The sequence below is a fragment of the Silene latifolia genome, chromosome 11 (genome assembly GCF_048544455.1).
Source record: "Silene latifolia isolate original U9 population chromosome 11, ASM4854445v1, whole genome shotgun sequence".
NCBI classification, from domain to species: domain Eukaryota; kingdom Viridiplantae; phylum Streptophyta; class Magnoliopsida; order Caryophyllales; family Caryophyllaceae; genus Silene; species Silene latifolia.
Genome location: NC_133536.1, coordinates 121627358 through 121699446, shown reverse-complemented (window position 1 = coordinate 121699446; position 72089 = coordinate 121627358). Strand labels below are relative to the sequence as shown.

Below are 72089 nucleotides of genomic sequence, written 5' to 3'. Positions count from 1 at the left end.
GGCGCTTACTACTGAGAGTAGAAGGGAGTGGGCCATTAAATGGGCGCAAAGAAATGTGTGGTTTATGAACTCTTCTGTTAGTGCCTTATAGGTGTCGGACTCCTATCTGCGGTGGAGGAAAGCTACTACTCTAGAGGAGTGTGAGAGATTGAGGAAACGCGAGCTCGTTGACTACAAGGTGCGCGAGGTGGAAAAGGAGAAAGAGAAGCATCTTACTGAGGGAGAGGAAGAAGCCGGGTTTCGAGTTGTTCATCCTTCGAAGAAACCGAAGACCTCTCCTGTCGTGGACAAAGTGGTTGACAAGAATGGTAAGGCTAGGCCTCGATAAAGACCGTTGGTGATTAGGTCCGAAGTGGCGCAAGAGCGTCCGGTTCGAGGTCGTGACAAGAAGTATGACAAAAATGACATGGGCAAAGGGAAAATGGAGGAATAGCCCATGTCTTTATTATTATTTTTTATTATTGTTGTTGTAATAAGAAGGTGGGGTTTTTAGAATCCTAGCCTATTTTTATTTTTGTTTTAGCATTATTATTATTATGTAACGTATTATTATTAGAAATGAATAAAAGAGGTTAATTGGTTATGAAACCGTTGTGACTTTCCATTTATTATTCTTGTTGAATTCCAAATGCGATTGCAAATGTCCTTCTATTTACATTTTGAAATTAGTGGGTTGTATCCTGTGAAGGATTGCCTACGTATTCATTAAAAAATGAAATCAAACCCTTGCGCGTAGTTTGAGTAAATGTAAAAGAATAATTGTTCTAAGCAAGAGCTTGCAATGAACTTAGAAGATAAGCATGAGCTTTTCACTTACTCTTAAGGTGCAAATTTAGTTTATTGGATGATATGAGGATGACGAATTGTCAAAATGCAAGAGCAGAGTGACATTGGCTTATTTCAGCTTGGCCAGGGGCCGTTTATTTAGTGCCACAAGAGCGACACGTGAGGTTATGCGAGGCGCATTTTTTGTTCCTATTCTAGGCATAATACCGTTTTAGTTGGTCAAGGTTTGTCGGGTTGGCAAATTCATTCCCATCTAGGTCTGTAATTCTAACCGCACCCCCTGGGAGAATGAACTTGACTAGAAATGGCCCGGCCCAATTAGGTTTGAATTTTCCCCGTGGATCGTCAGGTAAAAGAGCTCTAACCGACTTGAGTACTGGGACTCCTTCCTTGATGTTCCTTGGCTTGACCCTTTTGTTGAAGGCTCGTTTGATGCATGCTTGATAGGTTTGGACATTATGCAATGCGCGTAGCCTACGTTCATCCAGGAGGATGAGTTCTTCATATCTATCCCTCTTCCAATCGGCTTCCGAGATTTGACTTTCGAGTAAGATACGCAAGGATGGTATTTCTAACTCGACTGGTTGTACCGCTTCCATGCCATAGGTCAAATAGAAAGGGGTGGCCCCAGTGGGCGTCCTAACTGATGTGCGATATCCCCATAAAGCAAAGGGTATTTTACTTGGCCAATCTCGATAGTTGTCAATCATTTTCTTGAGAATTGTGTCAACATTCTTGTTTGCCGCCTCTACCGCGCCATTAGTCTGTGGTCTATATGGCGAAGAGTGGTGATGCCTAATTTTGTACTTGCCTAGCAATTGCTCAGTTTCAGCTTGGAAATGTGATCCATTATCACTAATGATCTCATGTGGGCAACCGTATCGACAGATGATGTTGTTCTGTATGAACTTTGCCACGTTTTTAGCCGTGAGACTAGTGTAGGAAGCCGCCTCTACCCATTTGGTGAAATAGTCGATTGCCACTAGGATGAAACAGTGACCTCCAGTTCCGGCTGGGGTTATCTTCCCGATTATGTCAATTCCCCAGGCAGAAAATGGCCAAGGAGATGTCATTTTATAGAGCAATAAAGGAGGGACATGCTGTACATTCCCGAAGATTTGGAAGTTGTGACAATGCCTTACGTATTTGATGCAATCGGATTCCATTGTGGTCCAATAATACCCCAAACGTGTGATTTTCTTTGCCATCATGGGCCACTCATGTAAGGACCGCATTCTCCATCGTGAACTTCTTCCATTACTTTACGCACCTGTGAATGATCAAGGCAACGTAGGATTACACCAAGAGGTGTTCTTTTGTATAGTTCTCCTTGCATGAGAACGTATTGGGAAGCTAGTAGACGTATAGCACGTTGTCCCCTTTTGTCCATATCTGGTGGATAGGTATCGTTGAGCTTGAAATTTAGGATTGCTTGAAACCAAGGCTCCTCTGTGACTTCCTCTTCGTCGGTGATTTGGTGGACATAAGCTTGCTCTGATCGTCGTTCGATACACAAAGGCATTTCCACCATGTCATCTGGCATATTAATCAAAGACGCGAGTTTTGCAAGAGCATCCGCAAATTGATTTTCTTCCCGAGGTAGGTGAAGATAGGTCACGTGATCAAAGAATTGGGCAACTTGGTCTATTCTAGCTTGATAAGGTGCTAAGCTTTCGCTTCGGATTTTCCAAGATCCCGTAACTTGATTGATGATCAGGGATGAATCCCCATGTACTCGGAGGTTTTACATGCCTAAACTTACTGCCGCTTGTAGTCCAATGAGGCAAGCTTCGTATTCTGCAGCATTATTTGTCACCTCGAAGTCGAGTTTGACAGAGATCGGTGTATGCTCGCCTTCAGGAGAAATGAGCAACACTCCTAATCCAAATCCTCTTAAGTTTGATGCTCCATCGAAGTAAAGGTCCCAGGAGTCTACATCAGTTTGGAGTATATCCTCATCTAGAAATGACCAAGTGTCTATTGTTTGTGCATCATTGATGGGATTTTCTGCAAAGAATTCGTCGACGGCGCGCCCTTTTATAACTTTCAGGGGCACGTACTTGAGATCGAACTCTGAGAGCATCAAAGTCCATCTTGCTAATCGTCCGTTGAGGGCGGGTTTCTCGAATAGGTATTTGACTGGATCCATTTTGGAGTATATTTTGACGGAGTAGCTAAGCATGTAATGTCGTAGCTTCTTCGTTGCCCACACAAGAGCGAGGCATGTCTTTTCGAGTTGGGAGTACTTACACTTGTACTCCAAGAACTTCTTACTAAGGTAGTAGATAGCCCTTTCTTCCTTTCCTACGGTTTGAGCTAGCATGGCGCCCATGGCTGTTTCAGTCACTATGAGATACACACCAAGAGGTTGATCTCGTTGAGGTGGCATGAGCACGGGTGGTTTAACTAATATTTCCTTGATTCGGTCAAATGGCTTCTGACAGTCATCATCCCACATGGTGTGATCTATTTTCTTTAGCTTCTTGAAGATAGGTTCACAAATCATGGTGAGTTTCTATATGAATCGACTTATGTATTGTACTTTACCCAGGAATCCTCTGACTTCTTTTTCTGTTTGAGGTTGTGGCATTTTGATCAGAGCCTTGATTTTGGAAGGGTCTATTTCTATACCTTGTTGGCTTACGACGTATCCCAGGAGTTTGCCAGATGTTACTCCGAATGTGCACTTCTGAGGATTGAGCCTCATGTTGTACTTTCGTAACCTTGAGAAGAATTTGCGAAGATTCGCAATATGCCCTTCTCTATCCTTTGACTTGACAATCATGTCGTCTACATATACCTCAACTTCTTTATGCATCATGTCATGTAGGAGTATGGTCGCGGTACGTTGATATGTAGCTCCGGCATTGATTAACCCAAACGGCATGACCGTATAGCAATAGGTTCCCCGTTGAGTGACAAAGGCGGTCTGATGCATGTCTTCTATGGCCATTTTGATTTGGTTATAGCCCGCGTACCCATCCATGAAGGATAGTAACGCGTGGTCTGCGGTATTGTCCACCAATATGTCGATATGTGGTAGAGGAAAGTCATCTTTAGGACTTGCTTTGTTTAAGTCTCTAAAATCAACACAAACACGGATTATCCCATCCTTTTTGGGTACAGGTACTATGTTGGGTACCCAGTCAGAGTACTCGGAAACTTTGATGAATCCAGCTTTGAATTGCTTATCGACTTCTTCCTTGATCTTGAGAGCCCATTCTGTCCTCATTTGACGAAGCTTCTATTTTACGGGCTTGAAACCAGGCTTAATTGGGATTCTATGTTCGGCGATATCCCTGTCGATCCCTGGCATGTCTTTGTAGGACCAAGCAAAAACGTCTTTGAACACGTTTAGGAGGTCTATGAAACTGGCCCTTTCGGTGGGGCTCAAGGTAGTCCCTATCCTAAGTTCTTGGGGTTCTAGTTCGGTTCCTACATTGATGGGTTCGGTGTTCTCTATTACTGGTCCCCCTTATGCCTCTTGTAGTATTTCTTTGGCTTTGTACGGAGGTATCTCAATTGAGTCTAGGTTTGGGTCATCCTCAGTATCATCGTAAACAGAATTGCACTCAAGATAACACAAAGAGTAAGCAGAACGTGATTTATTCATATTAAAGTTTGAGAAAAGTTGAAACAAAGAAGCCATCTAATCTGTGGTCATTGGCGGTAAAGGGATAGTTGTTGGGACATTTCCCGAACTACTGTTGTTATTTGAGAATAAGCTAGGAGAAACAAAGGGAATGAGGATGACGACAGGAGGAGACTCCTTAGTGACTTCTCTAGACTTTAACTCTGACTCCGACTCCGACTCTGACTCGAATTCATCGTCTTCTGGTTCTCCTTTGAACATCTCTCCTTCTCCAGTGGTGAGCATGAAGAGTCATCCTTGATTGTTGGTCTACTTGATTGACTTTCTCCATCCTTTCTGCTGATTCACGTTTGTTTCTGTGATTAACACGGTAGGGTTGAAGTGGTCGTCTTGAAGTATCATAGTAATGATCTCATCCTGCGCGGCTCTAACAAATCGATCTTCTCCAAACAATAGATTAACAGCTTGTTCGTCTAAGCAAGGTGCTTGACGAGCTTTGACGGTAGGAACCGTTTCTGGAGGAATGAAGTAGCAATCGTGAAAGATCTCGATTCTGGCTAGCTTCCTTTCGATATAGTGCCAAGGTTCAGGAAATCTGTGAAAGAGTTCTAGACTTCCTTCCTTAACAAAGTATCCATTTAGGGTAGGGAGATAGGGTCGCATTCGGACTCCTACGTATTTATGGTTTTGAACTTGAGCAAGCATCTCGAGAACTTCCTCTTTAGTGGGTTTGTACCCTATCCCAAGTGGTATCCTTTTTTAGTTGCCTTCCTTGTAGGGTGCGAAGGTGTTTCTTCGGATAGGGTTCAAAGGCATTCCAGGGAAGTATCCCTGGGATTTGAGTATGTGGTTGACCACCAAGTTGGAATAGGGATCGTAGTATAAGGGTGCCAATTCACTTTCTATGACACTTATGCTTTGAAAGCCCCCAAGGTCATATACTGGATCCGCAAGGACTTGATTATTCAACTTCTTTTCGATTAACGCCTTAATGGGTGACGAAGTGATCGTCACCACCTTGCCATTTAGTGGAATTTTGATCTTTTGGCGAAGAGTGGATGTTACCGCTTTGGAAGCGTGAATCCAAGGTCTTCCCAGAAGTATGTTGAAGGAATCTTCGATGTCCACTATTTGGAAGTTAACCTTTCGCTCGATTGGCCCTGTGGCTATGGTTAGGTTAACGAGTCCAACGACCTTTCGTCATGTTCCTTTATATGCACGGACACCTTGATTGCTAGGGGTCCAATCCGACTCTTTCATGCCTAGTTTGTATGCCGTTTTGAGGGGTATGACGTTGACCGCGGAGCCATCATCGACTAAGGTCGTTGGGCTTACCTCCCGGCGGTATTGGTAGTCGACCATCCTCTATCATGTCTTGAAGCACATTTTTCAATTTGTAGCATTTTTCTGTGTCGTGCCCTTTACCCCTATGATATTCACAGTATGAGTTCTCGTCCCAGAACTTGGACTTCTTTTCAGGTTCGGGAGTAGGTCCTATGGGTTGGAGTTTGCCTTGTTTCATTAGCCTTTTTAGAGCATTGGAATATGTGTCCCCAAGATTTGTAAATTTCCTTGGTGGGGCACTCTTCTTGGATGGCTCGATGAGGTTAACTTCATCGGTCTTGCTAGTGGAGCCGTAAGAACGACTTGTTGAGCCTTGATATCCTTGACCTACCGTTTTGGACAAGAGCCCTTTACGGATTTCATCTTCGATCCTTGTTCCTAGTATGGTTAAGTCCTTGAAAGTTTTAATGTTTTGGTACCTCAAATGATTGGCATAGATGGGCTTTAAGTTGTCCACAAATTTCTCCACAAGGGTAGCCTCATCCGGGCGTTCAACTAGTTGGGTACTAGTCTTCCTCCACCTACTTAGGAAGTCGGTGAAACCTTCTTTGTCATTTTAAGTAAGAACCTCTAGAGTGCGCATGTTAACTTGGATCTCAGCATTATCCGCATATTGCTTAGCAAACTCGATCGCGGCATCTTCCCAAGTAGCGATCTTCTTGTGTTCTAGAGAGTAGAACCATTACTTTGGGATGGTGTCAAGAGATGAAGGAATGATAGTTAAGAACATCTCGGGTTTGATGCCTTTGATAGACATGTTATCTTTGAAGGCACGGATATGGTTCAAAGAGTTCTCATGCCCCTTGAATTTAGGGATATCCGTCATGTTGAAGTTGGTTGGCAACTTGGAATTTACGGCCTCATACTTGCGATTATTCTCCCTATAAATGTCATCCCCTTTAAGGTACATCAATTACTCCTCTTAGTATTGGAGTCGTTTTTCAGCTGCAGTCACACACATGGGAGGGCAGTCGTCCCTGAAATCATTCACGAAGTCATCAACGACTTCACTTTCTCGAGGAGGAATCCATGTTTCTACGGTATAGATCCGGCCCTCGATGGTATCAAGGCGATCATGCACTTGGACTTGAGTAACTTGAATTTGAGCCAGCGCGGCTAGGATTCGATCATTACTATCTTGGAGTTGATTGAATTTCGCGTCACTTGTTTCAGGCATCTTGGAAACTGGATAAGAGATCGACGACGAATCAAAACACGATCGACCATTCTAGCACACTTGCTAAGAAAGAAAAGTTTTGACTCGTGAAGTGGGTGTGTGCCACTTGTGTCAGTGAGCTTTTGAAGAAAAGACCAAGTTTGAAAATGTGTGTCCTAGTCAACTATAGTGTAGTTATAGGAGTGGACTCGAAGTGAGGTTTTTGAAATGGGCTTGGGCCCGAAATTTGACTCGACAAATGGACAGAGTTTCGACTTGGTTTTGCGCTAATAATGGGCCTTTTTCTCAAGATTTACACTTTAAAAGGGGTTTTGATTTTACAAAAATCGTCATGGTTTTGTTTAGAAATGGTGATCACGTAAGGTACAAACATTTATACAAGCATTATAACGGGATGCTGAGTGCATTTAAAAGTGTTTTGGTTTAAAGGGTGGGTTGCCATACCGAACAATCAAACCCAAAGTCTTTGGAGAGGCTCGTACCAAACAAGAGTAAGGCCGATTCCTAGTCCATTTCCTCAAGTAGTGAAGGTCCTTGATACAAACAAGAGTAAGCATCATGGTATGGATGACGTCAATCGCTATCCATCCTTAGGCCCAAATAAGAATTAGGACCGTTTAGACGGGACGATTGGTCGAATGGGTTGGGTTGGGCCTAGGAAGGCCGAATGAAACGATCTAGGAAGACCGAGTTATGATAACTGACAATTGTCTTGTAAAAACTATTCCCTAACCTTGTTCAAGTTTCACCCTTTTGGCTACACGTAAGTGTATTATCCCCAGCGGAGTCGCGAAACGGTGGACATGGGGCCACGGGGGCGCTTGGGAAACAAGCGTTTGCATTTGTGGAGTGGGCACCAATTTTTATGGGAAATTGGAACCGTTCGAATACGTCGTGTCATGTCAAAACATAAAGTAGTGACATGAACACCAAGAACTCGTTACCCTTAGCATTCTATGTCTAGAATGACTCTCGTGGATGCCAATGAACACGGATGTTCACAGATATCTGGAGTAAGGGGTGAGGGTACGTATTAGGAAGCTCTTTTGATCGAACACCTAATCCCGCCCGCCTCGATAGCGGCCTCTACTAATGATTAGGGAAATTGTCTATACTTGATATACCGTCGATTATATGCATGCAATGCAGCATCCAAGTTTTAATCCTAGCATGTGAAGATTAACTAAGTCGGTAAACAATTAATTTAACGAACAATTGGGTCGAAGTTGGGAATTTAGGTTCAATTACATGTGAAAACATACAACTGATACGATAAAAGAAATACAATAAAGAATACAATAAAGAATACAATAATTACATCGGGTTTAGCGATTTATGTCGAAAATACTCCTAAAACGGATAATTTGAGAAAAAGAATAAAAGAATAAATTAACGAACAAATCAGTAGGCGATAATACGATTAATAGTTAATTATACGTAAGCTAATTAAACTAAGTCAAGGCGAAAGGAGTTCGAGACAAAATCAACCTGGAGCAGTAAGAGATCGCACCCTTTGGAAGAGGCGCGGCGATTCTTTGCGTCTGTTCCAAGGGTGAGTTCTGGCTGTGAAGCCGGACCTGCTAATCGTTAATGTTAATTGATGAATTTAAGGATTTATTATGAGCATTCGACTCGGATGAAAGTGATTTAATACATTAATTACATGTGAAAGAGTCATAAAATTAATAAAACATGGATGAGACGAATACGAACGAATTATTTACATGGATGAAAGACCGATTAATGACACAGGTGAACTAAATAGGTTAAACACGACAAATTAATGACGAATACTACAATAGACAGATGGAAATATATCACAAGGACGAATTCCAGAAACTCAATATGAACACATCGAATTTCTACAACCCGGATTGATTTTAATGACGAAAACCCGCAAATATTGGATTACAAGGGATTTAAGTCGAATCTAATGATTAATTAAACGTATTAATGATGTTAAATAATATACATGTGAAATTATTGTGATTGTATGTCAAAGAATTGAAGGACAAACGAAAACAAACAAAGAAAGCGAATTTACAGAGAACGAAGGAAGAAGAAAGGTAGCAGGAACTGCGGCAGCCTCACGAAGAGGCGCAGCAGGTACTGCGCTCCTTCGAAGAGGCGCAGCACTTGCTGCGTCCTTTCTCGACGTCTGTCTTCTGGTAATCCGTAAAAAGGGTTTTAAAGCACGGTTTTATAAATCGGTTTTATCAAGTATTTTCGACATAAACCTTACATTAATGATACAAAATGTAAATAACAATAAATAAAAGAGAGATTTACACCCTCAGACTTACATGTTTGACGAAACGAGATGAACTAAGTTTACGATTATGATACTCGACTCGAATATAACGAAAGTGCCCTCGTAAGAGGAAAACGATTAATATTAATTAAGTTGATTGATTGTGGAGTTGGTCAAATTGGTCGGTCATGCAAACGAGGCTGGTACTCAGAAGGATCTGAGCTTACGTGGTCGAATGTTCAAGCACGTAGACGCCAAAAAGTAAGAACGTGGTCTAGAATGACAAGGGAGAAGAGAAGGGCGGACACTCGCGTGAGAAATATGAGGAGCGAAGGCTCCTATTTATACTAATCACGTGAAGGAATAGGGTTTTCGGGGAGACTTTCGAAGTGAATCTCGAAAAGATATGAAAAAGATACGAAAAATACGCAGAAAAGGACCTGGGAAGAGGCGCAGTAGTCACTGCGTCTCTTGGAAGAGGCGCAGCACCTGCTGCGTCTGTTCCCAAGTGGTTTCCTCCTGCAGAAGAACGATTTCCGTGTTTGGTTTATGGAATGACGGGATAATCTTATGTTCCTTAATATTTTGTATGAATATTACGGGAAATTGTTTACCGAAGAATAAAAGATTGTGAAAGATTTATAAAATATGGAATAGAAATATCCGGAACATTCCAGAACATTCTGACTCGGGATTTAGCGGTTATCAGAAAATGAAGACGGTTTTAGGCCCGGACTCCAAATGTACTCTAATTACTGTCAAAACGACCGTATCGGCGCGTAGATGACAACTAAGAGGTAGACATCAGTGTTTGAGCATTCACTTGACGATAAACTTACAAACTGTCACAAATCGTTCCGCGTACCAAACATGCGACCCAATCATCACTGGGTGGTTTGCGGGAGGTGCAGAAATGAGGTATCTAGAGGATGTTACACAAATGACAATTGACAATTGAGATTGCGCATGGTTTCCGACAAAACCATAATCAAAACATATTAGAATGGTTAAGATACCATTGTGGCTATGTTATTTAAAAAATAGATTTTCTAGAATCGTTCTAGGCAATAAAGAACAATGAGAAATCTTTACAATGGAAATTGAGTACACTTGCAATCATGAGATGTGCAAGAAGGATGAGTCCCGCACACTGTGAAAACAGTGGGAGCTATTCTAAGGCTAGAGGACCTATGTCTAGATTGGATTTCGACACGTACTCAGAAAGTTTTGTAATGCAAATGTATACATTACAAAGGAAAGCGAGTATGTAGTAAGGTTGAGTAAGATACAAGAAGTTGATAAAACCTACTAACCAAAGCCTTCTCATAGGCTTAACATGATGAGTCATGTCATTTCAATTGAATTAAGATGAACAACTACATACAAGATCTAAATTGGATATGAAGTAGTAATCAAGTATTGACTACTCATATGATAATCACATTTGTCGTTTAAGTTTTTAAAATCTGAAAACTCCTTTTATACTTTGTTACATCCAAACGGGTTGTAGAGACAATATTGAACCCCGTTAAAGTGAACCCGGATTAACATGGTATTCGCCCATAGTCACTTGTATGAGGTGACGTCTCGAAGTGACTAGAGTGTGATGCGATTGATGGCAAGTTCAAGTGCCATAGAGTCATATGAGATGACTAGTCGATCACATAGGCAGACTGTTAAGAACACTTTGTCAGGCCTTATGACCGCTTAGAGAGTTCTGGCAAATTTATATAGCCTGGTCGTGGCGAGAGCTACTATAGTATTCTAATAAGTTGATTCTTTTGACTAAAGACTGTTTGCCTAAGGTGGCACAGTTTCAGATTAACTTTGATTTGTGTTACTACGACCTTCATAAATGGGGTCAAATGGGCATATTTTGGGTTATGATGGTTGTGGCTAGTCAAAGGGAATAAGTGCGATAGGAATTGTCCACCCCCTTGTCAGGGTTATAACAATATCTGAGGGCAACTCGAGGAGTAATGAACTGGAAATGCGTGGCCACGCTCGGAAGGTATCTATGGTAGATAATTCCGGTCAATCAGTTATTCTCCAGATCGAGGAAACCACTCTCGATGTGATCACTTGCAAGTACGACCTGAAAGACACCTTGCATTGAGTGGGAGATAGTAATAGGACAAGAGAATTGGTGACGCACACTTGTCGAGGATAAGTGGGAGATTGTTGGGATAAGTGTCCTCCGACAATAATGCGATCACAACTGTCGATCATGATGATCACATGTTTAAATCTCATTTTAAGAATACATGTGGGATGTAATATTTTTACAGTCAACTGGTCCACACATATCGGTAATGATTGGCTGACTAGAGTTTGACATTACTGTCGTGCGACGGTGGTGATCGGTTGATCCCCTTAGGTCATACCTATAGGGAAACATTCTTAATTGATTGTTTAATTAATCGTATGCCAATACGAGTTAATTAAATTGCTTAAAATTGACGGATGATTTTGTGAGTGAAGTTAACGTATCTTATTGTAATTTGATTAAATGAGACACGGTCTAAGTAATCGAATTGTTTTATTACTTAGATAAAATTATTGTTTACGAAACAATTGTTATTGAATTGAGATTGAGTGAATGATTTATTATAAATACAAGACATTGTGATTTATAATTGATAAACCGTTTTGGTAAAGTAATTACGAATTACTAGTCGATTTTGTAAATGACATATTTTATGAGTATGTTGATTTTTAATATGTTAAAAATACATTACAATTTCATAAGACAAGTAACATGTCACATATGTCACAATTGACAAATGACAAAATAAAATGAACCATCCATTTTATGTTAAAAGTGCCGAAATAGTGGAGGGAGTATTATGTTTAAATTGTGTTAAATATTTAAGTGGAAAACAATATGATTACACACCTACTTGTAGCCTTGCATGCCTATTTTTTTTCTTGGGTAGAAAAACAAGCCCATGCATTGGGTTATACTCTCTCCTCCAACCGGTTTTTCCAAGGGAAAAACATAGAGTTTTCATCATTCATTGATTCACTTTTTCAACACATATTTTTCTAGTGTAAGAAAGATTATACTCTCTACAATTTGTGAAAATTCTAGAGAAATAAACTCACATAATCATTCATTCTTGAATCGATTTTTCAAGAGAACAATATTAATTTTTGTGTCAATTTTATAGTAAAACTTATATTATTTCTAGTATAAAATAATATTAGTTATTAAGAGATTTCTTTGGGTATATGCTTTAGGAGAGATTCTAAACTTGAATCTTGTTCATCCATTATTGGAAAGCTCAAGAACTAACAAGAAGGAGATCTTGTTGGTGCCCATAAAACCGAAATCATATTGTACGAACAATGATTTTTTCTCTTATCTTTTCATGTTTGCATGCATAAGATTAGTAATTATTTTATGACTAAATAATTTCTCACATATATGAATATGTAAATTTATGAGATATATATTTCTAACATAAGGATTGTCCCACGTGGGAGAAAATTAAAGATAAAACAAAACGTGAAAAGACCAAGAAAGAGTTCAAACAGGGTATGTTAGCATCAAGCTGCGGAGATCTCGACACAGAATATGATGAAGGGTCTGAAGATGAAGAAGTTGCTAATCTATGTTTAAGCAACTTAAGTCTTCACGTAATTTCTCAAAGTGATGAAGATAGCTTGGATACAGACTACTTTTTGCTAAGAGAATCAGACTTAGAAGAAGAAGAAGAAGAAGAAGAGGTAAGCTATCTTGAGATTAAGAATCGTGTCAAGAAACTGTCTAAAAGCGCCTTAATTGAATATTTTGAACAATCTCTTGATAAATGTCACGAACAAGATCTGGAATTGAAAGATCTCAAAGAACAGATTCTTGATATTGCTGAAGAGAATCAACTTCTTAAGGTTAAGACAAAAAAGCTCAAATCCAAGGTTACACCTAATATTGCTACAACTTCAGAAACGACAAGTGCTGAGAAAAGGATTCTTGAGTCTAAAGTTATAACTAATGATGCTATAACCTCAGATCTGAAACTCAACATTAAGCACCTTCAAGCCAAGGTTACAGCTAATGAAGCTATAACCTTAGAATTGAAGAAAGTCAGAGAGCTTTTGGAGTCAAAGGCTACAGCTAGAGAAGTTGTAATCACAGATAAAAAAAAAGGAAATTGAATCTCTAACTCAGCAATTAAAGGAATCTAATACCGTACTGTCAAACACAAAAACATTACATGCTGAAATGGTACGAGTTCTTAATAATAGATTCCAGAATTTTTGTGACAATTATGAAGAGACTCACCCCCCTAAAGTTATTGAGTCAGGTCATTCTAAATGTGCTAAAGAGATCCAGTCTCTAAAAGACTTGCTCTTACATGCTAGAAAGGTCCGCGATAAGTGGGAAGGTAGCACGGGTGTCCTAAATTTTCTAACTGAGCAATCAGATAATAATATAAAAATGGGTTTAGGACACGAGTGCTATGGTCGTAGAGATCACGCTAAATGCAAATCAACTCCTTCTGAACGAGATTTCATGAAGAGAAAATATGTTAATATACCTGAATATTTGATTTGCAATTACTGTGGCCATACTGGACACCTTCAAGGTTACCGTGTTAAATATATGAAAGATTTTAATGAAGGTATCAAGTTTATGAAAAAATCCAACGTGGCGTTAGAAGAAAATGACATTTCTATAAATTAACCTAACATGAATGAAGAAAGGAATAACACTTATCGTTGGTTTTATGATATGAGCTTTAACTATAGAAAGGCTAACGAACCTAAACAACCACCTAAGTCTAAAGTGTCTCCCGAGACAAAGGCACCCCCAATACAACCTGAGAGTCAACATCATGATAGACCCAGAACGCAACCGAGGACAATTGCTAAAAAGACACTAGTGCCTCCAAAACAAAAAGGCATTAGACAAGTTGGTTAAAAAGGATTTAGTTTTTAGAGTAACTAACGTCAAAGGACCCAAATTAGCTTGGGTACCTAAAAACTATATCTAATCTCTCTGCAGGTTGTGGTGAAAGAAAATAATCAATGGTACCTTAATAGTGGTTGCTCAAGGAATATGACTGGTAATGCCAACCTATTTCTTTTACTTGAACCCTTCGATGGTGGTAAGGTTAAATTCGGTGATAACAAGCAGGGTAAGGTCATTGGTATTGGTAAAATTGGCATATCATCTTCTCATGCTATTAACGACGTTGATCTTCTTAGTGGCCTCAAGCACAATTTACTTAGTATCTCTCAATTATGTGACAAGGGAAATAAAGTTGTTTTTCATTCGGATTCTTATCGAATAATAATTGAAGAAACTAGTAGTGTTGTACTTGAAGGTCAACGGAGAAGGAATGTATATATGATTGATTTAAATGCTATACCTACTAACTCGTTCACATGCATGAAGGCTACAGTAGTAATCCATGTCTTTGGCATAAAATATTTGCTTACATTAGCTCATCTATCTTGAATAAACTAAAGAGATGGGATTTGGTTGAAGGTCTTCCTTCAATTAAATTTGATCAAGAAACTCTATGTGACTCATGTGCTCATTGCAAACATGTGAGATCATAGTTCAAACCTAAGAGAGTGGTAAGCACAAAGGGACCACTAGAACTTGTGCATATGGATCTCTGCGGCCCAATGAAAGTAAGAAGTAGAGGCGGATCTAGGTATGTTTTCATTCTGGTTGATGATTACTCTAGGTTTGTTTGGCCTACTTTTCTTAACTTAAAAGATGAGACTTTCAAAGAGTTTACAGTTCTAATAAAGCTTGTCCAAAATAAGTACAAATTAAAATTAATTTCTATACGTACAGATCATGGCACCGAATTTGACAACCACACTTTTATTGAATATTGTAGGGAGAATGGTGTTGGACATAACTTTTCAGCACCACGAACCCCACAACAAAACGGTGTTGCTGAATGTATGAATAGAACTCTAGAGGATATGGCACGCATTATGCGTTTGTGTAGTGGCCTACCTCGTAATTTTTGGGCTGAAGCTATTAGTACTGCATGTTATATTCATAATCGAGCGTTGATTTGACCTATCATTAAGAAGACTTCATATGATCTTCTTAGAGGACGTAAACCTAACATATCACATCTACGTTGCTTCGGGAGTAAATATTTTGTCCATAATAATGGTAAAAATAAATTGAGCAAATTCGATCCTAGAAGCGACGAAGCTGTATTTGTTGGCTACTCTAATCATAGCAAAGCATATAAGGCTTTTAATAAGAGAACCTTATGCATCGAACAAAGTGTTTATGTTATTTTTGATCAGAACAATATGTTTGATAAAGATGAACAGGATGAAGAAGAAGACATGAACGAACTAGACTTTCAACTATCTAGGAATGATCCTCCAGAGTTAGATGAGGAAGACAAAGAAATTGAAAGCACTAATGATGAACAAGGAAGTCCTTCGAATGATAAAGGAAAGAGAACTGAGATTATAGTTGATGATACTATAAGCTCTTCTCAATCTGAGCATTTGGAAACTGAAGTTATAACTGATAATGTTATAACATCAATTCCAAATCAAAGGACAAAATTTAGTGTTATACCTAATTCTGTTATAACTCCAGGATTGGATTCAGGGGGAACGATACTTAGACCTCAATCATTCAAAGAAGGCGAGCCAAGTTCAGATGATAACGTGCCTCCAGTTTCTACGAAAAGGAGATATAAGGATTCTCTTCCAATGGAGACTATTCTTGGCAGTTTGAATGAAGGGGTTCGAACTCGTAGAAAGCTAAATAATTTTTGTTCATTCTACTCCTTTCTTTCTACTATTGAGCCGACCAATATCAAGGAAGTAATTGCCGAACCAGATTGGATCATTGCAATGCAAGAAAAGCTTCAACCGTTCGAACGGAACAAGGTTTGACACTTGGTTCTAAGACTAAAAGAAAGAACTATTATTGGTACAAAATGGGTGTTCAGAAACAAGTTGGACGATACGGGAGTTATTGTACGAAACAAAGCAAATTGGTTGTACAAGGCTACAATCAACAAGAAGGAACTGACTATGATGAGACCTTCGCTCCCGTGGCCAGGCTTGAGGCTATTAGACTATTAATAGCCTTAGCAGGTCACAAAGGAATGAGACTATTTTAAATGGACGTTAAGACAACATTTCTTAACGGTTATTTAAATGAAGAAGTCTTTGTAGAGCAACCCGTAGGATTTCTAGATAGCAGATTTCAAAACCATGTTTATAAACTAAACAAAGCTCTATATGGCTTGAAACAAGCTCCCATGGCTTGGTACGACAGATTATCAAAAATTTTACTTGAAAGTGATTTTAAAAGAGGATCTGTCGACAAGACTTATTCTTAAAATATGAGGGCTTCGACTTATTAGCTGTTCAAATTTATGTTGACGATATAATTTTTGGTTCAACTAATAATCGTTTGTGCAAGTATTTTTCAGAATTAATGACCTCTGAATTTGAGATGAGCATGATGGGAGAACTTAAGTTCTTCCTAGGACTTCAGATCCAACAGACTAGTGAAGAGATCATGATACATCAGCAAAAATACATCAAGGAATTACTTAGGAAATTTGGAATGGAGAATTCACATTCTCTGCCCACTCCAATGCCCACGGAATAGAAGTTGACACTAGACGAAGATGGTAAGTCCGTTGATGAGATGACTTATCGAGGTATGATTGGTTCACTTCTTTATTTAACTGCAAGTCGTCCTAATATTATGTTTAGTGTGTGCGTATGTGCTCGATTTCAATCGTGCCCTAAAGAATCGCATATGAAAGCCGTTAAAAGAATCTTGAGGTATTTAATTGGCACACCTAAATTATATCTGTGGTATCCTCTTGAGTGTAATTTCGATCTCATAGGATATTCAGATACAGCTATGCAGGTTGTTCACTTGATAGAAAAAGTACTTCCGGCATAGCCACGTTTGTTGGACCATGTATTATAACATGGGGATCGAAGACGCAAAATTCCGTTGCATTATCTACAGCTGAAGCAGGATACATTGCAGCCCGATTGGTATGTTCTCAACTTTTATGGCTTAAGCAGCAATTGTGTGATTATGGTATTAATTTTGGGTGTATTCCCATTTTACGTGATAATACAAGTGCTATAATTATTGCTAAGAACCCAGCACAACACTCTCGTACAAAACATATATACATTCGACACCATTTTCTGCGTGACCATGTTGATAAGGACAATATAAGAATGTATTTTTGTAGCTCAGAAAAACAAAGGGCAGACATTTTCACTAAAGCATTGGCTAGAGAACGTTTTGAGATTTTACGGTTGAAAATTGGTTTAATTGGTGGCAACTAAACTTGTCACAAATAGTTTACTATCCTAATGACTGACTAGATTCAACGAGATTGTATGACTATGTCCGTATTTATCGCTGCAAGTATATTTATGTTAATTGTCATGTTATATTATGAGAATATTATGTTTGCTAGTGGTACATATTTTATGTATTTATACGAACCATCTTTTCGGTCATAATTTTTCCTTATATTCCTTATTTGGCCGAAATTCCTATCATATTTATCCACCAAAATCTTTACCATATCTTACCCATGTGATCTATCTACATAAAAGATTTACCCTATATTATGTTTTTTTTTTTAAAAAAAAGGAATATTTTACTTACCCACTTGCACACGCCGCCTATTCACAATACTCCACTTACCATATCTCTCAAATATCCTTCTTTTAGTACACCCCACCTCCTTCACGTCACCATCACTATAATTACCCGTCCATATTTTTTTTCTTCTTCTCTCAAAACTCAAAACACTCAGCCTCTCAAATTCTCTTTACCGTGACTTTATAACCAAAAGACCGGTTCTATACACCAACAACTCGGTCATCTCATAAGACCAAGACCTCAAAAACTACATGTAATTCCTCCGATCAACCCAAAAACACTTCCTCATCACCATCAAACCCGAAACCCGCCAATCCCGAGCATAACCGGGATGAAACCGGAGTCAAGGGGAAGCGTCGTAAGCTCAACAAAGGGAAAAAGAAGATTGTAGTTTAAAAGAAGGTGGTGGAGGAGGTACAAGTTGTAAGTCGAGACGCTCATCAAAGAACTCTGTTTAAGGCACACATGCCGAATACTACGGCGATAGGGTTGGATAAGCTTCGTCTCACAACACTTGAGAGACAACGAATTAATAATGTCCTTCGGTATAACATTCATGGAGAACGATCCTATCCACCGGCATGGTGCGAAAAAATCGAGGCTTTGGGGTTTTTCAAGAATTTCCTGAACTTTCAAGAATGGAGCAAGATAAGTGCATTAACCGGCCCGGTATATCCGATAGAGGTAATCCAGTTCTTTGCTTCAGTTTAAGTTAAAAAGGGTGTGTTGCATGCAATTGTTAATGGGTCAGAAGTGACAATCTCCATTGATGATTTATGCACTCTGTTTTCGATCCATGATGATGGTATCGAAATTAACCCGAGTGCGGAATGGGGAGATGTGTCTGAAGAAGAAAAACTTGTAATTAAGAAGTCGTTTTATGATGGTGCAACCGGCACTAGTAACTTTCTTGCGCGACCTTTCTCGCCTAAAATTAAGTTTTTCTTGAATTTTATGTTGAATACGGTGGTTCCTTGCTATGGTGGTCGTGATAAGCTTTCAATTTATGAGATGGTTCTTGTGTATCGGTGGTTGGAAGGAGAAAAGGTGAATCCTTTTATGCTCGTTTGTCATCGCATTATTCATACGAGTATCCTAGTTACAGAGGACAAGTTCTACACTACTTTGGAGTTGCCCTACGGTGTTTGGATATCTCGGTTATTAGAGAATAAGGGTGTTGTAAGTAGAAAAAGCTATGGTGTTTTAATCAAGGATGAGATGAATGATTCGGTTTTACAAATGATGAAAATAGGGGCAATAGGACCCGATTTGGTGTTTTTATCGAAAGGGGTTATGTTGGATAAATCTTCCGATGTTGTTTTGGCCTTGGAGAAAAAGGTGGACTCATTCATGACAAGTGTGGATGCAAAGTTGGATGCTCAAACCAGGTTGTTGGAACAATTGGTTTCGGGTTTGGCTACAGAACGGGTTGGGGATCTTATGGCTCAAGGTCGTGGTAATGACGAGGTGCTAGCTTGATGGAAGGAGTTAGAGGAGCGTCTCACGGTCATGGCTCGGGTTGTAGATTCGTGCATGCATGAGGCAATTCGCCAATCAAGCTCGGTGGCTAATTTGGTAAGTCACGGTCGTGCATTATGGAAAGACGGGAGAGCTATGCGTGGTGAGATAAGACTCATTTTCGAGGCTACTAAGGCCTTGTCCTTAAAGGTGCTTAACTTTGAGAGGTGTCTCATGGCTCAAGCTAATCATGTGTGGTCCTGCTTTGATCGTCTTGACTCGCTCGAGTTTAGGACTCGTCCCGGTTATGCGAACCCCAACCATGTGAACCACAACCTTCCCTAGACCGTTCTTCTCCTTGCCTTGATTTTATTTTGCTCCTTAGACGTTTATTTTGCATAATTGTCTAATTCGGCCCATTTTCGCACAAGCTGTGTGTGCCTAGAGGATCTTACAAGGATCTACCTATAAGGGAAGTTCACTCATGAGGCTTAGGAGGTCACTTTGGATTCCAAAAGACATTGGAAATTCTTCAGGATCAGTTCAATTGGCCTAGGATGATAGGAGATGTCCAGATCATTCTCAGGAGGTGTTCAGTCTGTCAACAAGCCAAGAGCTAATCTTTCCATGGTGGTCTTTATACTCCTTTACTAGTACCTGATAAGACATGGGAAGATGTTGATGGAGCGAGTCGTTGACCGCCATCAAACAATTTTATACCCAACTACTAGCATAGCAAGCAAGTCGGGGTCGATCCACGTGACGGGGGTACTCTAATTGTTCAATCTAATTGTAGTTGTGCTTGGGGTTGTCACAATTGAAATGGGAATTGATTGATTCTAAACTAATTAAAGCAATGGAAGTAAAACAAGTAATAAAGCAAATGAAGATGTAAACAAATAATAAAGGATACTAGGATGTCATGGGATCATATGGGAATCATGGTAAGATAGCATAAATGAGTATATTGAAGCAAGCAATTTATTATTGTTGAAATTAAATTAGTTCATGTCATATAATTCATAAGAAGATTTGGGTCCCGGAGCCGAGTCATTTGTGACTTTACAACGCCTAAAAGTTGACTTAATTCTTCCTATTAAACTACAAGCATGATAAACCAAATCCTAGGGAAACTTACGTCTCGGAGCCGAGTCGGTTAAGACATTACAACACCTACAAGTTGACTTGGGTTTTCCCTATTCAACTCTATGCATGGTCTAATAAGGCTTGAGTTGGTTTATATCTTACAAGCCTCATTGAAAAGATAAGAGATGTGTAAAAAATGCAAGGTTTCATAGTCTAGCATTTCATCAAACATAACATGTGCATAAGTTGAAGAACAATAAGCAAGTATTCAAATGAACTCGTTAAGCATAAATCTATCCCATGATTAACTCCCCTAATCCCCCACTAATCCTAGTTAAGTAACTACTCACTCATTATCATGTAAAACATATCATTAATGGTGTCAATCATCACAATAAGTATAAACATGATAAGAGAATGAGAAAATAAACAATAAAGAGTAAAGAGTAAAGAGATTATACCAAACTTAAGATGAATAATTGGAAAGGAAAGAATAATAGAAGAAAACTTGATTGATTGATTGATGAAGAGTTGTCAATTCTCCAATAATAACCCAATAATCTTCAATTACCCAATAGTAAACATGAACAATAATTAAGGAAAGATGAATGTATGATTTTGTGGAATGATTGAGATTAATCTATTCTAATGTACTCCTAATCTAATCTAAGGGGATTTTTCCTTAGCTAAGAGGACTTGGTTTACTTGATTATTACAAATAGAGTATATATAGTGGTACATCATTAGGTTAAGCAGGGGTAGATTAGTAAATAACAATGCTAAGTGTTGAGTAGAGCTTTGCAAGTGCCGATAGAAATACGCGGATTATGTAGGAAATCCGCGCGGATTGGCTTGAAGCACGGCTTGTCCTGTGAGGGGATCCGCTCGGACTGGGCATCAGGACACCCGGATCCTGGTATGGGACGCTCGTCATGGGCTCGGGACGCTCGGATCCTAGGATAGGGTTCTTCTCCATTATTGAATGTCTAACAATCTGCTCGTCCTGAGTCCGGGATGCCCGGCCTGAGTTTGGGACGCTCATCTTGAGTCTGGGACGCCCGGATTGAGTTCGGGACGCGCGGATCCTAGGACAGCTTGTCTATTTGAGCTCGGAATGTAAAACGGACGTCATTTCCTCATTCGGACTCCTATTGGAGTGTTTAAAATGCCTAGACCACTTGATTTTTCGACGCCGTTTCATCTAGCATATTTTAAGAGCCAAAAAAGTAGCTCTTGGTTTTGTTCCGAGCAATTTCTTCTTGTAATGGCTTCCTTCTCGTCATCCTTGCTTTTAAGCCTATGATCCTTCTAGATACTCTTTATTCCTACATCCTTGGTCATCATTTTTGACTGCTCTTCATACTAGTCCCTCCAAGATCGTCAACAAGCTTCCGAATATGCGCGAGAGATGGGAATTCCGCCTCATTATCTTCTTTCCTACAAGACATATACAATGCAATAGGAAAGCAAAATATGAAGAAATTGACGGATAAAATGGTCATGAAATGCTATATTAGTATGCAAAATGGGTTCAATTAGGGGACTAAATGTGCACAATTAAATGTCACATCAAACATCCCCAAACTGAACATTTACTCCTCCCGAGTAAAAAGGTGACTAGAATTAGACCTTTATTTAAACTATCCTAATAATATAACCGATGTGAGACAATTAGCGGGTCTCAGTCCGCCCCTTCAACTCACAACAAGACATCTATGAGGTAAGATGCCTTCTTGCAAGACAAGGTGGGGCTTGCCAAAATGGCGATACATCTAAGCCATAAGCACACAAAACAAGTAATGGATGCATCTAGAAAAGAATAGCCACTTTCCTTATCTAAGTGGCGGAAATCATCTACAAGGGAAGTAATTTAAGGGTACACACTCCATTATAGATATTGTTTCTCCAAGCTACTAAGTCTAAAAGGATACCAACAAATCACCTTCAAGTTGTGTTAAACTAGGTTACTTTTATCCTCAATCGCTAAATGCTTTTGTCAAGAGTAGGCTCCCTATGGTGTTAGAAACACCGTAGGATCGCGGAATTCCTCCTCTTGCCTAGACAAGAAGAAGGGTCGTCTCCTCTCCACCATACAACAAATAAGATCAATGGATAAAAGGAATCAAGATGTTTTGAGTTTCACATTGGTAGTTTGCTTTTTGATTTGTTTTTCCCCCCAATTTCTTGTGGAATTTTGACGTTTGAGAACATTTCTTGCCATTTTTTATGATTGGCATTTTGATACTTGGCAATTTCTTTTGCATTTTTGAACATTTTCAAAGTAACCCCATTTTGTAGCAAGGGCACTTTTATTCAAGCCTAGGAGTCTATTTTTACTCCTCTTTTCATTGATGCATTTTTCGTGAAAACTTTTTTTTTTTATTTCAAGACTTGAACTCAATTTTGGAGATTTTTGTGCCCATTCCCTTTTTGTTGGCAAAATATGATGAAAATGAAAGAACGGTTGCATGGCTTCAAAAGTCACCTTGGAATAATTGGTAGCCAAGGAGTTATCACACCACAAGGTACTCTCGACTAGGCCTTAGTCCATGGGTCAAAAGATACTAGTATGACACATCCTAGGGTGTCTTGAGGGTATTCTAGCATACAAAGTCTCAAGGAGAAAAATTATCTACAAGGGCCTTATATACACTTGTCAAGATTCCCAAATAGGCATTTTCACAAAATTTTCTAACCATGCAACTACATGCCATGATGCAACTAACATATATACAACTCTTAATGCATATGCTCCTATCAACTATTATTCCATATAAACTAAATGCAACTCCTAGCAACACATAGATACACAAACCGCAACAACAAAATACGCCACATCCTCCTTGACATGTAAGCCCATCCTCCTCATATGAATAATGAAAATAAATGGAAGGGAAATAGAGATTAGAGCGATCATACCAAGCGGTCTTCACATTCCCTTCGCAATGCCTCAAATGTAGTGTCGTATCTATGTGAGAAGAGAACAAAAACACAAGTATATACAATTCTACACTACTAAATTAAATAACAAGTTTTTGGTTTTTTAATTTTTCAATTTTTTATGGATTTTGTGTTTATGAAATTAATTTTTCATTTTTTTATGGATTTTTGGAATATAAATTCCCATCCCCCACTTTATTTTGGACATTGTCCTAAATGTATATGTAGGAGTAGGAATGAAAAATAAGTACATGTGTTTTGATTTTTAAAGTTTTATGGAAATTGAAGTACAAATGCAATGATATGATATGAATGAATGCATGCTCTAACTAAATGCAATTCTATATGACATATATAATAAATGAATACAATCTACACTACACTAGATGATGCATGCTATATCTAGATGCTTGGGTTACCTATGATCAAACCTCCCCAAACCGATTTAAGCACTATTTCTAGTGTAGGAGAAATGAGGTTGGGTCATTAGTGATTATGCATGAACTCAAGTCTCTATGCAACTATCTACATGAATCATGTGAGATATATTACAATGAAATTATACTATATGAACTAACTAATGTGAATACAATATGAAATATTTCACAAATGCAAGCTAAATGTATATGTATATAACTAAATGCAAGTGTAAATGTAATGCAAATTAAAGTCAAAGGATAGGATATCGTACAAACGGTAGTTTGAGGGAGGACTCCACCAAACTCATTTCATGTTGCCATGTTTATTGATGTTTTCCATGTTGTTCAATGCTCTCAATAACCGGTCAAAGGCTTTTGAAAGGGCTTCATATAAGCATAAATAGGAGATTGGCGATGTCAAAACGTAGTTTAGCCATCTTGGCTTGGAATAGAACTTGCCAAACACTCTTTCATTTGTTTTGCCCTTGGCACTTGGTTTCATACAATGCTTCAAACCAACAAGCACGTGATTCTTGTCAACACAATGTATGAAGTATTGCCCATATTCATCCGGAGGCTTTCACTCTCCACCATCTCTTTCAAATTCTATGATGATAGAGCATTGATTCATCAATCCTTCAATAATAGAAGGAGAGTTCACATTTCTTTGATGAGGGAATAGTTGAAGGATAAGATTTGGAGGAGTCAACTTCTCACCTTTGAGGTCATTTATGCTTTCATTTTCTCCACTTTGTTCTTGACCCTCCTTAGAACTTGAACCATTTCCAAAGAAAATAGCTTCAATTTCTTCCAAACTATGATCAAAGATGCCAACATCATAGTTTTCCTCTTGGCCCCTCAATTCTCCAAAGATAGCAAGTTCAAATTCATCAACCTCTTCTTTCTAAGTTTTACCTTCACTCCCATAAGTGTCAAGGAAACACACTTCCTCTACATGGGTCATAGAAGGAAATTGTGGTGAGAGGTCTTCCTCATCATCATCATCATCATAGGTATCCCAAATTGGAGAAGCAAGGCTAGTGTGAGAGCTAGATACATTAGACAATTTAGACAAAGTGCTTATCTCATAATTGGCTTTCAACTCACATTCATCATTGCTCTCCACCCCAACTTCATCATGCTTCAATTCATCATCCACTCTTGGTCCATAATCAATAAAGCACTCCCCTTCCTCAAAAGTTACATCTTTATATTCACATCCATCATGAATGTTTGTAAAGTGGGGTAAAAGTTGGAATATGGGATGTTCAATGCTTATGAATTTAGGAGGTGGTGAGGGATTCACAAGAGTAGCTTCATAATGCCATCCAAATTCTTCTTCGATCACCCTCATTATCATCCCCTTCTTCTTCATTGAGCATTGGGGTTGCTTCCATTTGGGCAATTTGATTTGCCAACTTCTCACCATTAGTAACAATGTTTTTGAGAACATTGTCCCTAGCTTGGCTCTCTTCTAGCATTTGCTTTAAGAGATTTTGTTGGTCTCTTAGCATTTGGAGGACCACGCTTTGCATGTCAAAGGTATTCTCATTGTCTTGTTGTGGGTACATGGAAGATTGGTTGTATGGGTGTTGGTTGTAGGATGACATATGGCATTGATTGTAAAGTGGGTTTTGGGAGGGTGGTTCTTGTGGATTTTGGATGTGGGGGCTTTGGTATGGGAAGTTTGTGGGGTAATTTGAGTTTCCATTGTAGAAGTTATAGGATATGGGTGTGTTTTCTTGCTCAACAAACCTTCTCCATTCATACATGTCATACTCATTTACTCCAACTCGCCCATATACTTCTTGTTGTTGAAAGTCATGTGCCATCATCATTGCTAGAATAAAGAGGCAACTACAAACACGGAAACTACAATAAAATGGTAAGAACGAACCTTGAGGAACAAGTTCCTCAAAGTTAAAGCATAACAAACGAAATCCCCAAGGAACCAAGGCTCCTCAAGAAGAAGCACAGCTAAAACTAGACAAAAGAACAATTCAAATACACAACACCGTCCCCGGCAACGGCGCCATTTTGATAGAGCGAGTCGTTGTCCACCATCAAACACATTTATACCCAACTACTAGCATAGCAAGCAAGTCGAGGTCGATCCACGGGACGGGGGTAATCAAATTGTTCAATCTAATTGTAGTTGTGCTTGGGGTTGTCACAATTGAAATGGGAATTGATTGATTCTAAACTAATAAAAGAAATGGAAGTAAAACAAGCAATAAAGCAAATGAAGATGTAAACAAATAATAAAGGATACTAGAATGTCATGGGATCATAGGGGAATCATGGTAAGATAGCATAAATGAGTATATAGAAGCAAGCAATTTATTATTGTTGGAATTAAGTTAGTTCATGTCATATAATTCATAAGAATATTTGGGTCCCAGAGCTGAGTCATTTGTGACTTTACAACACCTACAAGTCGACTTAATTCTTCATATTAAACTACAAGCATGATAAACCAAATCATAGGGAAACTTACGTCTCGGAGCCGAGTCGGTTAAGACTTTACAACACCTACAAGTCAACTTGGGTTTTTCCTATTCAACTCTATGCATAGTCTAACAAGGCTTGAGTTGGTTTATATCTTACAAGCCCCCATTGAAAAGATTAGAGATGTGTAAAAAATGCAAGGTTTCATAGTCTAGCATTTCATCAAACATAACATGTGCATAAGTTGAAGAACAATAAGCAAGCATTCAAATGAACTCATTAAGCATAAATCTATCCCATGATTAACTCCCCTAATCCCCTACTAATCCTAGTTAAGTAACTACTCACTCATTATCATGGAAAAAATATCATTAATGGTGTCAATCATCACAACAAGTATAAACATGATAAGAGAATGAGGAAATAAACAATAAAGAGTAAAGAGTAAAGAGTAAATAGATTATACCAAACTTAAGATGAATAATTGGAAAGGAAAGAATAATAGAAGAAAACTTGATTGATTGATGAAGAGTAGTCAATTCTCCAATAATAACCCAATAATCTTCAATTACTTAATAGTAAACTTGAACAACAATTAAGGAAAGATTAATGTATGATTTTGTGGAATGATTGAGATTAATATATTCTAATCTACTCCTAATCTAATCTAAGAGGATTTCTTCTAATCTAAGAGGACTTGGTTTAATTGATTATTACAAATGGAGTATATATAGTGGTACATCGTTAGGTTAAGCAAGGGTAGATTAGTAAATAACAATGCTAAGTGTTAAGTAGAGCTTTGCAAGTCCCGAGGGAAATACACGGATCATGTAGCAACTCCCAAGGAAATCAGCGCGGATTGGCTTGAAGCACGACTTGTCTTTTGAGGGGATCCGCTCGGACAGGGCATCGGGATGCCCGGATCCTGGTTTGGGACGCTCGTCCTGGGCTCGGGATGCTCGGATCCTGGGACAGGGTTCTTCTCCATTCTTGACTGCCTAACAATCCGCTCGTCCTGAGTCCGGGATGCCTGGCCTAAGTCTGGGACGCTCGTCTTGAGTCTGGGACGCTCGGATTGAGTCTGGGACGCCCGTATTGAGTTCGGGACGCGCCGATCCTAGGACAGCTTGTCTATTTGAGCTCGTATTGTAAAACAGACATCGTTGCCTCATCCGGACTCCTATTGGAGTGATTTAAAAGCCTAGACCACTTGATTTTTCGACGCCGTTTCATCTAGAATATTTTCAGAGCCAAACAAGAAACTCTTGGTTTGGTTCTGGGCAATTGCTTCTTGTAATGGCTTCCTTCTCGTCATCCTTGCTTTTAAGCCTATGATCCTTCTATATATACTCTTTCTTCCTACATCCTTGGTCATCATTCTTGCCTCCTCTTCATACTAGTCCATCCAAGATTGTCAACAAGCTTCCGAATATGCACGAGAGATTGGAATCCACCTCATTATCTTCTTTCCTACAAGACATATTAAATGCAATAGGAAAGTAAAATAGGAAGGAATTGACGGATAAAATGGTCATGAAATGCTATATTAGTATGCAAAATGGGTTCAATTAGGGGACTAAATGTGCGCAATTAAGTGTAACATCAGATGTAAGCATGAATTTTGGTTTTGCCTTACCCATGACTCAGAGGGGCAATGATTCTGTGATGGTTGTTATTGATAGGTTCAACAAGATGGCTCATTTTGTGGCATGCAAGAAGACTGAGGATACTTCTAGTGTTTTTGAGCTCTATTTATAAAAAACTGTAAGGCTACATGGGGTACCAAAGACCATAGTGTCTGATAGGGACACCAAATTCATGAGTTATTTCTGGAAAACCGTATGGAGGCTTCTAAAAACAAAGTTACTGTTCAGTACATCTCACCATCCTCAAACTCATGGCCAAACTAATGACACTAACAAGACATTAGGGAGGATACTGAGGTGCATAGTGTTGGAGCCGTGTCCTCCAGTTAGTGCGGATAACGTTATTGCACATACACTTGTACGTACAAGTGGGAGCTTGTTGGGGCTGGTGTCCTCTACAGTTAGTGCAATAACATTTAAATCTCTAAAAGGATCAAAGGGTATACTTTTGTATTATTATCAGTTGGTCCACGTTTATCAATAACGGTTGGCTTGCTAGATAAGTTTGACGTTATTGTCATACTGATGGCGGTGATCAACTGGTCCCTAAAAGTCACACCTATAGGATACGTTTGAGAGATGTGATGGTATGAAAATACAGTCATGTTGATGCCTAATTTGACTAAACAATTAGTCGGAGTTATTGACTAATAATTAGTCAAACGCGATGTTGAGATATTTTATTTAATACGGATTAAATAATAATGGCTAAGGCGAATTAAACAGTTAATTCGTAAATTAAATATAAACGATTATATTTGATTAATGTATATTGAATAAATTAATTATACAATATTGTCATTAGTTTTCATGCAATTATTAGGTGTCACACGGTTTTATTTAAGCCATCACCTAAGTTAATTCATTCACGTAATGCTAGTTTTTCGTTCACTTAAAATGAATTGAAACTAAGTTGATGGGATCTTCCTCGTATAAACAAAAATTGAGAACAGTCTTTATAGGTCAAACTCCAATGAATCCCTTCTTCATCGGTAGGCATAATATGACCCCTTCTACGTCGGGTAAGTTGGAACTGATTGACCTATTTTATCTCAACACTATGGTCACTCGCACGATCCTGTGATTATGGTGGACTATAGATAGGATTTACAGAAATCTATCGACCAAGAGTTCTATCGATAGAACTAGCTAAACAGTTGGCTTATCAATTTACGGAAATTGAGTCTTGGGATCACTTGTATTATTCTTGAGGGAGATCAATTATGCAAGTGCAATGAGTCTACACGATTAAAATGAATTTTAATAGACTTAAATCACCTCGATGAGTTGCTTATTTCGTTTTGTTTTTCCTTTCTTTTTCAGTGTAGATCACGATCACTTAAACTGCTAATAACAAAATGGTTGGCCGTGCTGACGACCCAATGCCAAGTGCCACATTGGACCGTGAGTCCTGGCTTTGGATCTTCATGAATCAGATGAATCAGTCAACTCGACTGAAGAATGATGGATCAAACTTCGCGGACTGGGAGGCGGCATTACGGAATGTTGTCGCTGCTGACGGGAAGCTCAAATATCTGACAGAGCCCATCCCGTCAAACCCAGGCCCCACGGCTGGAGCTAACGAGATCGCCAAGTATAACGATTTCGTCATGGAAGCGGGTGCGATTAAAAACGTACTCATTTTTGCAATGGAATCCAATTTGCAGAAACGCTTCATAGCCCAAGGTGCAAACAAGATTTTCACCATGCTCACTAAGGAATTCTCGAAAGCACCGAGAATCGTGACCTATGAGCATACCACTCGCTTCTTAGATGCGAGACTCCAGAAGGGCCAACCGGTTAGCCCACACATTCTCAGCATGATTGAGAATGTCGAGAGACTGGAGGCTCTTGATTGTAAAATCAGCGAGAACATCGTGATTGACCGCATGCTTCATTCACTCCACGATGGTTTTGCGCTCTTTAGAGCGAATTACTATATGAATGATTTGAAGAAAAGTCCTCATGAACTACACTCCCTTCTCGTACAGACCGAGAAGGACATGAAGTTCAGTGGGAGCTTGAAACAGGATGTTCTCATTGTGTCAAACAAGGGCAAGGGTAAGGGCAAAGCTCAGGCAGACCTAGCGGTAGGTAAACCGAAGTTTAAGAAGTCGGGATCAGGTAAGAGTGGGCCTGGTGAGGCAAGCAACTCATCAGGCGCGACAAAGAGCAAGACCGAAAACATGGAATGCCATCACTGCCACAAGACTGGGCATTGGAGGCGTACATGTCCTGTTTACCATGAGGACATAAAAGCAGGTCGCGTTAAACCTGTTGGTATGTCTTCTTCCTCTTCTACTTTTATTCATATGATTGAGATTAACCACGCAAGTTACGGAACTTGGGTACTAGATACTGGTTGTGGTTCTCATCTGTGTAATCATGTGCGGGGGCTCAAACATCGAACCCCTCGTAAAGGGTGAGGTGGACTGCGAGTCGGGAATGGAGCACGAGTGGTCGCCGTCTCGAGGGGAACATACGTGATCCAGACTTCCTAGCGGATTTGAGTTATTTTTATATAATCGCTATTATGTACCCAGTCTTTCTAAAAACATTATTTCGTTTACGCACTTGACAAACTTGGTTTTTCATTTGTAATAGAGAATAATACTTGCATTTTCTCATTACACGATATGATTTATGGCAAGGCAGTCTCCATGAACGGAATTTATGTTTTAGATCGGACCACCGAAATATTACACGTAATGAATAAAAAGTTAAAGGTTGGTGACAAAGATCAAACTTATCTATGGCACCGCCGTATGGGACACATTAATGAGAAACGCGTAAAACAGCTCATAAAGAATGGAGCTATCTCGGCCTTTGATTTTCAATCATTTGGCACGTGTGAATCATGTCTCATTGGTAAGATGACTCGAATTTCCTTCAAAGGTGTTGGAATGCGCGCTGGCGACCTATTAGGACTCATACATACGGATGTGTGTGGACCTATGTCAATCACCGCACGAGAAGGCTATAGGTATTTCATCACTTTCACGGACGATTTAAGTAGATATGGCTATGTCTACTTAATGAAGCACAAAAGTGAATCCTTTGAGAAATTCAAGGAATACCGAGAATCGGGTACGAACCTCTTTGGGTAGACAGATTAAAACACTGCGATCGACCGTGGTGGCGAGTATCTTTCTCACGAGTTTGATCAACACCTCAAAGACTGGGGATTGCCTTACGCTTAACTCCACCGAACACCTCGGTTGAATGGTGTGTCCGAACGGAGAAATCGAACACTACTTGATATGGTTCGATCCATGATGAGTCACACCGTGTTGCCCGACTCATTGTGGGTTATGCTCTTCTCGTCACCGCTCTAATACTTACCGAAGTCCGTCTAAACCTCGTTGACAAGACTCCACAAGAACTATGGAAGGGAACGGTCCCTAACTTGTCCTTTATACGGGTTTGGGGCTGCGAGGCTTATGTCAAGTGGAGACACGAGGATAAGCTCGGCCCGCGATCGGTCAAGACATACTTTATAGGTTATCCTAAAGGAACACTTGGTCATTACTTTTATTCGCCAACCGAACAACGTGTATTTGTTGCGGCTAGTGCGACATTCTTAGAGAAGGAATTTCTCGAGAATGCAAAAAGTGATAGAACCTTCGAGCTGTCGGAGGTTCCAAAACCAAATACCGAGCAACCATTGGAGGAACCAATTCCTTCAATCCCTACATGCGTGAATATTCCCGAGGAACCTAGGAGGTCGGGAAGAGTCTCTATTCCTCCACACAGATACATTGGTATGGTCGAGGAACATGACATAGATGACATTCTACTCTTAACGAGTAGTGAACCCGCAACCTATAAAGGTGCCATGACCAGTTCTGACTCAAAGCTATGGCTTGAGGCCATGCAATCCGAGATGGACTCCATGTATGAGAACAACGTATGGGATCTTGTTGACTTACCTGCTAAGGTTCGTCCCCTTCAATGCAAATGGCTTTACAACATAAAGCATTCTGTGGAAGGTCAACAAGACATCTATAAAGCACGACTAGTTGCTAAAGGTTTCACCCAAGTGCCAGGTTTGCACTACGATAAAATTTTTGCACCCGTAGTCATGCTGCGTTCCATTCGGATTATCTTAGCGATTGCCGCTTTTCATGACTATGAAATTTGACAGATGGATGTGAAAACCGCCTTCTTAAACGGTTATTTGGAGGAAGAGTTGTACATGGTACAACCCGAAGGTTTCATCGATCCTGAACATCCTAAGAAAGTGTGCAAGCTTAAGCGTTCCATTTATGGACTTAAGCATGCTTCTAGGAGTTGGAATCATCGTTTCGACCAAGTGATAAAAGAAAATGGATTTACTCGATCGGTCGAGGAACCATGTATATATATCAAGTCGAGTGGGAGCAAGATTGTCTTCCTAATATTGTATGTCGATGACATACTCCTGATTGGGAATGATATACCTCTCTTAACTTCGGTAAATGTATGGTTGAAGAACCATTTCCAAATGAAAGATCTGGGTGAGGCACAAAGAATTTTGGGCATCCGTATCTATCGAGATAGATCACGTCGGATGTTATCTCTCAGTCAGGAGTCTTACATAGACAAGATCCTAGAGAGATTAAGCATGACTAACTCCAAAAAGGGGTTTCTCCCTATGGCTCCAGGGGTGCATTTGAGCAAGTCTCAAGCACCAGAGACACCGGAAGAGAAAGAGCGCATGACACAGATTCCTTATGCCTCGGCTATAGGATCAATCATGTATGCCATGATATGCACACGTCCGGACGTGGCATATGCATTGAGTATGACAAGTCGATTCCAACAGCATCCAGGTGAATCACATTGGATGGCTGTCAAGAACATTCTTAAGTACCTACGGAGGACTAAAGCTTGGGCATTGACTTATGGAGGCGATCAAAAGCTATGCGCAACCGGTTACGCAGATGCTAGCTTCCAAACGGATCGAGATGACTCAAAATCTCAGTCTGGATTCGTTTTTACTCTTAATGGCGATGCAGTCAGCTGGAAGAGTTCCAAACAAAGTGTTACAGCAGATTCTACGACTGAGTCCGAGTACTATGCCGCGTCTGAAGCTGCAAAGGAAGCGATATGGATGCGTCAATTCTTACAAGGACTATCCGTAGTGCCTAATTCGAATGACCCGATCACCATCTATTGCGACAATAGAGGTGCCATCTTCCAAGCTAAGGAGCCTAAGTCTAGCAACAAATCTAGACATGTACAACGGAAAGCTCATCTAATCCGAGATTACGTGGAGCAAAAGGAAGTAGTGATAGAAAAGATTGCTACAGATGATAACATAGCAGATCCTCTCACTAAACCATTACGACAAGATAAGCATGAAGGGCATGTTAATTCCATGGGAATTAAACGTGTTCCTGAGTTATAGTACTCTTTTATGGATTAGATTCATTCTCTTTTGTACTCTATACGACATCACCGTTTTGATATTTATATATTCTGTTTTTCATGTGGATTTGTACGACAATTTTGAACACCACAAAGTGAACTGAACAAACATTATATTTTTGGTCCTTAATTGCCCACATGAGCTGATAACTCTGGCAATTATTTTGTGACGTTGGTTGATGGTGGGTTCAACGAGCCATAAGTCAAAAGGTTGACTGACCAATCACAGAGGCGATTTATACGGATATCTCGTAGGACACAATTGTGACATCGACGTGGAGTCCTAAATGTTTTATAACATTCGGTGCCAGGTCGTGGATAGGACCTCCATGGTGATCCTAAGAGTTGATTCTTTTGACTATCGACTGTCTCTTGAGACTAAGGCAGATTTTGGGTGACTTTGGTTTCTTTCTCACGGTCATCCGTAACAGGGGGCCAAGTAGATTTTTTCTGGGTCATTTCATGTTGTGCTTAGATCGGAAGGAGTCGAGTTGAAGGAAATATTCAGCCTTTATCGGTACTCGATATTTCTCGGGGCCACTCGAGGAGTCAGAATCGAAATGCATGGCCATGCTCGAATACGAATTCGTTTTATCGGTTGAGTTACTCTCTAGTCGGGGAAACCACTCTAGATACGGATCGATTGTAAAATACGACCTTTGCGGATCCGGATCTGCAAATTGTTTTACATTGAGTGGGAGAAATTTTAAATGAATATGAGAATCGGTTATCGCACATACACTTGTACGGACAAGTGGGAGTTTGTTGGAGCCGTGTCCTCCAGTTAGTGCGGATAACGTTATCGCACATACACTTGTACGGACAAGTGGGAGTTTGTTGGAGCCGTGTCCTCCAGTTAGTGCGGATAACGTTATTGCACATACACTTGTACGGACAAGTGGGAGCTTGTTGGAGCTGGTGTCCTCTACAGTTAGTGCAATAACATTTAAATCTCTAAAAGGATCAAAGAGTATACTTTTGTATTATTATCAGTTGGTCCACGTTTATCAATAACGGTTGGCTTGCTAGATAAGTTTGACGTTATTGTCATACTGATGGCGGTGATCAACTGGTCCCTAAAAGTCACACCTATAGGATACGTTTGAGAGATGTGACGGTATGAAAATACAGTCATGTTGATGCCTAATTTGACTAAACAGTTAGTCGGAGTTATTGACTAATAATTAGTCAAACGCGATGTTGAGATATTTTATTTAATACGGATTAAATAATAATGGCTAAGGCGAATTAAACAGTTAATTCGTAAATTAAATATAAACGATTATATTTGATTAATGTATATTGAATAAATTATTTATACAATATTGTCATTATCGAACATGTATTAGTATATCGACTAATTCATGTTGCTAGACGATATTTTAATGACCGATAACCGATGACGATTTATAATAAAATCGCGTCATATACATTTAGCATTTTCTAGTCGGACCACGAGTTAAAATAAAGAGGAAGTGAAAGCCCACTTCCCCATGAGGCTCTCGGTTTGGCCGAACCAAGGAGAACAAAAGGAGAGCTTTCTCTCCTTTTGTAACCTAATCATTCATTTGCAAAAATATTAGGGTTTCAGAGCAAATTTCTCTGAAATTTCTAGATCTCACATCGGAAAAACTCACAACAACTCTCTCAATATTGCAAGTCAATTAGAGAGTATTTCTAGCACAAGAGGCATAGTCTCAGACGGTCTTGGGTGCAACGATTAGGAGGAAATCTACGTTGATTTCTATCTTAGGCCGAATTCTCAAGGACCCGAGGTTAATTCTTGTGCTTTATCGTTTTCTCTTGTATTTTTGTTTTATGACAATAATCACATGTTAAATTTTGCGTTATAGTCCTAAAATTTAAGGGTTTTATACGGATATTACCCCACACATAGTTAGTAAGACCTTAAGGGATTGGGATTTGAAACTGTCATAAGCTAAGTTTGCATTCAACAGGGCATCATCTACTGTAACTGGTCATAGTCCATTTGAGATAGTCTATGGGGTTAATCCATTCATGCCCTTAGATTTATCCAGTGTTCCAAGAGGGGGGATGAACTATGATACTAAGGCCAGAGTTGACCAAATGCTAATACTTCATGAATCGGTTAAGAAGCAGATTGAAAAGGCCAATGAAAGGTATAGGAAGGAGTCTAAGGTCCCTCAAAGGAAGAAGGAGTTCATGCCAGGTGATTTGGTCTAGATTCATCTAAGGAAGGAAAAGTTCCCAACTCGGAGAAAGAACAAATTAATGCCAAGAGCTGATGGCCCATTTGAAATTGTTGAAAAGATTGGATCAAATGCCTACAAGGTAGATTTACCAAGTGATTATGAGGTACATGACACTTTCAATATGGGAGATCTCAGTCCTTACTATGACTCAGATGATGAGGAGGCTACAGGCTTGAGGACAAGACTTGTTCATGAAAGGATTCAATAACCCTCTAATTAAACTCTTTAATTAATGATCTAAATTTCTCATTGATTTAGATCTTGATCTAGTGCATGCATAACATAATATAAATAGAAAAGTAAGAATAAAGTTCCTTACATTTGTAGAAATCGGTTTAGGGCACAAGTGAGGACTCCTTCTCACTTGTTCTTGAGATACAAGTTAATGGATGATCCTCCAAAATCCCAATAGTATAGATTCTCCTCTTGATGGCACCAAGACTACCCCTTAATTCTAATAACATATTAACTAGATATATCTATTAGAAGCCTTAAAATTTAATCTTAAAATTATTTCTTATTACTACCCTTTTGTGGGATTTATCTGTATGCATCCCTTTAAATTTAAGGATTATAACGAATTATAACGTGATGATTACGAGTCATAAAACTAAATTGCATAAACAAAAGCATAAAGGATTAAGAAATAACCTTCGGTCCTAGCAAAAACGGCCTAAGAACAATACCAAAGTTGATATTCGCCTATCAGTTGCACCCAAGACGATATGAGATATGCCCTTAACTTGTTACTAGAATCGATCCCTCAAATTTTCTGTAAAATTAGGGTTTTGTGTTTTGTTGAGATGAGAGGCAAGAATGAATTAAAAATTAGGTTAGAAAATTCACTCCTCTCTACCTCTTAAACCGTGTATGAGGGAAGATTAGGGTGGATTTTTCTTCTCCTAATTTTCGGCCCAAATACCGAAATAATAAGGAGTATAATTTCCTTATTTTCGGTTATTCCAAAAATGTATAAAATGTGTTAAATATAAATTGTCATCTAGTGAGGATCGATCCCATAACCTCTTGGTTTGAGTACCCTCACTATTACCACTATGACACATTCATCTTGTTGATTAAATATAACCGATTACATTTAATTACGAATTAACATATTAAGTCGTCCAAGCTTACATCATATACATTAATTGAATATAACTTATTATATTCAATTTACGAATTGATAGTTAATTCGTCTCAACCAATATTATTTAATCGCCATTAAATAATCGTCTCATCAACACATTGACTAACTGTTTAGTCATATAACCTGGGTTTGGAAAAAATGTCTGTAAAGTAAAAGAGATGCTCAAGGATGGCTTCCATGACAACAAATGGACCATGAGCACTAAAGGTTACTCCATCAAAGAAGGGCATGCTTGGCTTGCTCCTGATCAACCCACTCTGAATTGGACTAATATTATGTGGAATAACTGGAACATCCCTAAACACTCTTTGACTACCTGGCTGAGAATGAATGAAGGAATGAATGTGAAGAGCAAATTGTTCAGGTTTGGCTGCTGCACAGATGACTGGTGTATACTGTGCCAGAGACAGCCTGAAACTGTGGAGCATTTGTTTACGAGCTGTGTGTATTCTGTCAGAGTTCAGAGATGTCTGTTGCATTGGTTTGGAGGCACATTTACAACAGTAGACAGATTGAGTGCAGAAAACAGGAATACTTTGCAATGGAAGTTTAAGGTGGCCATGTTCAATGCTTATCACTATTTCATCTGGTTTCAAAGGAACAATGCCAGGATCAATGACTGGCTATCAAGACCTGAAGTTGTTGCTGTTCGAATAGAGGATGATATTAAGAGGAGGGTGAAAATGAAATGTAAGGCTTTGTAGATCAATCTGATCTCCTTTGGCTGCAAAATGTGATTTTGGTTTGACATGCTTGTAGTAGGATTTGATCCTAGAACCTCATGTAATTTTTTTTGATCTGATATATAATATACTCACATTACACCAAAAAAAAAACTGTTTAGTCATATAAGGCATCAATGTGATTACATTTCCATAACCACATCTCCCAAACACATCATTTAGGTGTGACCTTTAGGGACCAGTTGATCACCGCCATCTGTATGATAATAATGTCAAACTTTCTAGCAAGCCAACCGTTATTAGGTAATCGTTAATCAACTGATTAAATACGAAGTATACCCTTGTGAACCTGTAAGAGATTTACAAATGTTATCACACTAATTTGTGGAGGACACAAGCTCCAACAAACTCCCACTTGTCCTCACAAGTGTATGTGCGATAACCGATTCTCATATCCTAAAATTTCTCCCACTCAATGTAAAACAATTTGCAAATCCGTATTCACAAAGGTCGTATTTTACAAGCGATCATTATCAAGAGTGGTTTCCCCGACTAGAGAGTAACTTAACTGATAAACGAATCATCATTCGAGCATGGCCATGCATTTCAGTTACAACTCCTCGAGTGGCCCTCAGAAATAACTATACCTGATAAAGGTTGGATATTTTCCTCAACTCGAATCTTGCCGATGTAAGCACAGTATGAAATGACCCAGAAAAAATCTACTTAGCCTCCAGTTACGGCAGACCGTGAGAAAGAAACCAAAGTCACCCAAAAACTGCCTTAATCTCAAGAGACAGTCGATAGTCAAAAGAATCGACTCTAGGGACACAATGGATGTCCTATCCACGACCTGGCACCGAATGTTTTTAAACATTTAGGACTCCATTACGTTGTCACAAAAATTTGTCCTACGAGGTATCGTTATAATCTCGCATTTGTGATCGATCAGTCAACAGTTTGACTTATGGCTCGTTGAACCCACCATCAATCAACTGCACAATATAATAGCCAGAGTTATTAGCTCTTGTAGGCGATTACGGACCAAACAAAATATAATGTAATTCAGTTCACTTTGTATGCGTTCAAAGTTGTCGATAAATCCACATGAAAAACAAAATATTATAATAAAACGATGAAGTTATAAATAGTATATGAAAAAGATAATGTATCAAATGCATAATCAACTACTACAACTCAGGAACACGTTTAATTCCCATGGAAATAACGTGCCCTTCATGATTATCAAAATTCAACGGTTTAGTGAGAGGGTCCGCGATGTTATCATCCGTCGCAATCTTGTCAATCACTATCTCTTCTTGCTCCACGTAATCACGGATCAGGTGAGCTTTCCGATGTACATGTCTAGATTTGTTGCTAGACTTTGGCTCCTTAGCCTGGAAGATGGCACATCTATTGTCACAATAGATGGTGATCGAGTCACTCAAACTAGGAATATCGTAATCCTTGTAAGAATTGACGCATCCATATCGCTTCCTTAGCTGCTTCCGAAGCGGCATAGTACTCGGATTCAGTGGTAGAATCTGCTACAACACTCTGTTTGGAACTCTTCCAGCTGACCGCAGCATCATTAAGAGTGAAGACGAACCCGGACTGAGATTTTGAATCATCTCGATCCGTTTGGAAGCTAGCATCTGCGTAACCGATTGCGCATAGCTTAGTATCGCCTCCATAAGTCAATACCCTATCCTTAGTCCTCCGTGGGTACTTGAGGATATTTTTAAAAGCTATCCAGTGTGTTTCACCTGGATTCTTTTGGTACAAACTCGTCATACTCAATGCATATGCCACGTCTGGACGTGTGCATATCATGGCATACATGATTGATCCTATTGCAGATGCATAAGGAACACGACTCATGCGCTCAATCACTTCAGGCGTCGTGGGTGACTGAGACTTGCTCAACTGCATCCCAGACGTAATTGGAAGGTTCCCCTTCTTGGAGTTGGTCATGGTGAACCTTTCAAGAATCTTATCCAAATAAGACTCCTGACTAAGTGATAACGTCCGTCGTGATCTATCTAGGTAGATACGGATTCCCAAAATGCGTTGTGCCTCACCCAGATCTTTCATCTGGAAATGGTTCTTCAACCATTCTTTAACCGAAGATAGGAGAGGAATGTCATTCCCAATCAGGAGTATGTCATCGACATACAATATCAAGAATACAATCTTGCTCCCACTCGACTTGATATATAACCATGGTTCTTCGACCGATCGAGTGAAACCATACTCTTTTATCACCTGGTCTAAACGATGATTCCAACTCCGAGAAGCTTGCTTAAGTCCATAAATGGAACAGTTAAGCTTGCATACTTTCTTAGGATGTTCAGGATCTATGAAACCTTCGGGTTGCACCATGTACAACTCTTCCTCCAAATAACCGTTTAAGAAGGCGGTTTTCACATCCATTTGCCAAATTTCATAATCATGAAAAGCGGCAATCGCTAAGATTATCCGAATGGAACTTAGCATGACTACAGGTGCAAAAATCTCATCATAATGTAATCCGTGCACTTAAGTGAAACCTTTTGCCACTAGTCGTGCCTTATAAGTATCTGGTTGCGCGTCTACAGAAAGCTTTATTTTGTAAAGCCATTTGCACTGTAGAGGTTTTACCTTATTAGGTAAATCAACTAGATCTCATACGTTATTCTCATACATGGAGTCCATCTCGGATTGCATGGCTTCGAGCCATAGCTTTGAGTCGGAAAAGACCATAGCACCTTTATAGGTAGCGGGTTCATTACTCTCTAGGAGTAAACGTCATTCTCCTCGACCATACCAATGTATCTGTCCGGAGGATAAGAGACTCTACCCGACCTCATAGGTTCCTTAGGAATACTAACCGTATCATCAGTTGGAGGAACAACTTCCTCCATCTGTTCCTCGGTTGTTGGTTCTGGAATCTCCGACAGCTCGAAGGTTCTATTACTTGTCTTGTTCTCGAGAAATTCTTTCTCTATGAACGCCGCACTAGCCGCAACAAAAACTCGATGTTCGGTAGGAGAATAGAAGTAATGACCAAATGTTCCTTTTGGATAACCTATAAAGTATGTTTTGACCGATCGCGGGCCGAGCTTATCCTCGTGTCTCCACTTGACATAAGCCTCGCAGCCCCAAACCCGAATAAAGGACAAGTTAGGTACCGTTCCCTTCCACATTTCATATGGAGTCTTGTCGACAGCTTTAGTCGGACTTCGGTTAAGTATAAGAGCGGCTGACAAAAGAGCAAAACCCCATAATGAATCAGGCACTACCGTGTGACTCATCATGGATCGAACCATGTCAAGTAAGGTTCGATTTCTCCATTCGGACACACCATTTAATTGAGGTGTTCCAGGTGGAGTTAACTGCAAAACGATTCCAGAGTTTTTAAGGTGTTGATCAAACTCATTTGAAAGATATTCGCCACCCTGATCTGAACGGAGTGCTTTAACCTTTCCACCCAGTTGTTTTTCAACCCTGTTCTGGTATTCCTTTAATTTCTCAAATGACTCACTTTTATGCTTCATTAAGTAGACATATCCGTATCTACTCAAATCATCCGTGAAAGTGATAAAATATCTATAGCCATCTCTAGCGGTAATTGACATAGGTCCACAAACATCAGTATGTATGAGTCCTAATAGGTCACTAGCGCGCATTCCAACACCTTTGAAGGAAATTCGAGTCATTTTGCCAATGAGACATGATTCACACGTGTCGTATGTAGAAAATTCGAATGCGGGAATAGTCCCATTATCGACGAGTTTCTTTACGCGTTTCTCATTTATGTGTCCCATTCGACAATGCCATAGATATGTTTGATCTTTGTCACCAACCTTTAATTTCTTATTATTCATGTGTAATACTTCCGTGGTTTGATCTAAGATGTAAATTCCATTCATGGAAACCGCTTTACCATAAATCATTTCATTGAAAGAGAAAATACAGCTATTATCCTTTATTAAAAATGAAAATCCGTCTTTATCAAGTACGAAAACTGAAATAATGTTCTTAGACAAACTGGGTATATAGTATCAGTTATTTAAAAATAACTTAAAACCACTAGGGAGTTGGATTACATATGTTCCCTTCGAGACAGCAGCAACTCTGGCTCCATTCCCGACTCGCAGGTCCACATCACCCTTTCCGAGAGGTGTGATGTTTCTTAGGCCCTGCAAATGATTACACAGATGAGAACCACAACCAGCATCAAGTACCCAAGTTCCGAAACTTGCATGGTTAATCTCAATCATATGAATATAAGATGACATACCAACAGGAACGACGCGGCCTGCTTTGATGTCCTCACGGTAGACGGGACAGTTCCTCCTCCAATGTCCAGTCTTGTGACAATGGTGGCACTCAATGTCACCGCCCTTGCTCTTTGCCTTGCCCTGTGAGCCACTAGTCTCACCGAGCCCACTCTTACTGTTTCCTGGCTTCTTGAATTTTGGCTTACCTACAGTTAGGTCGCCTGGAGCTTTGTCCTTACCTTTACCCTTGTTAGAAATCGTGAGAACATCCTGCTTCATGCTCCCACTCAATTTCATATCCTTCTCGGTCTGTACAAGAAGGGAGTGTAGCTCATGAGGACTCTTTTTCAAGTCATTCATGTAGTAGTTCGCCCTAAAAAGGGCAAAACCATCGTGAAGAGAATGAAGCATTCGGTCAATGACAATGCTATCACTGATTTTGCAATCAAGTGCCTCCAACTTCTCAACATTCTCAATCATGTTAAGAATGTGTGGGTTAACAGGTTGGCCCTTTTGGAGTTTCGCATCAAAGAAGCGACAGGTATGCTCATAAGTAACGATCCTCGGTGCTTTTGAGAACTCGTTAATGAGCGTGGTGAAAATCTTGTTCGCACCTTGGGCAATGAAGCGTCTCTGCAAATTGGTTTTCATTGCAAAGATGAGTACGTTCTTTATCGCACCCGCTTCCATAACGAAATCACTATAAGCAAGTGACTCGTTAACTCCCGCATTGGGGCCTGGGTTTACCGGTATTGACTCAGTTAAGTACTTGAGCTTACCGTCAGCAATGGCAGCATTCCGTAGTGATGCCTCCCAGTCCGCAAAGTTGGACCCATCATTCTTCAGTCGCGTGTACTGATTCATGTTGTCCATAAAAACTTTCAGCCAGTATTCGCGTCCAAGTGTGGCACTAGGCATTGGGATTTCGTTATTTCCAGCCATTTGTTGTAACAGTAAAATAAACGTGTTCTAAACTGCGAAAAGAAGAATAAATAATAAGCATGTGCATCGATTTTAATTTAAGTCTAATGAACTAGTGTCATAACGCGAAGACTCAAAACATTTATACAATTGACCTTCCTCAAGAATTATATAAATGATCCCAAGACTCAATTATCTCAGAAATTGATAAGCCAACCTTTTGGCTAATTCTCTTTATTAGAATTCTTGGTCGATAAATTTCTGTAAATTCTATCTTTAGTCCATCATAATCACGAGAAACTCTTCGGACTATAATGTTGAGATAAACTAAGTCACCACAAACTACTTACCCAACGTAGAAGGGGTCATATTATGCCTACCGACGAAGAAGGGATTCATAGTTGTTTGCCCTTATAAAGACTAATCTCAATTTCCGTTTTAGAGGAAGATCCCATCAACTTTATTTTAATTCATTTTAAGTGAACTAATATCTAGCATGCGTGAATGAATAAACTAAGGTGATGGCTTAATAAACATGTGACATCTGTATGTCTATGAAAACTAACATACAACCTATATGTGTCAATTTTCATGCATTTTAGTAGGTGGTTTGGTTTTAGGCGGAATATGGTGCAATAACTAGCATGTGAATGAAAAGCAATAAGAACGGTAAAACGTAAAAAAAAAGTCCTAGTGTGGCCTATCCTATCAAAATGAACATAAATACAACTTTGGAATCCAACCATGGACCCGAGAAGCTTGTCTTGATGTTCCATCTTGATCCATGTAGCGGGAGTGAGTTCCAATCTCCATCTTTAGTCTTCTTTGAAAATTACAATAAATAAATTTACATAATAAACCTATTTATTACATTCTAATTTCAAAACCCAAAAACTAAAGAAAAATAAAGGAGATTCGAGATCTCAAATTACATTAAAAATTATGTTTCCATCATTACGAAAACATAATTTGACTAAGGCCACACTAAGTATTACAAATTACAACCGATTGCAAAAATTACGTAAATAAAACCATTCAACGATTCATTCAACAAAAATAAAAGCATCAACTAAAAATAAATTAAACATACAAGACATAATTCTTTAATTATGTAGATTAATTTTATCCAAACCACCTATTTAATTGATCAAATTAAGTGACAATTCCTCAATTAATCACATTAATTTCAATCTTAATTCATATTAAACTTGTAATAAGAATTTAATCCATCAATATTTTAAACTGCTTTAAAATAATTAGGTATCTATTAATTATGAACCGCTTCACAATAATTAATTTGCCAAAACAAAACAAAAATAAAAACCCCTTTTTTTTAAATTGTCTCGGCAAAACAAAAAAAAACAGATTTTTTTTGTTTTTTTTTTTAATTCTGCCCAGTCGTGATCAGTAACAGAAACGAAAAAAAAAAAAATTTTTTATCTTTTCTCGGCTGAAAAACCGAAACAAAAATAGAAACCTTATTTTTTAATTGTCTCGGCCTAAAAACACAGCCCTTAATCTTTTTTTTTCTTTTCTTTGCGGCTGAAAAAAAACTAAACAAAAAAAATTTTCTTTTGAAAAACCGCCGCACTCAACGATCGGAAAAACGAACATTTGTTAAAAGTTGCTATTAACAAGATTGGCATATACAACTTATAATTTATATACATATTCAAACTAGATTATTCAAATTTAACATGTTAAAAGAATATCTAAATCATGATATAACCGATTATCATAATTGATTTGAACTTTTGTTAAATTAAGTTATATGCCAAAAACAGCAAAAACAATTCATCAATCCGACAAAAAAAAAAAGATTTCCATTTACATCTCGATTTATAAAATCGAAACATCTACAAATTATCATAATTATTAACTTAACTGATTAAAACAACAATATGAAAATCAAATGGAAATAAAACAACAACAAAAAGACGCAACAATCGGCTGTAAAAAAAAATTCTTCACGGCTCAAAAAAAATTTCAGCCGATTATATTTTTTTTTTTCGGAAACCCTAATTATTGTTTACAAACAATTTTATGAGAATCATCAAAATTAAAATTCGTGGCCTTGGCTCTGATACCACTTGTGGGATTTATCTGTATGCATCCCTTTAAATTTAAGGATTATAACGAATTGTAAAGTGATGATTACGAGTCATAAAACTAAATTGCATAAACAAAAGCATAAAGGATTAAGAAATAACCTTCGGTCCTAGCAAAAACGGCCTAAGAACAATATCAAAGTTGATATTCGCCTATCAGTTGCACCCAAGACGATATGAGATATGCCCTTAACTTGTTACTAGAATCGATCCCTCAAATTTTTTGTAAAATTAGGGTTTTGTGTTTTTTTTAGATGAGAGGCAAGAATGAGTTAAAAATTAGGTTAGAAAATTCACTCCTCTCTACCTCTTAAACCGTGTATGAAGGAAGATTAGGGTGGATTTTTCTTCTCCTAATTTTCGGCCCAAATACCAAAATAATAAGGAGTATAATTTCCTTATTTTCGGTTATTCCAAAAATGTATAAAATGTGTTAAATATAAATTGACATCTAGTGAGGATCGATTCCATAACCTCTTGGTTTGAGTACCCTCACTATTACCACTATGACACATTCATCTTGTTGATTAAATATAACCGATTACATTTAATTACGAATTAACATATTAATTCGTCCAAGCTTACATCATATACATTAATTGAATATAACTTATTATATTCAATTTACGAATTGACAGTTAATTCGTCTCAACTAATATTATTTAATCGGCATTAAATAATCGTCTCATCAACACATTGACTAACTGTTTAGTCATATAAGGCATCAATGTGATTACATTTCCATAACCACATCTCCCAAATACATCCTTTAGGTGTGACCTTTAGGGACCACTTGATCACCGCCATCTGTATGATAATAACGTCAAACTTTCTAGCAAGCCAACCGTTATTAGGTAATCGTTAATCAACTGATTAAATACGAAGTATACCCTTGTGAACCTGTAAGAGATATACAAATGTTATCAAGCTAATTTGTGGAGGACACAAGCTCTAACACCTTTTGGTAATCAAAATGAATATAAGATTTTTTGAACAATTATATTCTAAAACTTTATTTTAGAGAGATGAGAGAAGTAAGAGAGATTTTCTAAAAAAAATGTAAGAATGAATTTAAGAATAAGAACAATTCTTATTCTTGTAGTGGGGGTGGTAAAACCGATGGGAGGGGTGGCCAAGGGAGCCAATGCATGCCCATTCTCTTTTTAGAATTGTTTCTATCAAAGGAACTAGGGTGTAGTCTAGGTATAGATGTTAATCATTGTGTTTTCTATAATATAAAAACTGTTAGGTTCATATACCTATTATTAGACTCTTCTAATAGTGAACTAATTAACTTCTTAACTAGTTTTGGAACCCGTGAAAATCACGAGATCGTTAATAATTTATTGTTTTAATCGGCTTAAAGATTATGCAATACAAATGTTTTTCTTAACCAACAAATATTTAAGCGTTAGTTTAATTTCTCTTTATTGATTAAATGAATTAGAGTTTTTGCACCTGTAATTATAGATGGATAGTGAAAATAATTGCATATTTGATAAAAAAAAAGTTGCTTAAGGTAACATTTTAAAATTATTGTGTATGTGATGCAAGTACGAACTAAATTTTCAGTACCTAATAATGAATATACTTGTATATTACAACAATTTTATATTCCCTCAATTTCAATGGATTGTATACTTTTAAAAAATATATGTCATATTTTAAAAATATGTAGAATGCCCTGTAACACCAACTAAGTAAAAAATCAAATATTTGTGTCACAAATTATTTTCGCGTACAATAGATTTATGGAAAATAGTAAGAGAGTGAAGTAAAAGAGTATAACTTTAGAATTTCGAACAATTATTGGTAAAAATGAGCAAAATTAGTTATGCATCTTATGAATGACACACATAACAAATATTTAGTCTATACAATATGTCACATAGGCACTTCCACTTTGTTCAACCTAAAATATAAATAAATAAACATTCTTATACATTGTAAAAATAATTAGCTACAACTCAAAAATATCTCCTTAAACTATATTGGCAAAAATGTCTAAGCTTATTGACTTACTTGTATAATATTTTACACACTTTGAGTTATTTGATTTGTGACTAATTGAAGTCTTAACAAAAAAAATTAAGGAAAAAAAGGTGTTACGTGCAACAAAGATAAACTGGGTAGAATTCACAAACTTTTGACAAAAAATCTTCCAAGAATTGGCGGATGTAATGTCTTATGTGGCTTCATTGAGATTTATACTACTATATGTAATTATACATACTACATAGTATAAAAGGAGTATCTGCCAAAAAAATAAAAAGCCAATCAAACTATAATAATGAAATGTAAAGTGAAATAATTAATTTAATTCTGTAGAATGATCTACAATTAAATAAGAATATAAAATATATTGTAGCTACGTAAAGTTGTTATAAAGTCAAGTTGAAATGATTAATTCAATATGTGAACCTAATAATTTTGAATTGAGTGTGGAAACTTAAAGATGAAAAATCTTCAAAATAAACAAAAGTGTTTAAGGTAGAGAAGTCGAAACATTGTGGTAATGCAAGTGATGATAATTGAAGACAAAAATATGATAATGTGTATAGGTAGTATAAATGAGGAGGGGGGAAGCCAAAAAATCAACTAAGAAAGGATTTAGATGTCAAATTAGTAGAGTAAATTAATTATTAATTATTAATAGTTATAAAGATGAGAGGAAACTAAAAAGTTTATTGACATTTACATTCTTTTGTACAACATAATTTTTATTTTTATTTTCACTAATTATATGCATGTGACACATCACAATTCAAGATGACTTTTGATAGGAGACATTACTTAGTGAAATTCTTAGTTTTATCTTTTTAAAATATTGTATAGATTTTCCGTGAAAATCACGTGACTTTTCTAGCTCGTCATTAATAATTATTTGCTCCTGTGAATTTTTATTTTATTTTATTATAGTGTCTTGATACTTACATCATTCTTTATTGTTTATTTCTTATTGCATCATGTTTATATTATTCTTATTTGTTATCCATAGCCAAATGATATTGTATTTACTCGACATTTAAATGATATTTTTTCTAGTTTATAACTTTATTAAAATGATGATATCATAAAAATAGTAAGTAACATCAACCATAGTTATATTTTATGTTTGAAAATAACAATTATATTGAAAAATTAAACTATTCTTCACTCATTTTCACTTAACCGTTGTAACATTTAATCAAATAAAAAAAATTAAATGAGATGGATATAATAGATCGAGATAAAAACAACATCTATATTACTGCAATATTCTCACTTCAAAAATTCAAAAAAAAATATGTTACTATTTGATAGTCAAAGTACGAGCAAAATATAAATTTTATTCAATACATATGTAATATGTTGTTAATCCCAACAAATTCTACACATTATTAATTAATGAATACATTAAAAAAAAAATCCAAAACATTACATTGTTCTTAAGAATGTGTGAGACAAAAATGTTAAGAGTACAATTTGGTCAAGCTAGAGTTTCATTCACCAAAGTTGGACATTCTTTCGCCACAATGGATGGTGATAATCGATCATCGATCATCAATAATCTCAAGTGTCATCATCAACATTCGACAACACCAAAAACGAACAATACGATACAAATGCTTGTTAATTATATATTCTCTTTTCTTCTATTTTTCTCTTATCTCTTCATTTCTCGTTCATTTCATTCCAATTCACCACAAAAGAAAGATAGTTTTTTTTTTTAAAAGTTCAATCAAATGAAAACAAATAGGTAAGCTAGATTCTCATCTACTAATCTTATTTTATAGGTAAAATTTGTTGATGGTTTCATCATTATGCAATATGAAAAGTTTGGTTAAAGTGGAATAAATTCTAATTATGAAATAAAGTAATGTTTGGAAGATGAAAGTTTACATAGGATAAATGATTATAATATATTGATTACTACTTTGTCTTTTTGTATTTTGTTTTTAATTTATTTTTTCATTAATTTTTGATCTAGCATATAATTGTAACTACTCAATCTAGCATTTTTATGTTATTGTATAACTTGTATTGCATCACGCGTCTTTCTATTAGCTACTCAATCTAGGCTTTTTATATTATTGTATAGATATGTGTTCTTTAGATCTAGTGCATGCATAGCAAAATAAGAGATTAATAAGGAAAAAAAATGTCCCTTACATTGTTGAGTGGCTCGAAAATAAGGGCACAAATAAGGTCACTTTCCTTATTTGTTCTTGAGCTATAATGTGTTGGACGATCCTCCAAAATCCCAATGTAGAGATCCTCATTTGATTGCACCCAGGACTAATCCCTTAAAGTAGTATATTAATTAACTAGATTAATATAGTAGTACCCTTAAAATAGATTCTAATATTATCACTATTACTACACTAGTAATCTAATATTGTGATTAGAATTGATCAACAAAATTTCTTGTTTTCTAAAAACTTGTTTTAGAGAGAAGTGGGAGAGTTAAGCAAAAATGTGCATGTAAGATGATTTTATGAATGTAAAAATGAGAACAAATTCTCATATGGAGGAGGAAGTGGCCGGGTAGCTTATGGCCAAAAGAGCATCTTGCTTTTTCTTTTTGCTCTTATCAAAATATAGACTTGTAAGGCTATGTGTAGATTAGGCATCATTAACTTATTTTATCTCATAAAATAATTCACCCACTAACACCAATCATCCTCATTATTTTGGTCCATATACATAAAATGGACTACCATTTTATTTTGTCAATTTGTCACTTGTCACACAATATGTCACATGTAGTATGTTACATGTTATTAATTAATTTAATGCATATTTATCAAATAAATATCATTATATAAATTAATTAAATTACATACAACAAATTGACTAGTGCTTCTTGATCACATAAATAAAATGAGTCATATAATTATAATTCACAACGTATTGTAATTATAATTAACCATTCATTCTTATCTCAATTGTTTCACAAACAATAATCAATATTAGTAATAAAGTATTTCAATTACTAAAATAAATCTTATTTAATCCAATTACAATAAGATATAAATATTCTCTCTCACAATTGAATTGTTCAATTTTAAGTAATTGATTAACTTGTATCGTCATACAATTAATCAATTTGACTATTAAGGGAATTGTCCTTTAGGTGTGACCTTAAGGGATCAACTTATCACCACCGTCAAACAACAGTAATGTCTGACTCTAGTTAGCTGATCATTACTGATTAATGTTGATCAGTTGACTATTTAAATGAATCATCCCTTACGTATTCTTAATATAAGATTTAAACATGTGATCGCACTATTGTTGAGGACACATACTCCAACAATCTCCCACTTGTCTGAGACAAGTGTGCGTCACCAATTCTCTTGTCCTATTACAATCTCCCACTCAATGCAAGGTGTCTCGCAGGCCGTACTTGCATTTGATCATATCTTGAGTGGTTTCCTCGATCTGGAGAGTAACTGTCTGACCGGAATTATCTACCGTAGATACCTTCCGAGCGTGGCCACGCATTTTCAGTTCACTACTCCTCGAGTGGCCTTGAGATTTCAAATAACCCTGATAAGGGGGTGGACAATTCCTATCGCACTATTCCCTTTGTTTAGCCACAATTCATCATAACCCAAAATATACTCATTTGACCTCAGTTACGACAGTCGTAGAGCATAAATCAAAGTCAATCAGAAATTTGTGCCAACTTGGGCGAATAGTCTCTAGTCAAAAGAATTGACTCATAAGAATACTATAACAGCTCTTGCCACGACCAGGCTTTATGAATTACCAGAACTCTATAAGCGGTCACTGTCCGACAGAGTGTCCCATACAGTCTACCTATGTGATCGACTAGTCATCCCATATGACTCTATGGCACTTGAACTTGCCATCAATCGCATCACACTCTAGTCACTTCGAGACGTCACCTCCTTCAAGTAACCAGGGGCGTATACTATGTCAATCCAGTTCACTTTAGCGGGGTTCAATTTGACTCAACAACCCATTTGGATATAACAAAGTAATGGGTGAATTTAATAAAACTCAAACGATAAAGGCGATTATCATATATGAATACTCAATACACTATTACTACTTCATATCTTATAATCTTTAGTGTACCTTTTACACTTGTTGAAATGCAATAAAAGCTTGGCAAGTGGATATCCATATATTCCAACTTTATTAATTGCTATTTCCTTCTATTCAATGTTATTTCTAATAACATGAATTTTATCTAAGTATATGTCTAGTCTTCTTACTAGACTTGGGATCTTTAACTTGAAAGATGCTCCCACTGTTATCACATAACTTGTGATAAAGTCATTTGCAGAGGGATTCACTCTTATTCCCTACGTTGACCATTTTATCACAATTTACTTAGATTTCTTTTGTAGGATTTGCAATGGTCGAAACTAAAACACTTTTCTAGTCTCTTACTCTTAAGCCAATAAAAACAGCCTAGGATTTCAACAAATCCTTATCGGTTTGGAAACTAAAGTTTGTGCAACCCTTCAACACACAACGTAGTTTATCATCCAAACATATGAAGGAATCCTTAATTCTTCTCAAGAATCTCAAAGATGTTCTTTAAGGCTTTCACAAGCCCATCATTGGAATTAACTTGTTATTGACTTATTATGCTCTAAGCATATGTTACATCATGTCATGTGCGTCTGTTGGCATACATGATCGTTCTAATGGCGAAAACATTAGCAAACGATTTCATGTGATCGACAACTTAATAGGTTCAATGAATGACTATGACTCCATCATAGCAATTCCACTTTCATCAACATGAATAACCTACTCAACCTTGTTGATGTTAAACAGATATGAAAGATCTTATCATCATAAGACTCTCAACTCTATGCCAATATTCTCTCACATAGATTCAGAATTCTAGAATACATCTCACCTTTTCCTAGTCTCCTAATCACTCTTTCACAGAAGAGAGCATTGGTACTTTATTCTCAATAAGTAATATGTTATCAACATATACGACATGGAAAAAATAATTCTTGCTCCCACTTAACTTTATGTTTAAACATGATTCTTCAATCATGTGAATGAAACCATTTTCAATTATCACATGAACGAAAAGTATAATCCTTTGATGCTTGCTTAAGACCATTCCAGGATCACTTAAGAAATCTTTGCATAATATGTTCGGATTCTTAGATCTTTATCTAAGGTTTTGTGTTCCAAACACATCCTTCTCTAAATTCCCATTTTAGAAAAGCGAATTTTTAATATCATTTGCCATTTTTCATCAAAATGAAATGTGGCAATTCCTAACATGATTTATCTTGATTAACAACTTCATGTCAATCTATGCTCTTAGGTACTCTAAAGCTCTATTCACTTTAAGAAGACCATTGCTTTAAAGTAAATCTACTCTTGAGTAACAATCTTTGGATTGTAATGCTATGGCTTGTATGCAACAAGGTCGATTTGGGACAAGGTCATAATACCATTACTTTCAAAAAGCAACATTTTAACAATAAGACATATGTGCTATACTCCCACTAAACTATACTCCCACTCTATGTTTATAGATTATAGTTCCATTACTTTCAAAAAGTAACACAATAACTATAAGTCATGTTTGTGACGATCTAATGTACTCCCACTCTATCTCTTAGAAATACATCTATATTCTTAAGAGATAGCTTTGTGAGTTACAAACATATATGGCGAAGTAATTGGAAGTTTGTCTAGACTGACGTGTTAATTAGCACATAAAAGATCAGCTCTATCTTGGCAGTTTGATTCATGTAATATACGAGCTTGATCAATGTCATATGTTAAATAGACTCTCTATTTTAGGTATCTCCTGGGTTGACCATTCGTTTTTTAATAACGTGTCCGTTTTGGATTGCAAATTACCAAAATTGAGTTTGATAACTCAAACCGACTCATATTAGTTTGATCTTATGGATAGTGACCCAAGGTCATAATCCACATTTAATAAATCCTGACCAATGCCAAAGCATAATTCTCTAATCGTATCATTGTCATACTCGGAGCACTTTTCATCGAATGATTGGAGCCATGAATTAATGGTTATTGGTGTAAGAGTATTAGATGAATCCATTGCGTATAAATAACTACAAAAACGGAAATGAAGGAAATAATTAACATCTATCGTTTTAATAATACTTGTAAACATTTTAAACAAGTTTTAAGCATTTATATAGTGACCTCTACCCAACTATTATAAATGATCCCGAGATCCAAATTCATATCAATTCGGGCACGGTGAGCCGATTCATCCCTTATCAATATAATTCGGTGGATTAACTCTTTAATCGATTCTACTTCTAGAACTCTCGGACGATAAAATTACTTTAATATTTATCTTTAGCCCGGAACACATGCGACTACGGTCACGAATACTTCCGTTGAGCTCAATCCAAATTTCGATGTAATAACATTTTATTACCCAACGTAACAAGTTTAGCACCCCGGTGAGCCGAGCCTACTTCCTTATGAAATTGGGACTCATGGTTTCCACTATTTGGTAAGGCTAATTCTCAATTATTATTTAATGAGAGGTCTTGTCAATTTATTATCTATCACGTTTTAAGTGAACTAAAGTGGTGAACTACGATAATTATAATTGACACGGTCGATGACTCGATATGATATGCATGTGTTGTTATGGCGATTTGGCAATGCATACAACATATTAAAATAAATGCAAAGCAATAATAATAAGTTCCTAGTATGACCTTCCTAAAATAGAAAATCAAATAATCTATTACATATTCGGAAACCAAATCCTTTGATCCCTTGAATCTTCAAGTGGCACGTCTCCCAAGAACACCGTCTTCGTCGGAACGTCTTTCCGAATGGCACCGTCTTTGAAGAAATTCCATGATTACAAATAATAATAAAAATACAAAGCTATTTCTATTATACATTTGTAATATGAAAAACTAGTAAAAATAAAAGTGATACGAGATTACATTAAATTACAACCGTATCAATATTCCCTTTCATTACGGGTAATATAGATTATAACTAAGGCCATACTAAGATAAAATTACATAATTCAAAATTATATAAATAAAAGACATTCAACAATCGAAATATGCAGCAATATAATATGTGTCTATCATGCCAAATTATGTGCCAAATCACCATATTTAACTTATATCAATTATATAACCCGGTTTTATGAAAATGCGTGATAATAACTTATTAAAATCACAAATCAATACTTAAATCAAATTTAAGCTCAAGTTAATCATCCTAACATTCTTAGGACTCAAAAAGTAGTCATCACTCAATTTTTGACAATAATTCAACTTGATTTAATTTTATGCTCTTTTTTTTACCTTAAAATCATAACATTTATGAAATAAATCCAAATTAAATTACAATAATTTTAAAATTTGAATTTTAAATTTTTTAAACATTCTGTAATATTTCCATGACACTCATAATGTCAAAAATCATGGTTAAAATTTTCGAGTTAATTCCGAGAAAATATAGTTGTAATTTATCGGTTTTATCTCATAAAACATCTAAATTATACAAAACTTAATCCAATCAATTTTAAAAGTTTAGATCTGATAAGTGGGATAGTTATGCAACCCAAAATAATTTTCTCATGCCATGTAATTTGTTTTAGCCATTTATGCTAAAATAGTCATTATTTATGTCATTTTTACTCTAAAAATTCATAAATCATGCAAAATGAAATCATTTCATTTTAAAATTTACATGCAGTGTGTAATTAATGCATGTGATAACATACTAAAATTTCATGGCCCAATTCGAAGTTAAACTATATTTAACCTTTTTACCTCTTTTTAATCCATTTTTATCTCATAAAAATCATAAATCATGCAATATTAATCAAATTAATATGAGATTTACATACAATAATTAAAATATTCATGTGAGGTCATATAAAAGTTTCAAGGTCAGAAACTAAGTTTAGCCATTTTTAGTCAATTAACCTCCATTTATGCCATTTTTATCTCATAAAATCATAAATCATGAAATATTAATCACATTAATACGAAATTTTACATACAATACATAAAATATTCATGTGAGGTCATACTAAAAACTCACGGCTAGTAGTGATGTTTAACTATTTTTAGTGAATAAAAGTTCATTTTACTCATAAAAATGTAATTATTTCACTAAAAATCATTAAAATGAGCAATAAATTACCATAAATCATAAAAATGACCTAAAACCATTTTAGGACCAGAATATATAACATGAATCATGATTTCGTGACTTAATCTAATTAATCAAAAAAAATTTAGTTTTATATGTTAACATTTTAACTCGGAAAAACTATAACCGATTATGCATGCAACATCCTATGCTCTGATACCAATTGTTAGGTTCATATACCTATTATTAGACTCTTCTAATAGTAAACTAATTAACTTCTTAATATGTGTTCTTTAGATCTAGTGCATGCATAACAAAATAAAAGATTAATAAGGAAAAAACAATGTCCCTTACATTGTTGAGTGGCTCGAAAATAAGGGCACAAATAAGGTCACCTTCTTTATTTGTTCTTAAGCTATAATGTGTTGGATGATACTCCAAAATCTCAATATAGAGATCCTCCCTTGATTGCACCCAAGACTAATCCCTTAAACTAGTATATTAATTAACTAGTTTAATATAGTAGTACCCTTAAAATAGATTCTAATATTATCACTATTACTACACTAGTAATCTAATATTGTGATTAGAATTGATGAATAATTTCTTGTTTTCTAAAAACTTTTTTTAGAGAGAAGTGGGAGAGTTAAGCAAAAACGTGCATGTAAGATGATTTTATGAATGTAAAAATGAGAACAAATTCTCATATAGAGGAGGAAGTGGAAGGATAGCTTATAGCCAAAAGAGCATCTTGCTTTTTCTTTTTGCTCTTATCAAAATATAGACTTGTAAGGCTATGTGTAGATTAGGCATCATTAACTTATTTTATCTCAAAAAATAATTCACCCACTAACACCCATCATCCTCATTATTTCGGTCCATATACATAAAATGGACTACCATTTTATTTTGTCTATTTGTCACTTGTCACACAATATGTCACATGTAGTATGTAGTATGTTACATGTTATTTATTAATGTAATGCATATTTATCAAATAAATATCATTATATAAATTACTTAAATTACATACAACAAATTGACTAGTGATTCTTGATCACATAAATAAAATGGGTCATATAATTATAATTCACAACGTATTGTAATTATAATTAACCATTCATTCTTATCTCAATTGTTTCACAAACAATAATCAATTTTAGTAATAAAGTATTTCAATTACTAAAATAAATCTTATTTAATCCAATTACAATAAGATATAAATATTTTCTCTCACAATTGAATTGTTCAATTTTTAGGAATTGATTAACTTGTGTCGTCATACAATTAATCAATTTGACTATTAACGGAATTGTCCTTTAGGTGTGACCTTAAGGGATAAACTGATCACTACCGTTAAACGACAGTAATGTCTAACTTTAGTTAGCTGATCATTACTGATTAATGTTGATCAGTTGACTATTTAAATGAATCATCCCTTACATATTCTTAATATGAGATTTAAACATGTGATCGCACTATTGTTGAGGACACATACTCCAACAAAAACAATTAACCATTTTACCCTATTAACCCATAAAACCGGTCCCCATATGTAATATGGAATCCATTTTATATTTGTCAATTGTCATTTTGTCATATAATGTGTAACATGTAACATGTTATTTATAATATTAATGCATATTTAACAATTAAATATCATTACATATATAAATTCAATTATATATAACAATTGACTAGTAATTCATAATCACAAGTGTATAAAATGGTTCATGTTAATATAATCTACAACACATTGTAATTATAATTAACCGATCATTTTTAATTTAATTGTTTCATAAACAAAATTTTAGTAATATACTTCCTCCATTCAACTCCACTCTACCTATTTCCATTTTCTACACTATTCATAAGTACACCTTTAATTTCGATTTTCTCTCAATACATAAGTGAAAATATATTCATGTGAGATCTTGTTTGATTCGTCTTTACGAGTAGATTAAAAATACCTAACTTTTATAATTTTTGCAAATACGTAACTAACGATATTTACCGCGTAAAACACGCGTTGGCAAACGTGAAAAAGTAAAGTGGTAGAGTGGAGTTGAATGGAGGAAGTAACATTTATTTACTAAAACGAATCTTATTTAATCGAATTACAATATGACTCATCTTCTTACTCACATATGTAAATTGTTCAATATTAAGGAATTAATTAATCTGTATCAATATGCAATTAATTAATTTATCTATTAAGGGAATCGTCATTTAGGTGTGACCTTAAGGGATCAACTGATCACCACCGTCAAACGACAGTAAAGTCAAACTCTAGTTAGCCAATCATTACCGATTAATGTTGATCAGTTGACGTATAAAAATGAATCATCCCTTTATGTATTCTTATTATGAGTTTTAATAATGTGATCACACTATTGTTGAGGACACATACTCCAACAATCCCCCACTTGTCCGAGACAAGTGTGCGTCACCAATTCTCTTATCCTATTACAATCTCCCACTCAATGTAAGGTGTCTTGCAGGTCGTTCTTGCAAGTGATCATATCAAGAGTGGTTTCCTCGATCTGAAGAGTAACTGTCTGACCGGAATAATCTACCGTAGATACCTTCCGACCATGGCCACGCATTTTCAGCATACTACTCCTCGAGTGGCCCTGAGATTTTTAAATAACCCTGACAAGGGTATGGACAATTCTTATTACACTATTCCCTTTGTTTAGCCACAGCTCATCATGACCCAAGAGATGCCCATTTGACCTCATTTAGGAAAGTCGTAGAGCATAACTTAAAGTCACTCAGAATCTGTGCCAACTTGGGCGAATAGTCTTTAGTCAAAGAATTGACTCAAAAGAATACTATAGTATCTGTCGCCACGATCAGGCTATATAAATTACTAGAACTCTATTAGCGGTCATTGCCCGACAGAGTGTCTCTTACAGTCTGCCTATATGATCGACTAGTCATCTCTTATGACCTTATGACACATGAACTTGCCATCAATCGACTCACACTCTAATCACTTAGAGACGACACCTCATGTAAGTAACTAGGGGCAATTACTATGTTAATCCAGTTCACTTTAATAGGGTTCAATATTGTCTTAACAACCTATTTGGATATAACAAAGCAATAGATGAGTTTAAGAAACTCAAATGATAAATACGATTATCACATATGAATAGTCAATACCATATTACTACTTCATATCTTATAATCTAAAGTGTACATTTTACACTTGTCAAGGTGCAATAAAAACTTGGTTAATGTACATATTCCATGTATCCATTCAGTCCAACTTTATGAATTGCTATTTCCTTCTATTCAATGTCATTTGTAATGTCATGAACGTTTCTAAGTACATGTCTAGGCTTCTTCTTAGACTTGGGCTCTTTAACTTGAAAGATACTCCTACTGTCATCATATAACTTGTGATAAAATACTTGGTGGAAGGGTCTACCTATAGTCCCTTTTTGAACCACCTTATCACAATATACTCAGACTCCATTTGTAGAATTTGTAATGGTTGATTCTAAAACATTTTTCTAGTCACTTACTCCGGAGTCAATAAGATTAGCCTAGGATTTCAATAAATGTATATAGGTTTGGATACTAAAGTTTGTGTAATCCTTCAATACACAACTTAGTATGTCATCCAAACACAAGAACGGATCCTCAGTTCTTCTCAGGAATCATGATGGATGTTCTTAAAGGCTTTCAAATGACCTAACTTGTCATTAACTCATTATGCTCCAAGCATATGATTCATCATGGGATGTGCATATATTAGCATACATGATCGATCTAATGGCGAAAACATTAGCAATCAATTTCATGTGATCAACAACTCATGGGGTTCAGTGAATGACTATGACTCTCTCATAGTAATTCCACTTTCATCAAAATGAATAATCTCCTCAACCTATGTTGATATTAAACAGATAAAGAATCTTATCAACATAAGATACTTATCCCAGTGCCAATTTAAATTTCCCTATATCATAATAGATTTGGAATTTTAGAATGCATCATGTCTTCTTTCATCGAGAATTGAAAACAAAAAACACTCCTTCATCGGTGGTAGTGTTAGCATGTCATCCTCAATGACATTAACATGAAATACAATTTTCCCACTGATCTTTATGTCTAAACATGACAATATTGACTCCCACTTAAATCCATGTATACTTATTGCTTCCTGACAACTCGAGTGAAACCATTTTCTCATCACATAATTGTAATGATCATTGCAATTTTTAAGTGTTAATTAAAACCTCGTGCTTATATCACGCACACACTCTTTTCTAAATACCTATTTAGAAATTGGTCATAACTTGCTTATACACACTATGAGGTGTAGCAATGATGATATGAATCTTAGCATGGTTACATTTTAACTTAGCTTTCTATACAACTTTAGTGTCTATCCATGCAACTCTTATGCACAGATTTCACATTGGTTCATTAGGCTCTTATGTAAAATCGAATTGAAATTACTTGATACAACCACTTCATAATCTTTATTGAAGATCACTTTCTTTTGGTCTCCTCACTAGTCTCGAGTTTGACCTAAGAAGCTTTCTTTTGGTCTCCTTACTAGCCTTGAGTTTGACCTAATAAGCTTTCTTTTGGTCTCCTCACTAGTCTCGAGTTTGTTGCTAATTTTTCTCCCACTCTATCTTTTGAAAAATACATCTATTTTTCTCGAAAGATAGCTCTATAAGTAACAAATAATTTGATACTTAAACTTATGAAGGAAGAAAATATCGCACATTATAACCTTAATAAGTGACCCTCTTGTAATGACATTGTAATCTAGTAGTAAGATAGACTAGCCTTTATAAGATAAAGGATTAGATTCATATCCATGTCTTATACAATTTTAGGGTTTTAAGACTTTCCGTAACACGTATGGAGTCTTATAAGTGGCTACAAGTTTTAGTTATAAGTGGTGTTTTCAATTAGTTTATAAAATTCTCTACCTTAAGTTCAAATAACTATATTTGACTTTACAATCGTTCTTTCTTATGTTAAATAAGATGTGATATTTAGTCATAAAAGCATAAGAGGGAATCAAATTCATGGCTTATGAACTCATTACAATGATCCAATCGTTGTAATTCTTGTATGATCAATTTAAGTCAAATCAATTTATGTTGTTAATGTAAAAAGTGTATAATGAAAAGTTTTTAGAACGAAGAAAAATTCCATAAACCGAATGACTTGGGTTGAAAGTCAAGTCATTAAAATTCATACAACCATTGTTTCCAAAATGGAAATAAAACAAATTTTCATGTCTAACACGGAAATCAAAACGAGTTCTAAAACAACAAGTCAAAATACAATAATACTAAGAAGACAATACAAAATAAAAGCCAAGCTTCCATAGGTCTTCTACTATGGGCGGCTACCCTAGCATCCCTTTGTTGAAGATCTTCCTCAAGCTTGCTTGTCCTTGCCTTTGTCTTTGCTCACATGCCCTATATTACATTAAAGAGGGTGAGAATCACAACTTGTATCTAAATACCAAAGTTGGGATTTATATCAATAACACAATAGATTAGAGAATTTATTGCCTACTGGAGTCACACGTCCAGCTTTGACATCTCCTAGATATTTCGGGCAATTACGTTTCCATTGGCCCGTACCACAACAATAGTGGCACTTATCCTCGAAAGAAGCCCCTTTTTTGGGCTTGGGAGTGTTATTCCCAATAGCTTTCCCTTTTCCCTTGTTGGGGCTGGGTTTCTTACCCTTTATAGCGCTTTTCTTGAATTTCCCTTTGTTCTTATTATTACTATTGAGCACATCCTTGGTCGTACTCACATTGAGACCCATGCCTCTCTCGGCTTGTACAAGCAAGTTGTGCAATTCTTGGAGAGAGGTTTTCATGTTTTGCATATTGTAGTTTACCCTAAACTGAACATATGTGTAATACTACGGTTTTATGAGTCTCTGGGTACTCTATCGAGTGGGCCTTACTCTGTCGAGTAAGGGTGTGTTGCGTTTTAAAAACAGTTTCTGACCTATTGGGTACTCGATCGAGTAACCTTGATACTCGATCGAGTATCTCAGCTACTCGATCGAGTAGCCGGTTTACGGGGGGAATGATTTATCGGGTTTTGTTAGTAATGTGGTGACAAAGTGGGAAGCACCAAAGAACATTGTTGAGATCAGGAGTTTCTTGGGTTTAGCTGGATACTACAGACAGTTCGTGAAAGATTTCTCCAAGATTGCTAGACCTATGACAGCGTTGATGAGGAAAGAGAACAGGTTTCGTTGGGATGAGAGTTGTGATACGGCGTTCCAAACATTAAAGAAGCGTTTGACCACAGCTCCTACCTTAGCATTACCTGAAGGGATCGAGAACTTTGAGGTGTATACAGATGCCTCAAAGAACGGGTTGGGATGTGTGTTGATGCAGAACGGTAAAGTTATTGCCTATGCTTCTAGGCAATTGAAGCCGTATAAGGAGAACTACCCTACACATGATCTGGAGTTGGGTGTAGTGGTGTTTGCTCTCAAGATATGGAGACATTACCTTTATGGGGCGACCTTTAAGGTATTTTCGGATCACAAGAGTCTCAAGTACATCTTCACTCAAAAGGAGTTGAACATGAGACAGAGGAGGTGGATGGAGCTGATTGGCGATTATGACATGGATATTATCTACCATAAAGGGAAAGCCAATGTCGTTGCAGATGCTTTGAGTAGGAAGAGTGTACATTCTTTGTGTATAACTCTATCTTTGAGGAGGTTGAGAGATGAGGTGGGGAGGTTTGGGATACATATGATGCAGAGAGGGGATGCCATGGGAGATTTGACAGTGCATCCTGATCTTTATGATCATATTCGAGGTAAAGAGGCGTTGGATCCTAAGATGGTTGAGTGGAGAGCTGGAGTAGAGAAAGGGACAGTGTCTCGATTCTCTATTCATACAGATGGTAGTTTGAGGTTTGACGGTAGGTGGTGTGTCCCTAATGATGAGGAGCTGAAAAAGACAATCATGTCAGAGGCACATTGTACACCGTATTCAGTACATCCAGGTGGTGACAAACTGTACAAGGATTTAAAGAACACGTTTTGGTAGCCTGGGATGAAGAAAGAAACAACTGAGTTTGTGGCTCGTTGTTTGACATGCCAGAGAGTTAAAGGGGAACAGCGACGACCACAAGGTAAGATTCAGTCTTTAGAGGTACCCGAGTGGAAGTGGGAATCCATTTCTATGGATTTTATCGTGGGTTTGCCAAAGAGTCAACAAGGTAACAACATGATATGAGTAATAGTGGATCGACTGACCAAGTCAGCTCACTTTGTGCCAATGAAAGATACATGGACTAAGGCACAATTTTCTATGGCTTATCGGAAGAATGTGCTAAAGTTACATGGAGTCCCTAAGGACATAGTATCTGACAGAGATGCGAGATTTATGTCAAGGTTTTGGAAAGAGTTGCAGGAATCTTTGGGAACAACTTTGAAGATGAGTACAGCATTTCATCCTGCGACAGAAGGTCGGACTGAGAGAACGATCAAGACTCTTGAGGATATGTTGCGAGCTTGTGTGATGGCCTTTGGTGGTAGCTGGGAACAGGGGTTGGATTTGATAGAGTTTTCTTACAACAACAGCTATCACACTAGTATTGGTATGGCACCGTTCGAGGCCTTATATGGGAGGAGATGTAGGAGTCCGATTTGTTGGGACGACAGTGTTGAGGCAGTGGTTCTAGGACCAGAGATGGTGCATGTGATGGTTGAGCAGATTAAGATGATCAGGGAAAGGATGAGAGCGGCTCAGGATAGGCAAAAGAGTTATGCAAATCTACATCGCCGGGATATAGAGTTTCAGGTTGGGGACAAGGTTCTTCTGAAAGTGTCTCCTATGCGTGGGGTTATGAGATTTGGGAAGAAAGGCAAGCTGAGTCAGAAGTTCATAGGGCCTTATGAGATCTTAGAGCGGGTTGGAGAGGTTGCATATCGTCTGGCTTTACCAGCTGCGTTAGAGAGAGTGCATAATGTGTTTCATGTATCTCAGCTGCGGAAGTATGTGAGTGACCCGTCACATGTGTTAGAGGCAGAGAGCTTAGAGCTAGATGAGTCCTTGTCATATCTTGAGGTGCCTAAGCAGATTCTTGACCGGAAGGTTAGGAAGACTAGGAGTGGTGAGACAGTTTTGCTTAAGATCCTTTGGTCTAACCACGAGTCTGAGGAAGCTACATGGGAGGCATAGGAAGCCATGAGAGAGCGTTACCCTTTCCTTTTTGATCAGGTATGTATGGTTACGGGGACGTAACCTTGTTTCTTTTAGGGGGGTAGGAGATGATCGCGAAGAGTTTTTAAGAGATTTTTATACCTTTTATGTTGTGTCGGTATGTTTGTTGTGGTTGAGTCGGGTTGAGTTTGGGTTAGTAACATGTTTTATGTTGAGTTTTGTTTTGGTTGTTGAGTCGGGAGTATTGTAGTGTGTGTCTTTGTTTTGTTGTGGTTTGAACTTCGGGGACGAAGTTCTTTTTAAGGAGCGAAGACTGTAATACTACGATTTTATGAGTCTCTGGGTACTCTATCGAGTGGGCCTTACTCTGTCGAGTAAGAGTGTGTTGCGTTTTAAAAACAGTTTCTGACCTGTTGGGTACTCGATCGAGTAACCTTGATACTCAATCGAGTAGGGGGCACTCGATCGAGTATCTCAGGTACTCGATCGAGTAGCCGGTTTACGGAGGAATGATTTGTCGGGTTTTGTTAATAATGCGATTTAGTATATAATTACTCCCGTCACTTTCTTTAAAAACTTTTACAAACCTAATTGCTTTCAAAAGAGAAAACAAACTACATTCTTCGCATCAATCGCATTATTGGCAAATCCCGGAGCTCCGAAGGTCGGATTTCACCTATCTTTATACCTTTGTAATCCTTGCGTCGAGGGTAAGATCTACATACTTTTTTTATAGTATTTCGTTAAAGTTAGTTATACCCTAATTTGGGGATTTGGGGGTTTTGTTGTGTTTCTTGATTGGTAGTAATTATGTGATTGTATGTTAGGAGGAGGATTCGTAGAAGAAGCCTTTTGATAACAGCTGTTGAGACCGTCTGACTGTGTTGCTTTCCAGGTAGGGTTTCCCTACTTAGTATTAGTCCCATAATGCGTTGTTGGTGTTTTGTGATTGTTGAATATTATCATACTCGTATTGTGACGATTGTTGGATTTGGTTGTTGATAGTAGTTGTGATTGATTGTATCTGTCTGTGTTCTTCAGGGTGCGTCCCGGCTGAGTGGAGTCACTTGCGGGAGTGGCTTCACGCCCATTATTCGCCTTCTGTGGAACCCGCCATAGAAGGGATGTGCACATTAAGGAATTTGGGTTTATCGCTCGACGGAGATGAGCGGGGATTTGGTGGGTACGGTTGTGGTCCCCCACTGGCGGCATGGAGTGACCTGTTGCGATGGGCACTCTGGCAGGGCTATACACTTTAGTGTGTAGTCAGTATTGTGGAGTTGGGAATGGAGTTCGGAGGATATCTGTGATGATTGAGCTGTTTGTTTACTGTGTTGTTGGATTATATAAATTGTGTGATTAGTACTGACCCCGTTTATTGTCTTAAAAACTGTGGTGATCCATTCGGGGATGGTGAGCAGTTGTTGAGCAGGTATGAGTCGAGTTACATGGGATAGCTGGGATGTGCCACCGTCTGATGATAGAGTCTTCCGCTGTAGAATGATTAGTTTATTAAACATTTCATTTAGCTAAGTAGACAGTTGGTTTTGAGAACATGTAACCGTATTTTGGTATTTTGTTTTGGATTGTATCTTATTCACTAAAGTTATACTATTTAAATTTTGTTTCGTTATTGTCTTATGATTATCATTGCCTCGGGCAACCGAGATGGTAGCATCTTTATACCTGAGTGGTCCTGGTAAGGCACTTGGAGTATGGGGGTGTTACAATATGCTTTGATGCGGTTCAAGGAATGGAGTACTCGGTCAATAACGAGTTGTTCGGGAATTTTAACTCCTTGCAATTTGAGCGTCTCAACATGTTCAATCAATTTGAGCACATGAGGGCAAACCTTTTGACCCTCTTTGATGTTGAGCTCAAAGAATGCAGAGGCCGCCTCATATTGGATGATCCTAGGAGCTTGTGAAATCATAATCACAAGCTTGGTGTAGATCTCATAAGCGGTGCCTATCTTAATAGCACTCCTTTGGAGATCGGCTTCCATAGAGAAGATCAAGACATTCTTGATCGCGGCCGATTCTTTTAGGTAAGCCGCATAGGCCTCCCTATCTGCGGCGGATGACCTAGTAGTAGGTGTAGCAGGAGTGGCTCCGGTAAGGTAACGAAGCTTGTCGCCAGCTCCCGCGGCCAATCGGAGTTGCGCATCCTAATCGGCAAAGTTAGTCCCATTCTATTCAAGTTTACATCGATCCATAAAGGATCGGAGGCAAGAAGCATTGGTGAGTGGTGGAGCTGTGACACCTCATGTTTTAAGTTTATTTTGTGTTACATTTTGATAAGTATAATATGGTTTGATAATGATTAAGTGAGTTAATTGTGTTACAATGATAATGAGTTGAAATGGCATTCAGATGTGTTGACAGTTTCATAAGCCTTTTGTAGCGTTTTTGGGTGAACTTCGGGACAAAGTTCATTTTAAGGGGGGAAGACTGTAATACCCCGTAATTTAATAAGTATTTTAAGGGGGGAAGACTGTAATACCCCGTAATTTAATAAGTGTTTATAAGACTAAGTAATGCAATAATAATAATTAATTAAAAGGCATTTATATTAAAAACGATAATTAATTATAAAATTATAGGTGAGTCGAGAATTGGATATTGGGCCGTGTGCTACTTGTGTAACATTAGTAGTAGTAGTAGTAGTAGTAGTAGTAGTAGTAGTAGTAGTAGTAGTACTAATAATAATAATAATAATAATAATAATAATAATAATAATAATAATAATAATAATAATAATAATAATAATAATAATAATAATAATAATAATAATAATAATAATAATAATAATAATAATAATAATAATAATAATAATAATAATAATAATAATAATAATAATAATAATAATAATAATAATAATAATAATAATAATAATAATAATAATAATAATAATAATAATAATAATAATAATAATAATAATAATAATAATAATAATAATAATAATAATAATAATAAAGATAATAATAATAATAATAATAATAATAATAATAATAATAATAATAAAGATAATAATAATAATAATAATAAAGATAATAATAATAATAAAGATAATAATAATAATAATAATAATAATAATAATAATAATAATAATAATAATAATAATAATAATAATAATAATAATAATAATAATAATAATAATAATAATAATAATAATAATAATAATAATAATAATAATAATAATAATAATAATAATAATAATAATAATAATAATAATAATTATAATAATAATAATAATAATAATAATAATATTAATAATAATAATAATAATAATAATAATAATAATAATAATATAATAATTACATATTTCCTAATTGCTTCCTTATACCCTATGACCTACCTATATGAATAGACCTCATTAATCATAAAACACAAATAATTCATGACATAAAGAAAAAAGGAGGAAATAATTCACATAAGAGAAAAGAGAAAGAAGAACTAGCTAGGAGATCGTCACAAGGTAATTTTCTAATCGTCTCTCCACATACTCACCTTAAGACTAATATAACTCGTTAAATAGACAACCGTTGACTGACCCGAGACCATGACCTTGACCGTGGGACACCAGAGGTCGACCAGACCCACCGCTGACCACCATTTACCGATGGGAAAGGGGTGTTCGAAGGTTGTTTTAGAGGGTGGTTTGAAGGGTATGTGTCATATGCTTAGACGGAATTAAAACCCTTATTTGGACTCGCCTTGACCTGGGTTGGTTAGGATTGGTGCATGGTAGTGGTTCGACTATCAGGAGGTTGTCATGGGTGGTAAACGTAGTGGATTTCGTGGTGGTTGGTCGGGTTTTCGAAATCGGGTGTTTACACGCAAAACCCGGACTTTATACCCTTAGCCGTGACTTGTTCGACTCAGACCTAGGTTGGAAGGGTTTGTGGTGGTTAGTCTGTCCTATTGGTGGTGTTAAAGTAGTCGGAGGTGGTGGTTTGTGTGGATAGTTGACGGGTTCCGCGAAAACAGAGGAGGTTTTGATGTTTGTCGTCGTTGTTTTGTGTCAGGGTTAGCAGTTGGGGTAGGTTGAGAAGGGCGACGCGGTTAGTGTCCCACTGTGTGTCAGGGGGCGGCCACTGTGGTGGCTGAGTCGATGTGCGGTGGTGGGAACCGTGTGGGTTAGGGGTATTGCTATTGTTGTTGGTTTGTGATTTGGAGTATGTGTCGATTGAGTAGGTGTTGTTGGAAAGTTGCTTGGGCGCGAATTGGTCACGTGTGGTGGTGGTTGAAGGGCGGTCTAGTGGTGTTTTGGTGTGGTGGTTATCATGATTGGGCAGAGGAAGAAAGGCGGGGTTGGGTGGTGTTGGTACACGGGTTCAACCGTGTAGAAGGAGGGAGGTTTGGTAATTGTTGAGTGGGGATTTAACCGAGTTAATTAATTGTGAGTCGGGATAATTAATTGGTAATTTATTTAGTCGGGTTTTAGTTAGTTAGTTATTTTATATATTAATTTATATATTATTAGAATTACAATGTAATTGTATTATTATTATTATTTATTTAGGTGACGATTTTGTGAGACGATATTATTACTTGGATTCGCGTGCTTCATTATTCAGACTTTTATTGAGTTGCTTATTTCGATTTGCTTGTCAGGTAGGAATTTCCTACTCAACTCGGGTTTTATTGTTAAGTGAATGAATATTTAATTGTGACGGTTGATGAGATTAATGTTAATATTGTGATTGTGATTTATTATTGGAGACGGAGTATATGTGGAGTTGTTGACGGAGCTGTATGACGGGATTGTTATTGAGTTTTTGTTGTTGGTTATATTTGGTATGGAGAGTTGATTATTCAGTTGAGCATAACACGGAGGGTGTTACTGCCAGTTGTGCATAGCGAGTAATCGTTATTGCCAGATGTGCATAGTAAGTAATTACTACTGCCATAGATAGTTGCGCATAGTAAGTGATTACTACTGCCAGTTGTGCATAGTACGGAGGGTACTACTGCCAGTTGAGCATGGTATGAGAGTACCACTGCCAGTTGAGTTGAGCATAGCGTTCAGGGAGTTGTGCTACTGCCAGTGATATAAGTGAGTTGTACGGATGAAGTGATGAGAACTTGATGAATATCTATTTTGGTTGGATTATTATTGTTGTTTATTTTATTCCTACTCAACCTCGTGGTTGACCGTGTATTCGTGAACACCTGTGATGAACCATAATGGGGAGCAGATTTAACAGGTACTAAAGATTAGCTGACTTGGGAGCTTATGGGAATGCATGAGGACATGGTCAGTCTACCTAGAAGTCTAGACCACATAGATTGTTTAATCACTTATTTATTTCCGATGCGAGTTATACTTTAATTTATATTAAGTTTTATTTTGGTTAAGTTGTAATATACATGTAATCGCTAAATTTTTATTTAAAGTACTTTGGTTTGTTGTACTTTGTTATTCACTACCTCGGGAAACCGAGATGGTAACGCTCTCATTTACTTGAGATGTGTAGCTAAAGGCTCCTGAATAAATGAGGGTGTTACAAAGTGGTATCAGATCAAAACGATCCTCAAGCCTAACTAATGAACAATAATGAATTTAGGATGTGTCTAAATAAAATGAACCCCGGGTAGAAACTGTTAGGAGCCCCTCTTAGTGCGGTTAAGAAGGCGCCCTTAATTCGTACCATGGCCCTCTCAGTTTTGAACCGGGTACCCTGAGAGAAAATTTGAGGAGTGGGGTAGTTATAAGAAGGTACATAGTATATTTGAATGTTTCGATATAAATTTTACTAATATTGTTGTAAGGTGGATTACGGTAAGTATTGTGATTGAAATGATGGCTTGACTATGTGATATTTATGATGGAATTTGATATCGTTGTTGGATAAGATGAGAATTGGATGGGGAATGAGATGTCGAATTGCTTTGAGCATGGGCATGAACTTAATTGTGGCATTGATATCGATTATGTGGTTGGATGTTATAGTAATATCATGTCTAGCGATATGCGGTTACGTGAATCCCAAAATCATGTTATCTACAATGTTATGAAATGATTAAATTTGTAATAGAGATGAATTAGAGTAGATGCTAGTCGTGTGAGAGGTATGATGACCAAGTTGTGTTGATATATGTATAGGAGGGTGTTAATAAGGGCCCATGACCTAGAGCTGAACTTTATTTCGTCAGATTTTTACACCTATTTGATCTAGTTGCCGTTTGATTTCTGTTTATCGTCTAAGGTCGAAATCTTTAGGAGTGATAACCCAGTGAGTTATCTTTCCAATGCCATTGGTATCATGTTTAAAAGTTTTACGGTTTGAGAGAAATAAATATTTTAGTGGACAGTGGTCAGAATGTTCCTGTACAGTTATATTTTCGACAAACGATTTTCTAAAATTTCTCATTTAATTTGTTCTTAAGATTTTTGCCTAATTACAACTCCACTGTTTAAAATATTCAAATATGTTTTCAAATTGATAAGCCATGTTGCAAGATAAATTTTTGACATTTAATAGTGATTTTTACAAGTTGGCCCAAGTTTTCGACAAATTGCTAATCAATTTCTGTTTCGACACACTGTATTATAAAAATCTTTATAAAATGGTTATTCAAGTTTTGGACTTGATTATTTTTCTCATGTTTTGAAAACTCCCTATATTTTCAAAAAAGTATTAAAACTCAAAGAGAAATATCACGGTTATTTAATGGTGATTTTTGAAAGTTACAGCTTGATTTTTGATTTCTGAAAATGTGAGTTTTACCAAAAGTTCAATATAAATGCTTTATCAATTCTTAAACTATGATAGTTGAGATGTCGGAATGACGATAGGGGGACCAAAGGAGAGGTAAGCTGGGATACAATTGGCTACACCTTGTTTTTATTATTGGGTCAATTTTATACGCGTAACTCGTAGTTGGTACATGTGGAGTTGAGAAGTGTGCCACGATTTATGTCAAATGAGTAACTATTGTTCTATCATAGTGTTCGTAGAGGCTTGTGATAAATTTTGTTATAATCTTTAAACTTTGTTATCCTTATCTGATTGGTATTTATACAGTGTGGTACCTTTGTTATGGTCAAGGTTCCGAGGACGTGACCTTAATTTTAAGGAGGGTAGGATTGTAAAATCTCGATGGTTGTGTCATTTTGAAATTTTACAATGTTGTATTATGTTGTTGGTGTTCTCAGTCTTAATGCTTTGTTTGAGTTATCTGTTTCAGTTCTTGTCCTTACTTGAGCAATGTAATGTGTGGTATAAGTGAGTAAAGTTTTAATTGTGTTATTAAACTTCGGGACGAAGTTCATTTTTAGGAGGGTAGAATGTGACGCATCATGTTTTAAGTTTATTTTGTGTTACATTTTGATAAGTAAAATATGGCTTGATAATGATTAAGTGAGTTAATTGTGTTACAATGATAATGAGTTGAAATGGCATTCAGATGTGTTGACAGTTTCATAAGCCTTTTGTAGCATTTTTGGGTGAACTTCGGGACAAAGTTCATTTTAAGGGGGGAAGACTGTAATACCCCGTAATTTAATAAGTATTTATAAGAATAAGTAATGTAATAATAATAATTAATTAAAAGGCATTTATATTAAAGACGATAATTAATTATAAAATAATAGGAGAGTCGAGAATTGGATATTGGGCCGTGTGCTACTTGTGTAACATTATTAGTAGTAGTAGTAGTAGTAGTAGTAATAATAATAATAATAATAATAATAATAATAATAATAATAATAATAATAATAATAATAAAATAATAGTAATAATAATAATAATAATAATTATAATAATAATAATAATAATAATAATAATAATAATAATAATAATTATTATAATTATAATAATAATAATAATAATAATAATAATAATAATAATAATAATAATAATAATAATAATAATAATAATAATAATAACAATAATAATAATAACAAGAAGAAGAAGAGGAAGAAGAGGAAGAAGAAGAAGAAGAAGAAGAAGAAGAAGAAGAAGAAGAAGAAGAAGAAGAAGAAAAAGAAGAAGAAGAAGAAGATTTCGGATCATATAAGAATGGCACAAGCGTGAGAACCGTGAGAACGCGCGTCAGTCGTTGGCTCTTTTCTGACGCGGCTAATCTAAGGGCCTATAACGTGCGCTGCTTTACCAAAACTTGGGGCTTTGTCTTTCTTTTCCACTGAAATATACCTCGCGCTTCTTCGTTAAGCTTTCAACCATGGATTCCGACCTTCTTTAATTTGTTAAGCTTTCAACTATTTCTCTCTCCTTATTCTCTGTGGAGTTGCATTTTCGTCTTTCTGTTGGATTTTCTCTTACCTATTTCGTCATGAAGGTGAGTACTGTTTAGCTTCAAGCTTTTCTCGATTTCGTCCTTAATTTATGTAACTCTACTGTAATCTAAATTAATGTTTCTTATGTTCATTTTGCCGGATTATTCATTTTATTGATGAATTTTGAGTTCGGTATTGTTTTTAAAATCGAAATTTGTGTTTTCATTTGCATGCTATCGGAATTTGTATTTGTCGCATTGTTTGTTGATTTCGTAACTTGCTTATACATTTCGATTTGTTTGTTGTTTTTTAGTTTGATCTAATTTGTGCTTTTTTGAATTTTTGTTGAATTTTAAGTACTTTTAACGTAAGTAGCATCAATTTAAGACCACATGCAAAAGGTCATAATTGCGTGCACATTATTGTTGTAGATCATGTACATTTCAATAAAACTGATAGGACATTTCTTCGTGAAACGTGTATAACACAACAGAACTGATTAATATTACATGCAAAATCGCTTTCGATTATTGAAGCGCAAAGGCGATCCTGGAACTGTTACACGCCGTATTTCTCCGAGGTTGAACAACCTCAGTCCTACTGTTGATGATCCTACTCCAACGTTCTCCCGTATTACCACCCGGATGTCACCTAAAAGTTTTGTTGATGTCCTTCGATACCTTGATTACAATCAATGGTGTGCTCTGGAAGAGATTGGTTTTTCTTCATTGTTTGGGCTAAGGGTTACAAGGCTTCCTTTACGCCTTGGTTATTGGTTAATTGAGAACTACAACCCGTATTCGGATTTCATCATTCTACCTGATAAACAGCGCTTTCGTGTTTCTCGCTTCTTGTATTCATGATCTTTGTTGGCCTCCCAATTGGAGGAAAACTTGTTTTACTTTCATGCTGTAGTGATGAAGATGCAGAATGTGATGCGTTTTACGCGCATTGGAAAGCTCAATTTTATGTTGATGGTCAAGTGGATATCAAGACCC

The 72089-nt window shown here is 36.8% G+C and overlaps 1 protein-coding gene across 1 annotated transcript; it reads left to right on the top strand.

The window, feature by feature from the left end:
* The first annotated feature begins 35456 nt into the window (after window positions 1-35456).
* LOC141613903 (uncharacterized) lies at window positions 35457-37288 on the top strand. Its single transcript, XM_074432646.1, has 2 exons — window positions 35457-35607; window positions 36735-37288. Exons 1-2 carry the CDS (start codon window positions 35457-35459, stop codon window positions 37286-37288), a joined length of 705 nt encoding a protein of 234 aa, XP_074288747.1.
* The last annotated feature ends 34801 nt before the right edge of the window (window positions 37289-72089 follow it).

Excerpts from the sequence above, each read along its gene's own strand:
- LOC141613903 (XM_074432646.1), top strand. The coding sequence starts at position 35,457 with ATGCCAAGAGCTGATGGCCCATTTGAAATTGTTGAAAAGATTGGATCA. Across the intron at positions 35,608-36,734 it reads AGATGATGAGGAGGCTACAG|TAAAAGAGATGCTCAAGGAT; the intron begins GCTTGAGGACAA and ends ATGTCTGTAAAG.